The sequence below is a fragment of the Chaetodon trifascialis genome, chromosome 19 (assembly GCF_039877785.1).
Source record: "Chaetodon trifascialis isolate fChaTrf1 chromosome 19, fChaTrf1.hap1, whole genome shotgun sequence".
NCBI classification, from domain to species: domain Eukaryota; kingdom Metazoa; phylum Chordata; class Actinopteri; order Chaetodontiformes; family Chaetodontidae; genus Chaetodon; species Chaetodon trifascialis.
Window position 1 is genome coordinate 13,318,707 of NC_092074.1, and position 69,536 is coordinate 13,388,242.

The 69,536-nt window shown below is 43.5% G+C and overlaps 6 protein-coding genes across 7 annotated transcripts; 5 read left to right on the forward strand and 1 right to left on the reverse strand.

Moving 5' to 3' along the window:
* Positions 1-15,108: 15,108 nt before the first annotated feature.
* LOC139347777 (inactive peptidyl-prolyl cis-trans isomerase FKBP6) lies at positions 15,109-17,300 on the forward strand. The gene is made up of 6 exons (XM_070987565.1): positions 15,109-15,192; positions 15,438-15,640; positions 16,107-16,226; positions 16,358-16,555; positions 16,959-17,068; positions 17,206-17,300. The coding sequence occupies exons 1-6, from the start codon at positions 15,174-15,176 to the stop codon at positions 17,276-17,278; spliced, it is 723 nt and encodes a 240-aa protein (XP_070843666.1). The 5' UTR covers positions 15,109-15,173; the 3' UTR covers positions 17,279-17,300.
* A 1,176-nt stretch (positions 17,301-18,476) lies between these two features.
* arhgap18 (Rho GTPase activating protein 18) lies at positions 18,477-36,767 on the forward strand. 2 transcript variants are annotated; one of them, XM_070987883.1, is made up of 18 exons: positions 18,477-20,108; positions 26,740-26,986; positions 27,798-27,936; positions 28,798-28,880; positions 29,105-29,257; positions 30,348-30,411; positions 30,891-31,009; positions 31,826-31,897; positions 32,066-32,159; positions 32,300-32,391; positions 32,580-32,657; positions 32,780-32,939; positions 33,400-33,482; positions 33,569-33,775; positions 33,987-34,121; positions 34,619-34,740; positions 34,864-34,919; positions 35,078-36,767. In XM_070987883.1, exons 1-18 carry the CDS (start codon positions 19,984-19,986, stop codon positions 35,167-35,169), a joined length of 2,121 nt encoding a protein of 706 aa, XP_070843984.1. In that variant the 5' UTR covers positions 18,477-19,983; the 3' UTR covers positions 35,170-36,767. The 2 variants fall into 2 exon arrangements, with proteins under 2 accessions (XP_070843984.1, XP_070843983.1); XM_070987882.1 differs by having other exon boundaries at positions 19,761-20,117.
* Positions 36,768-37,566: 799 nt separating this feature from the next.
* Positions 37,567-47,427, forward strand: sel1l (SEL1L adaptor subunit of SYVN1 ubiquitin ligase). The gene is made up of 21 exons (XM_070987399.1): positions 37,567-38,143; positions 38,309-38,346; positions 38,996-39,191; positions 40,427-40,594; positions 40,997-41,102; positions 41,246-41,408; positions 41,519-41,572; positions 41,693-41,752; positions 41,842-41,923; positions 42,020-42,174; positions 42,365-42,421; positions 42,521-42,589; positions 42,963-43,040; positions 43,263-43,325; positions 43,593-43,680; positions 43,973-44,121; positions 44,354-44,519; positions 44,649-44,723; positions 44,811-44,983; positions 45,102-45,230; positions 45,395-47,427. The coding sequence occupies exons 1-21, from the start codon at positions 38,056-38,058 to the stop codon at positions 45,677-45,679; spliced, it is 2,442 nt and encodes an 813-aa protein (XP_070843500.1). The 5' UTR covers positions 37,567-38,055; the 3' UTR covers positions 45,680-47,427.
* Positions 47,428-47,652: 225 nt separating this feature from the next.
* LOC139348123 (phospholipase B1, membrane-associated-like) lies at positions 47,653-50,194 on the forward strand. Its single transcript, XM_070988071.1, has 9 exons — positions 47,653-47,710; positions 48,045-48,109; positions 48,574-48,664; positions 48,777-48,835; positions 48,945-49,012; positions 49,394-49,437; positions 49,546-49,666; positions 49,870-49,921; positions 50,080-50,194. Exons 1-9 carry the CDS (start codon positions 47,653-47,655, stop codon positions 50,179-50,181), a joined length of 660 nt encoding a protein of 219 aa, XP_070844172.1. The 3' UTR covers positions 50,182-50,194.
* Positions 50,195-55,556: 5,362 nt separating this feature from the next.
* chga (chromogranin A) lies at positions 55,557-62,618 on the forward strand. Its single transcript, XM_070986790.1, has 8 exons — positions 55,557-55,842; positions 56,091-56,140; positions 56,976-57,069; positions 58,713-58,781; positions 58,880-58,966; positions 59,740-60,051; positions 60,814-61,238; positions 61,773-62,618. The coding sequence occupies exons 1-8, from the start codon at positions 55,797-55,799 to the stop codon at positions 61,854-61,856; spliced, it is 1,167 nt and encodes a 388-aa protein (XP_070842891.1). The 5' UTR covers positions 55,557-55,796; the 3' UTR covers positions 61,857-62,618.
* A 2,020-nt stretch (positions 62,619-64,638) lies between these two features.
* On the reverse strand, positions 64,639-67,419 carry LOC139347312 (CCN family member 2-like). Its single transcript, XM_070986791.1, has 5 exons — positions 67,140-67,419; positions 66,756-66,972; positions 66,395-66,646; positions 66,054-66,265; positions 64,639-65,937 (listed from the first exon to the last, which is right to left on the reverse strand). Exons 1-5 carry the CDS (start codon positions 67,200-67,202, stop codon positions 65,641-65,643), a joined length of 1,041 nt encoding a protein of 346 aa, XP_070842892.1. The 5' UTR covers positions 67,203-67,419; the 3' UTR covers positions 64,639-65,640.
* Between the last annotated feature and the right edge of the window lie 2,117 nt (positions 67,420-69,536).

Here is a 69,536-nt window from a genome sequence, read left to right on the forward strand (position 1 = left end):
CTGTGGGAATATTATACCTGGATCAACCCGCTAATATACGCGACGTTGCGACTTGCACAAGAGGCTTTGCTCGCACTCAAACAACCTGGCACAGGATTGACAAGGCAGCGGAATAACAGAGCAACTTATGTTCCACGAGGAAGAGGAGTGGAAAAACACTGACCACTGCCGTAGTGTATGGATATTTTTTATGTAGAGTTAGATGCTGTATAAACACGTAGTTATAGGTGATTGTTTTCAGGTGTGCCGTTACACTCTGTATCCATGGCAACGCGCAGCAGTGGGGGTGAACGGCCACGCAGCCCATCGGCTGCGTGTGGGTTTTTGGCCAGTGGGAAAGGAGCCCAATGCCGTTTCAAAGCGGGTCGACCGAGTTTGAATTAGAAAAAAAAACTGTGTCAGCCCGGTAACTATGAGCCGCTTCCCCAATGAATTAAGCGGGGTCGATGCGAGTTTTTCAATGCTAGTCGACCCGCTAGAAATCGGCATATAGCTCCTTTCCTATGGACCAGAAAACCCGGGTCTGATCTCCATCTGGCAGCTGCCACCATAGACATAATGTACGTAGACGCCTCATTGACTGACGCTTCCTATTCGCTCCGTACACAATATGGCGACCGTTGACCTTCGAACTTGAGTGTGCGGGGCAGTACTTCCGGGTAATACTTCCGGTTCGCGTCCGACAGCAAGAGACAACCGCAACCGAGAACCAGAGATAAGCAGAGAGAAAGTTTTTCACAATGAGTGTTTTTAGGATTAAGGAGAGGCGATGTGCATTTCAGAGGGTGAGAACCTCGGCACTTCATTGACCTGGAAAAGTAAGCTTTAAAATTCCAGGTCATTCCAGCGTCTTACACTACCCTGTTAAGCTTGCAACTGGGGCTGGGAAGCTAAATAAAATTAAATAAAATAAATAAATAAAATAGGGACATAGTTACTCTCTTTACGTTGACTTTGGTTGGCTCTGGTGCTAGCAGAGACCCACCCAATATGGCAGCGATGCTGGATTATGCTCCAGCACGTAATGAGGCGTCTACGTATATTATGTCTATGGCTGCCACCGCTGTGCGTTGCCATGGATACAAAATGTAACGGTACACACATCACTCATGAGAAGCTCTCTTGTCTCGCTGTCTTGTCAGTGCTGTGCCATGTGGCTTTTGTTTTTACAATGTAATCACTTACCATTCAGATGAGTGACATGGCCAAGTGTGTCCACTTTATAATAAAGTCGTGTTTATTTCATGTTAGGATACATTAAAATCTGGAAGCTTTAAATTGTGAACTGTGCAATTTTTCAGAGATTTGTGGCGATGCACAGTATTTTGCACATCTAAAAATACACATACACAATAAGGAAACTGAACTTAGTGTGTTTTGTGCTGATAATGGTTGTATTTCTTTCTTTCTCTCTTTCTTCTGTACAGGGTTTCTTCACTTCATTGTAGGCTGTGCTGTTTGGGGCAACTGCCCCTCAATGAGGTGGTCCTGCAAGTGTTTCTCCTCGCCGAACCGACGCACACTAATTGTCCATTATATGTCCACCTTGTTTTCATTTTCTGACTTATTTCTATTGCTCTGTTTGGAGGAACACTAATCCATGTGATGTTCTAGAGAAATTGTCAAGAGAGTGGACATTTCAGTAATGTTTGAATGTTTTCATTTTCAACATTTTGAGCAAGTTTCTCAGATACATATTTTGTTTGTTTTTATGAATCTTTGCAATTTGGGGGGGAGATGAGGATGACAGCCAAGCTGTCCTCCATGACAGACAATGACTCCCACCCACTCCAACACACACTCACTGCACTGAGGAGCTCCATCAGTGATAGGATGCTACATCCAAAGTGTGTGAAGGAGCGGTATCGCAGGTCATTCCTTCCTACAGCTGTCAGACTACACAACAAGAACTGCTGAAAGTAATTTTTTGATAATTTATCTGTAAATCATCTGTAAATTACCTGTGCAATAATCTAGGCAAAAACTGGTGCAATAATCTGTGCATTTATCTGTAAATCATTTGTAAATGATCTGTACAATAATCTGGGCAATAGCTGGTGTAGTAATCTGCAATTCATCCTGTACCTAACAGTCCGCAAATCCAATTTATAATTTGATAATGCTTATTTTTATATAATGCTTATTTTTATTACACTGTTTTGTATAAACTTGCTGTTTTTACCTAATTCTAATGCTGCTGTACATTGGAATTTCCCCTTGCAGGACAAATAAAGGTATATTGAATTGAATTGAATTGAATTTACTGCAGCAACTCTGAACATTCACTCAGAAAGGACTCTGTTGAACTCGGAGAGTTATTGTTTTTCCCCAAAGGATGGGTGCTCTTCTTTTTATGTATTATATTATTATTATTATGTATGTGTGGGACAGTGAAATTTCAGTTTGTGAGCAAAAGTGTGTTAGAGGGTGTAAGGGCTTTTTTTAAAATATGTCCCAAGGAAGGTCTTTTTTGATGTCTCGACATCCATTGACACTTATTTTGAAGCAAGGCTGCTTGAAGTTGGACTTGTTGGGGGTTAAATAAAGGTCCTTATTGAATTGTCTGTTCAGCTATTTTTTCTTGGGTTAATATTTAGTTTGTCTAATTCTCATGGATATTCTTTGTAGATATTATTTTGCTTAAAATTTTGAAATCCAGCAATTTCTGTAAACTCAAGTAACTTGGCAATAAAGCATGAGAAAAAATAATAATGTTGCCCTAACTTGATAAAATAAGTTCAACCAACATCTTTTTTAGTTCTCTTAAGTAATGTTTTCCAGTCCACATTACTTGATACAGAAAGTTGAGTCAACAAATCGCAAGTTGTTTCAATTATGTATTCCATGTTGAGCCAACTTAAAATAAATTATTAAATAATAAATTCAACCAACATCTCTTAAAGTTAAATCAAATAACATTTTTAAGTTCAACTTACTTGATACAGAAAGTTGAGTCAACAGACTGTATGTTGCATGAACTCATGTTTTGAAGTGTATAAAACTTGACACTATAAGTTGACTCAAATTAACTCAGTCAAAGCAACAAGATGACTTGACATAGTTAAGTCGGGTCACCTAATCTTTTTTTTTTTTTTTTTTTTACAGCGCATGCTTCCCGTGAAATTATTTTCTCCGCATTTATCCCATCCTCGGTCTGTCGATCCTCCGCGGCAGACCAGGAGCGGTGGGCTGCCAGCTGCCAGCCGCCAGCCGACGCCGGCGCCCGGGGACCAGTTCTCCTTCGGTGCTTCGGTTCTCCTTCCTTTGGTGATCTTCTTGCATGTTTCTAGTGGGAGTTATTTAAGGAGGAAACCTTAGGTTCATGCAAACTCCACACAGAACATGCAAACTCCACACAGAAAGGCCCCCTTTTTTCCTCGAGCAGCAGGCACCGAAGGCGTGGTGGAGGACACGCCACCAGCGCCCACAGCGGGATTCCGGGGGCCTTCTAACTGTGAGGCGACAAGTGGGACCACTTGTGCAACCGTGCTACCCTACAGATAAGTGTCTGACATTATTATGGAAAGAATCCATACAGAGATACTTCTTTGTTGATGAGTAAGATCTGTTTTGCTTAAGCAGAAACAGCTGTTGCAGCGCTGTTGCCAAAGCCACCAGACTCCATTCAAAAAAACAGTAATTTTAGCATTTTTAAAAAAACTTCTTCAAATGCATCAAAAACAAAATAAAACTCGACAAAAACCTTCTTGGATCACATTTTTAATGTTTCGGCAACAATTACTAACTCTGGATTGCTTGAAATAAACTTTCAATTCACGGAATGGGGAGAGGAGCGAGAGAGCTGGCTGACGTCAGAGAAGCAGCGGGGGAAACAGCACATTGAGTCGGAATGTTTAATATTTTTACACTTAGACTGACACTACTACGTAGACATAAACGTGTCGGACTTGGTTCTTGGTAAAAATAAATAAATAAAAGTAAGGTACAGCACTATGGAAACTCTGATTTTGTGGCTCCTGTCCATCATGAAGTTCATTCAGCAGGCATCAAAACAATGCTGCTTTTTCCCCACAATCCAGTAATCATTTACATATTCGAATGCATGGATATTTCAACATTTTGAATATAAATTAGAATTTAGGATATTAATTGACAGCCCTACTCCTGATTTTGATGATCCCCTAGTTTTTTGTCTGGCGCCATAAGATGATTTGTAATAACTTTTATTAGCCCTTTTTATTTAGTGCCATCATCTGGTCAAAAACTTGATATATGGTGCATGTCCATATATCTCAGAAAAATATCCCCATCAGCTTTGACTTATGTTAAATGCTAAGTAGCAAGTGTTAGCGCACTAACATGTTGACCATTATGCATACTATTAACATCAGCGCATTAGCATTGCCACTGTGAACATGTTAGCATGCACATGTTAGCATTTAGCTAGTGCTACTGTGCCCAAGTACAGCCTCAAAAATTTGTTAGAAGGGCTGTACACTCATATTAGAATATAAACTGTATAATGTGTAATATACTTCAGTTATCAACAACAATGCAGCTACCAATGTTTTACGGCCTTTTCGAGTCTTAGCCTCATTAAATTATTGCTGTTATTTATTTTTATTGTTAGATAGCTCTTTTTAGGGTGCCAGGTTGTTTCAAGGCTGAAATCTTACGTATGATTAATGAATTTATTAATTCATCAAAACCAAACCACCACCTGGTTGTCACTGCAGCGCCATTTTGCCAGCCTCCTCATTTCTAGTCACACCAGTTTGTGTTGTTATTGACTCGAGTACCGCACACATCAATACAGTATGTGGACAATGGGACCAGAGGTTTTGCGACACCGGCGGCTCGTTTATCTCCGGCTGGGAGAGCGCCGTCGGGAGGTAACATTAACCGGCTATTTTAACCCATATTAATGTTCATACATTACCCGTTAATAAACGATACCGTTTAGTGACAAACGCTTGCCATATAAACTATGGACTGACATATATGTCATTTAACCATGAGTCTTGATACTTCTGTATGCTGTAATTTTAATGCTATGTTTTCAAGATCTGAAAAGTGCTTGAATTGAATAGTTAAATGTGTACGAACCCTGTAAATAACCCTGACTTAATTCAATAGCCTATTAAAACATTGTGTTATTAAACATCAGAACCATATTGAGGAGCCAAAGTGTAATAGATGGAGAAATGAAGCATTATTGGTCTAAGCTTCAACATTCACTAGAGTTGTTGTATCAACTAAAATTCAGTTGCTCTTGCTTAATCCTCCTGTTCTTACCCTCCTTTCTCCATCCAGGCAAGGGTGATGTACTGCTGCATAAACATCAGTGTTCCTGTTTTGCTATTATTTTTCAACGATCATGACACCAGACGAGATTTTAGGCTGAGCAGAGAGTCCCTGGCGGTGCTGCTGGAGCTTCTCCACCAGGAAAGGTGACACGGATGGGGTGCCACAATAGAGACCTTGGTCTGTCTCTTCTGGCTGGCGAGTGGGACATCCTCCAGTTGTGGTGGCAAGGGTGTTTGGGATGCCTCGCTCGCTCCACTGTTCACCGCATCATCCATTGAGTCACTGAGGAGGTGGTGGCCATTCGCCACAGGGTCATCTACCTCCCCAAGACCACAGACCTGGCGACAGTAACTCAGGGGTTTGCAGAGCTGGCAAGACACAGAGCTTTTTGAAAAGCTGCTGGAGCAATCGATGGCTGCCATGTGAGGATCAAGCCTCCAAGCGGTCCTGATGGTCACTGTTATCGGAACAGGAAACCGTTTGCTTCAATAATCTTGCAGCACCACCAGGGACTCCTGCTCAGCCTCAACTGTATACATGTTCTCTGTAAATCTGCAAATCTCTGTAAATAGTCATTTCTGCTGATCTTTTGTAAATAGTTGTACATTTTAAGAATGCCCACTTGTAAATAGAAATATTCATATTGTATCTTTGTAAATATCTGTAAATCCATCCATCCATTTTCTCTGCCCTTTTGGGGTCACGGGGGGACCTCGGCTGTCAGCGGGTGAGAGGCGGGGTACACCCTGGACCGGTCGCCAGCTGATCGCAGGGCACATACACACACCATTCACACTCACACCTAGGGGCAATTTTAGCGTCACCAATTAACCTAATGAGCATGTTTTTGGTCTGTGGGAGGAAGCTGGAGTGCCCGGAGAGAACCCACGCGTGCATGGGAAGAACATGCAAACTTCACACAGAAAGGCCCGACCCGGGAATCGAACCTGCGACCTTCTTGCTGTGAGGCACGCGCACTACCTGCTGCGCCACCTTGCAGCCCTATTCTGTAAATATCACAGAAAAAATAAGATAATTATGTTGTCACTGAAAAGTAGTTCAAAAGTTTACTTAAGTACTTAATAAGAAATGGAATAGATAATGTAGGTTATAAAATTTTAATTTAGAACACAATATTTTTAATCAACAATTTAAATCTAACACAGAACGTAATCAAACAGAAAAAAAAAAAAACATCAGCACCTGTCAATCCCATTTTCTGCAGGATTGTTCTAAACATGAGTGAAGCATGACAAAAGGTAAACACACAAAATATTAAACATTCCGACGCAATCCATACATTCGAATATGTAAATGATTACTGGATTGTGGGAAAAAAGCAGCATTGTTTTGGTGCCTGCTGAAAGAACTTCATGATGGACAGGAGCCACAAAATCAGCGTTTCCATAGTGCTGTACGTTACTACTATCTATTTATTTATTTATTTATTTATTTATTTATTTATTTATTTATTTATTTATTTTTACCAAGAACCAAGTCCGCCATGTTCATGTCTACGTAGTAGTGTCAGTCTAAGTGTAAAAATATTAAACATTCCGACTCAATGTGCTGTTTCCTCCGCTGCTTCTCTGACGTCAGCGAGCTCTCTCGCTCCTCTCAACCATTCGGTGAATTGAAAGTTTATTTCAAGCAATCCAGAGTTAGTAATTGTTGCCGAAACATTAAAAATGTGATCCAAGAAGGTTTTTGTCGAGTTTTATTTTGTTTTTGATGCATTTGAAGAAGTTTTTTAAAAATGCTAAAATTGCTGTTTTTTTGAATGGAGTCTGGTGGCTTTGGCAACAGCGCTACAACAGCTGTTTCTGCTTAAGCAAAACAGATCTCACTCATCAACAAAGAAGTATCTCTGTATGGATTCTTTCCATAATAGTGTCAGACACTTATTTGTAGGGTAGCACGGTTGCACAAGTGGTCCCACTTGTCGCCTCACAGTTAGAAGGCCCCCGGAATCCCGCTGTGGGCGCTGGTGGCGTGTCCTCCACCACGCCTTCGGTGCCTGCTGCTCGAGGAAAAAAGGGGGCCTTTCTGTGTGGAGATTGCATGTTCTGTGTGGAGTTTGCATGAACCTAAGGTTTCCTCCTTAAATAACTCCCACTAAAAACATGCAAGAAGATCACCAAAGGAAGGAGAACCGAAGCACCGAAGGAGAACTGGTCCCCGGGCGTCGGCGGCTGGCAGCTGGCAGCCCACCGCTCCTGGTCTGCCGCGGAGGATCGACAGACCGAGGGTGGGATAAATGCGGAGAAAATAATTTCACGGGAAGCATGCGCTGTAAAAAAAAAAAAAAAAAAAAAGATTAGGTGACCCGACTTAACTATGTCAAGTCATCTTGTTGCTTTGACTGAGTTAATTTGAGTCAACTTATAGTGTCAAGTTTTTTACACTTCAAAACATGAGTTCATGCAACATACAGTCTGTTGACTCAACTTTCTGTATCAAGTAATGTGGACTGGAAAACATTATTTAAGAGAACTAAAAAAGATGTTGGTTGAACTTATTTTATCAAGTTAGGGCAACATTATTATTTTTTCTCATGCTTTATTGCCAAGTTACTTGAGTTTACAGAAATTGCTGGATTTCAAAATTTTAAGCAAAATAATATCTACAAAGAATCTCCATGAGAATTAGACAAACTAAATATTAACCCAAGAAAAAATAGCTGAACAGACAATTCAATAAGGACCTTTATTTAACCCCCAACAAGTCCAACTTCAAGCAGCCTTGCTTCAAAATAAGTGTCAATGGATGTCGAGACATCGGGACATATTAAGAAAATAGCCCTTACACCCTCTAACACACTTTTGCTCACAAACTGAAATTACACTGTGCCACACATAAATAATGATAATAATAATATAATGCATAAAAAGAAGAGCCTTTCTTTGGGGAAAAACAATAACTCTCCGAGTTCAACAGAGTCCTTTCTGAGTGAATGTTCAGAGTTGCTGCAGTAAATTGCAACGATTCATAAAAACAAACAAAAAAACGTATCTGAGAAACTTGCTCAAAATGTTGAAAATGAAAACATTCAAACATTACTGAAATGTCCACTCTCCTGACAATTTCTCTAGAACATCACATGGATTAGTGTTCCTCCAAACAGAGCAATAGAAATAAGTCAGAAAATGAAAACAAGGTGGACATATAATGGACAATTAGTGTGCGTTGGTTCAGCGAGGAGAAACACTTGCAGGACCACCTCATTGAGGGGCAGTTGCCCCAAACAGCACAGCCTACACTGAAGTGAAGTAACCCTGTACAGAAGAAAGAAAGAAAGAAAGAAAGAAAGAAAGAAAGAAAGAAAGAAAGAAAGAAAGAAAGAAAGAAAGAAAGAAAGAAAGAAAGAAAGAAATACAACCATTATCAGCACAAAACACACTAAGTTCAGTTTCCTTATTGTGTATGTGTATTTTTAGATGTGCAAAATACTGTGCATCGCCACAAATCTCTGAAAAATTGCACAGTTCACAATTTAAAGCTTCCAGATTTTAATGTATCCTAACATGAAATCAACACGACTTTATTATAAAGTGGACACACTTGGCCATGTCACTCATCTGAATGGTAAGTGATTACATTGTAAAAACAGAAGCCACATGGCACAGCACTGACAAGACAGCGAGACAAGAGAGCTTCTCATGAGTGATGTGTGTACCGTTACATTTTGTATCCATGGCAACGCACAGCGGTGGCAGCCATAGACATAATATACGTAGACGCCTCATTACGTGCTGAAGCATAATCCAGCATCACCGACATATTAGGAGGGTCTCCGCTAGCACCAGAGCCAACCAAAGTCAACGTAAAGAGAGTAACTATGCCCCTATTTTATTTATTTATTTAATTTTATTTAGCTTCCCAGCCCCAGTTGCAAGCTTAACAGGGTAGTGTAAGACGCTGGAATGACCTGGAATTTTAAAGCTTACTTTTCCAGGCCTTAAAAAAAAAACTGAGCAGGTATATATGGGAGCTTTGTATGTATGTATGTATGTATGTATGTATGTATGTATGTATGTATGTATGTATGTATGTATGTATGTATGTGTTAAAATCAGAGTATATCACAAACATCAGCAGTTTCAGTCCAGGCTATTATGGAATCTTTGTCATCCTAAAGCTGTGAACTGTTGTTTAAATTTAGACACGTCAGGCCAGAAGGTGTGTGTTTGTGTACGTGTGTGTGTTTGAAAGCCGCAGTGGACTGTGGGCCGACACACATGATGAGTTGGCCAAAAAGAAAAAAACCTTCCTCGTTTCGACAGTTTGTTTTGGTGAAGTTTTATTCCAACACAACTGAGTAAAAAAACTTACTCAAAGTTTAATACGCATGTCAACAGGTTATGTGAGATGTCTGGTTTTTGTGTGTGTGCTGTGTGTGCGCGCACGCGTGCATGTGCCTGTGCCTAACTTTACATTAAGAATACTCAGCGTGTAAAAACAAAAATGGAGAAATTCTTGTTATTGGTGTGTACTGAAGGGTCATGATTGTGTGTGTGTGCGTGTGTGTGCGTGTGTGTGTGTGTGTGTGTGTGTGTGTGTGTGCGTGTGTGTGTGTGTGTGTGTGAGAGAGAGAGAGAGAGAGAGAGAGAGATATTCAAATGAACAATAAACAATAAAATTAATTAATTTATACATTTATTAATATGCCATACCATATGTTCAACACTTAAAGTTCAACACTGCGCGTGACGTCACATTGCGGGCGCATGCGTGTTGGTTGAAATGCCCACCTTTTTCTGAAGTTAACTAGGTATGTCTGCACGCTGCTTCACCTCGCGGCTTCTGGTCTTGTCAGTGTGCTGAAGGCATTGTTCTTGTCACAGGGCGACTGTTTGTGCGGCTCCGTGCCCCCGTATGTGCGACTACGCGTATCAGCTGTGGTAAGTGTCCTCTCTCTTTGCGGTGTGGCTGATGCTATCCGGTTGCTAACGCTGGTGTGGTCGCAGGTAAACGCCGGCGGCTGTGTGGAGCTCTCTCTCCCTCCCTCCTCTCATGCAAGTGTGTGTGTGACTGTAGCTGCTATTAAGGTAAGTACACCTACTGTAGCGTGCACCGCATTATTTTTAGCACAACCCGCAAAACTAATAGTGTGTTCTTGGTGCAGGGCTTCAGGAACCTGATAGCTGGGGCTACTGCTGCTTTGTCTCTGCTGCTGTTTGTCTCTGGCGCCCTTTCTCCATTGCTGCTTTGTCTACGGGTGTTTTGTCTCTGCTGCTGCTCTGTGTCCACGGCTGTTTGTCTCTGCTGACGTTTGTCTCACATTACAGAAGCCGCTGCAGATTTTCTCGGCACGGCCTCGCGCACGTGTTGCAACGGCGTGTGCACAGACACTTGTTGCCGGCTGCTCGCCTGGATGCCGCTGGCCGGAGCACTAACTTTGAACCAGGGTTTGGTTCCTCTTAACTGACTGGATGAGAGCGCGACAGTGCGGGTTACATTCATTTTCCTGGGTTATCTGTATAGGCTTATGTTGCATATTTTTGTTTGATTCTGATTTTGTGTATTGTTAATCATTTGTTAGGTTGATTTGAAAGATTTTCTATATTTAATTTAGTAATTGTTTTGTGTTTTGTTTATTTAACCTTTGTTTAATTACATTGATTGCATTATTTAGTTTGGGCATTTATTAGTTGGAATATTTTGTTAATTTTGAACTTGTGATTTGCCCATTAATTATATTTTGTTACAGTTTGATTTATCTTCGTGATTCGTTTGGTTGCCCCCCACTAAATTCTTAATTAGATTAGATTATTTCCCTTCTCCCGTCCTGTGTGAATGGTGTGTTCCTTTATTGCTTTTAAAATTAATTGTTTAATAAACGTTCATTTTAAAATTGGTAACCACGTCTCATGCCGTCTTGAGAGAACGAACCTGTGTGCCTTGTATTTGGGAAAAATAATTCCCTGGGTGAAATTCCCAGGGTGGCGTTGTTGACAACATTTAAAGGTCGTTTTGACCCCCTCCTCCTCCTCGCTCCGCCACATTACTTTGTTGTAATGGGCAGAGTTCTCTCAGCTTGACAGCAATAGTCCTTCTGACTAAAAGCCCAAATCCCTTTTAACAGTGTAGTTCCACTGTGTCCCGCTCTGAGCTCACACAGAAACCTGAAATTTGACCTAAAAGTGTTCCTCGATACCGGTCGATGAATCTTCTTTCACACATGCACACGGACAGTCAATCTGGTTGTATGTGAACGTGCAGGATAGCAGACCTCCACCTGCCCAGCAAGATCACGGGACTCTGCCGTTCACCTCAGGCGCACGAGGACATCGTTTGCATGAAACTGTGGCCAGGTAAGACTCATTATGGAAAAAGTACACATTTGAATAACATGCCTAAAACGCAATGATAGTTTATGATCCTTTTGTAAAATCTACGGAGAAATATAACTGTTTTTGACAGTGTGGCAGTCGCTTTCGTCCCGAAGTGAGGACTCTAACGGGACGCTGCGGGGCTCGCCGAACCGCAGTCAAAAATCCACAAATTTAAAGTTATCTCGCCTTTTCTCCAAAATCTGCGTCGGTCCGCGCGTTTCGATCTAGGAAAGTAATCAGTATGCTCTGCTGAGTAATTCGGCTTAAAGAATTGACCATGAGAAGGTTTTTAAAGTGTTTTTTCAGTGCTTCATCAATTGCTTGTTCGATCAGGCGAATTGAACTCCGTTCGTCTATGGCTCATCGAAGCTATGGCTTGTTGGGTGCTTCCTGATATTAACGGATCATTAATGTCGCGTCTCAGCTGACATATTTCTGTTCTATATTTGTTTTATTTTGTATGGGGCAGCAATCTCTCCACATAATTGGCTGTTCAAGGTCTATTATAGGTAGGGTTGCCACCCGTCCCGTAAAATACGGGATCGTCCTTTAATTGACAATTAAATGTTGCGTCCCGTATTGAACTAATACGGGACGCGATTTGTTCCGTATTTTCACAAATGTCCAATACACATGTTTGTCACACACACATCAACACTAAATCTAACAATAATAAACAAACTAAAACACAGGAAATACTAAGGCCAGCAAAATTATCGTGAGGGGATCCACGCAGGACCCGGTCGTGCGTCTGTGGCTGTGTCCCAATTCAGGGGCTGCATCCTTCGGAGGACCCTTCCTATGTGTCCCACGGAGGACGCGGAGGCTCCTCCGTCGGCCGCATCAACCATCGGTAAATGGGACCATACGTAGACGCCTCATTGACTGACGCTTCCTATTGGAGCTGACGTTCAGCGCGGCCGCCATCTTGGATGGGTCTCCCATGCGTCCCCAGTGCATTTATTTCTACGGAGGAAAGTGTATGTCCAACTACTATAATCATCACAACTCCTTTAATTTTTACCCGATTTTCACACGGTTTGGTTTGTTACAAACGTCAGAGATGTAGTTATGACACAGGACGCTGTCTCACATTAAAAACACGTGCTTTCATGCTGAAATACTTTGTCTTTGTTAAAGAGCATAATATAGACATATGGTATGGCATATTAATAAATGTATTAATGAATTAATTTTAGATTTTAATAAAGAAACAGTTTGTTCATTTGATTTTTCTCTCTCTCTCTCTCTCTCTCTCTCTCTCTCTCTCTCTCTCTCTCTCTCTCTCTCACACACACACACACACACACACACACACACACACACACACACACACACACACACACACACACAATCATGACCCTTCTGTACATACCAATAACACAAGAATTTCTTCATTTCTGTTTTTGTGCGCAGAGTTTATTTAATGTAAAGTTAAGCACAGGCACATGCACGCGTGCGCGCTCACACAACACACGCACAAAAACCAGACATCTCGCATAACCTGTTGACATGCGTATTAAACAAACTGTGGTTTTGTCTTTTTGGCCAACTCATCATGTGTGTCGGCCCACAGTCCTCTGCTGCTTTCAAACACACACACACACACACACACACACACACACACACACACACACACACCGTCTGGCCTGACGTGTCTACATTTAAACAACTGTTCACAGCTTTAGGATGACAAAGATTCCATAATAGCCTGGACTGAAACTGCTGATGTTTGTGATATACACTGATTTTAACACATACATACATACAAAGCTCCCATATATAACTGCTAAGTACATTTTTTCCTTCTTTCTTTTTTTTAAGGCCTGGAAAAGTTAGCTTTAAAATTCCAGGTCATTCCAGCGTCTTACACTACCCTGTTAAGCTTGTAACTGGGGCTGAGAAGCTAAATAAAATAAAATAAATAAATAAAATAGGGGCATTGTTGCGCTCTTTACGTTGACTTCAGTTGGCTCTGGTGCTAGCGGAGACCCACCCAATATGGCGGCGACGCTGGATTACGCTCCAGCACGTAATGAGGCGTCTACGTATATTATGTCTATGGTTCAGCATTAGTTGTTCAAGGTCACATGACTCGCAATCGCGCCTGAGTGCCAGAACAAAGCTAGAAGCGTTTATTGCTCATTAAGCTAGTTAACTAGCACCAGTTTAACCACGGTAAATATAAGTTAAGATAACCAGCCCACCAGCTAAATGTCAGGAAACGGGTTAGTTCCCGGTCTCCAGAGGTTAATGAACGGTGAGGAGCGGCAGAGGACTCCGGTAAGTTTACAAGTTGAAGGGGCGTATTTTGGCTAACGGTAGCTAACTGGCTAATTAGCTAAGCGCTAATTTTGGGGCGTATTTTGGCTAACGGTAGCTAACCGGCTAATTAGCTAAGCGCTAATTAGCTAAGCGCTAATTAGCTCAGGTGACATTCATACTAAAACGGTGGTGACCCTTGCACTGGGTGGGATAGAGAGTTGTGACAGGGACGTTTAAAATTCACATCACCTCAGTTGAGTTGATTGGTTAAACTAGCATCAGTCTCGTCTAAAGCTCATAAATGAGCTCTATTGTCAATAGCAAATTCAGCTTTTCACCATTTATTTAGCTAAAAATGGTAACAAAATGCCTTCAACATACACAAGCATAATAATAACACTAAGCATATAAGAACAATCTGCTTCAGTGTACAAATGTCACATGTGTGCCAAATAAATATTGGAAAGTGAAAATTCTGTTGTAAACTAAATAACCCATGTTACACAGGGGCGTCAAGCCGAGACACAAAGAAAACCAAAATCAATAAAAAGAGCAGACAAAAGAATTAAGAGCTCCGGTTTCCCCTTCCTAATGCTGATGAGCAATTTTTGGGATTGCATTCTCACAGTTTTCTCATCAACACTTGATCCATCATTCATGATTGTTTCAGAGCCTTTCAGTGGAATGAAAATATGCTGTTTTGAATGTGAAACTAGCTTTCCTCTGCACATATAGTTGGATATATACTTTGATAGTAACTCAGGGTCACACCAGAAATGCTCTAATAACTAATGTGCTGACTAATGCTTCAGATTGAATCGAAAATAGTGTGGAGTTATTTCAGAGCTTTTCTTGTCATTGTAGAGTCCGTTTGAACATCTGCGCCAGCAGATGAACGATGTCTCGGGAGATGGAGGGATCCTGAAAGAGGTGATCCAACCTGGAGAGGGTCCGCCTGTACCCAAGAACGCTACAGTACTGAGTATTTACAGATGCAGTTTTGTTCTAAAACCTCCTGACACAGCTGTTATTTGCCAGATGATTTGTTCTGCCACCACCTCTCTTGGTTTTTATGTTTTGGTGTTTATAGATCTGGCTGTGATACTGCAGGTTAACTGTAGTTTGATTGTGTGTATGTCCTGCTGCTGTGTCTCCAATCCCTAAGATGAATTTCTCCTAAGGGAGGTAATAAAGGAAGGCTAATCAGATCTAATCTCCTCTCTTTCCTCCACAGTCCATTACGTCGGTTTTCTGGAATATTCTGACAAGCCTTTTGAATCTACAGCAAAATTCAAATACCCCAAGATGATGAAGTTAGGAAGAGGTCAGTAATCAGCAGTGATTACTTGTTAACGCTCTGAATCCCACAGCCTGTCAGTGGGTTTGAAAGCCATGTTTTCTTCAAAGGAAACATCAAAATGACACCATTTACCAGAGCCAGAAACAGATATTAATGTCAGATTTTCAAATTTCTGACTCTGAGAGGGTTAAGCTTTAAAGATTGTGGCCTGCAGCAGAACCTTTCTCTCTGATGGAAATATCCCATTTTTGAAATTGTCGTTGAAACAGATTTGACACTAGCCGGACTGGAGCTGGGTGTTTTGACCATGAAGAAAGGAGAGTTCTCTCGTTTCCTCTTCCAGCCCAAGTATGCTTACGGGAACATGGGTTGTCCTCCCTTTATTCCTGCTGCTGCTGTGGTTCTGTTTGAGGTTGAGCTGATCGACTTCCTCGACACGGAACAAGTGGACAACTTTATGGCACTGTGTCCGGTAGGGAAGCTTCAGGTGCCCTGTTGTCGTTCTGACAAAAAAATGATTTTGGGCATTGTTCATCCACTTGACATCAAATCCATGCCAGTGTGATGCAACAAACAAGACATTTATTTATATTTTCATCCATGTATGCATGCATCTGCATTTGGGCAGTTATGGAGAGCTAAGGAATTGTGCTAGTTTTGCTTATTTAAGCCAATATATGATTGTGCATGTAAAATTATATAAAAATACATCCTCTCACATTCTGTATCATCGTACTCTGAGTAATTCACACAGAGCATGTGGTGTTTGTGTCAATCATCTCATCCCCATGGATGGATGTACAATTCATAGACAGTGAATGTATTACAAATACCCGATTGCCAAAATAAGGCAGAAGGAAGTAGAAAAATTGCCTTTGGAGGATTTCTGTTCATGTTGTTGGCTACTTAGCATTTCTTTTTACCTCCTCTGCCTTCAGGAAGAGCAGATGTCATCTCCTCTGTCCACACTCCTCGAAGTTGTCAACACATTACGCACCTCTGGCAACCGTTCCTTCAAACAGAGCCGTTATGAAAGCGCCAGAGGTCACTATAAACAGGTAAACCTTGAAGAGTGTTGATTACAGAGAAACCGTGCTGTTTTTGTAGATACTTATTGTGTTTGTTGTTGTAAACTTGTAAAGGTGAAATTGACTAGTATTTTGTGATGGGGTCTGTTTTTGGCCAACAGGCAGTGATGCTGCTGAAGAACAGGGAGATGGAGTGCAGTGCAGGGAACGAGAGGATCAAGGCAGCACAGCTTCCTCTCTACCTGAACCTTTCTCTCACTGAGCTCCGTCTGAACAGCCCATGCAATGCCCTGAAATACGGCAAGAAAGCCTTAGAGATGGACTCTGACAACACAAAGGCTCTTTTCCGCTGCGCACAGGTTCGGCTGCAGACAGGTTATAAAGTTTGCAATGTTGAATGAAGACTGTTCAGTGTTTTGGGCTTCTGATAGACCCATCCAATCATTTCATGAATTGATTGGTTAGCCTACCTGCCCCCACAATGCGAGGCAGGTATACTGCTAAAGCTGGAGCGAGTTAGTTGCACAAGAATGGCAAAGAACATGCAGCCAAATTTTCTGAATACTAACATGCTAGCTCAACAGCTGTAAGTGCTAACAATGGCCATGTTCATTGTTTACATTAATTATGATAATGTTGGGTGTTTCCTCACATCTGAAAGAGACATGAGGTAGTTCCACTCGTAGTAGAGCTCACACCTTATGTTGCTTCCACACTAGATGACAATTAGTCTAACATTTTGACTGATGTCATTCCTGTCAGGCGTATCTGGAGCTGCATGAGTACGAGAGCGCTCACGGTTGCCTCATAGCTGCTCAGTCAAAGAAGCCCTTTGACAGCGACATCAACAACCTACTGAGCAGAGTGGCAATGTAAGATGAACCTTTGTTTAAAGTGTGTGTCGTCGTTTTGTGGCATATTTGGTGTTTCAATTTAAAATGAGAGAGCAGCCAAAGGCCACGAATCGCTCTGAAGACGTTCATGGATACAAGTTGTTTTCATGTTTCAGATGCTGCAAAGAAAGCTTGGACAAACAGAAAGACATGTACTCCAAGATGTTCAGAGACGCGAGGGGCAAGTAAAGATGTAAAAATGAGTAAAAAGGTAAGAAATGCTGCTCCCCCATTTTAATGGTCTTATGTCCTGTGATTGAGTTATTCTGGAAGACCGATCTCATTAATAAAATGTGTGTGTGTGTTGCAGAGTAAAGAGTGCATTTTCCCCAGAGTGTGAATATTCTGCAGAGTCAGCTGACATCATGAGGCCCTTAATGTTGCTCCTGGTTTATTACCTGATCCTAGGACCCTGTCTTGAGGATCCCTGTGATCAAGTTCCAAGTCCTTCATGTTTTGTTTTTGTTTTTGTTTTTTCTCACAGATTGTGTGTGTACAGGTTGCGTGTTCCTGTATAATTTCCTTTTGTCAACTATAAGTAGGTTGTTTAGTGAATGACCTGGCAATAAAGTTCTTTTCCATTCCTCCTTTTCTCAGACATCTTGTGACAATGCTTCTTGAATCAGTTGACAGTAATTCTATTAAATTTCCTAAATATTTATAGCCAGCATCCATTAAATCCACAGATAAAGTGCAGGGTGTTTAGCTCTGGGTAAAGTACTTCGGATTTGGAGAGAGTGCAACTGACTATATAACAACAGGACTGAGATCTGGTTTTCAAAGGGGGCTCACAAAGCAAGATTATGGAGCTCAAGTTTGCAACAAAAGATGTAATTTATGCCCCTTGTGTCCCCTTAAAATAAAGAAGACCCCCCCCCCCCCCACACACACACACACACACACACACACACACACACACTTCATAAAGCTTTGACGACCAATAGTGGGAACGGGACCCCCAAGTTGGCAACCAGTGGCCAACTACAGACCTCATGCACCAGGACGTGCAGCCATACTGTGTGAGGAGGCATTGTTTTAACAGTAGCGAGTGGACAGATGGAAAGGATTGGAGGTGGGTGGTGGGAGGTGGGGAGGGGCAGATGGAGGAGCAGCAAAATCTGATTGACCTGCTAATCGTCTTGTCAGTGTGTGAGTGTTTCCAGCGCATGGCCAGCAGATCATGCTCCGCTCAGAACTGTTTGACTGGACGCAGACGGACACAATGGTGTCCAGACTCGTCGACTACCTTCATCTCAGGTGAGGAACAAGAGAGCGAGACAGTCTGTGTCTGCTGTCTACATGTTTGTTTGAGTGTGTGTGCGTTCAGATTTGTACAAAAAAGCGTTCTACATTCAATTCTTCAGCATTTTTATCAAGTTTACTTTGTGCAGAGCTTTGAAGAAGAGGTACTTCTAAGGACAAAGAATATGCAAGCATGTAGACAGAAGAATTTTGCAGTACTTGTACTCTGATTAGCTGCAAGATATATGATTAACTCAAAATATTACGCATGCAGCATACAAAGTAGTCAGAGCAAACATCATCTAGAGCATCTATAAAGTATGGCCTCCATGCATCTTTGTGCTATACTGAGCACTCAAGTAGTCCTTGAGTACCACTTGAGTAATACTGTAAATATTATGCTAAATTGGCACAACTTCTTACAAACTTTAAGCACTGAAGTCCACCAGTGTACATCAGATTCATTAGCATTCAAAACACACTTGCAGTACAACTGTATTGTATCACCAGTGTGTTGGACATATACTAAAGATGAAGTTAGATTAAAGCACACTTACAATAAGTATGATAATAGTGAACTACACTTTTCATAAATAGACTATTACTATTAATAGTATTTGCAATTTAGTACACTTTAAAATTACTCATAAGTACAATTTATAATACACTTTTCATTATTACTTTGAAATACCACTATGTATTGCGGGATTTGTTTTGAATACATTTAAATAGACCTTAATGATGTCTATTATACTATAAATTATATTTCTAATACACTAAAGTATACTACTTTTTGACCTGTCGTATATTGTAGTATTGTTACTTCTGCTTTAAAAGGCTCATATTTGGAGTAAAGAAGAAGAAGAAAAAGGGGGACATGGGTCATCTCACATCGTGTGATATCATGTGAATTTATCCCGTTGTGTTTGATGCCAGTCTTTGACCCACAGATGTCTCAGCTCATGTCGTCCCTGTCTAGGCCTGTACTGAAGCCGCCTTCACTTCCTGCTTGTCTTTGGACGCTTCAATCTGACCTTCAGCCAGTGAAATGCACGCTCGCTTGGACAGTCAGGGACATACTTTGTTTGGCCTTAAAAATCGGTTTGTTTTGGCTGCATGTTCATGATGACGGTCCAAGGAGTGAAGGATGTTTAAACAGAGCTGTGAGTCCTTCACTGTTCACCTAATGAGCGTGTGGGCACCTTAAACAGCTTGTGTGTCACTGTCCAAACACAGAACAGACCACATTGTGTGCAGCATAAAGAGATGCAGCATGTTCAGGGTTACACTCCTGGGGCTGCTCTGGATCACGGCAGCAGGAGGTCAGTCAGTACACTCCTGGAGCAGCAGGGGGCGCCACCACATATGAATCTTTGCCCTGTGATTTCAGCCAATCCCCGCGCTGTGTTGTATCTGTAATCCAGCCCCTGTCCTGCAGCGCCTGAACACACACACACAAGTCGTGGGGAAAGACGAGAAGAAGAGGGAGAGGAGGAGAGTTTGATGTCAGAATGAGTCGGCGACAGCACAGCGCTGCGATGGAAACATAGACAGATCGACACGGAGGTGGACGGACAGACCGCCTGTGTGTTAGCGAGTGGATGTCCGCTGAGTGTGTGTGAGGCAGGAGAAGAAAGAAGTGCAGCAGAAACATGAGTCGGCAGCAGCAGCAGCTACAGGGAGTGGTTTTAACGGGTTACCACAGCAACGCGGAACTGTTGCCGAAAACTGGACCGTTGGCTCCGTCAGGCCAGGACCCAGAGTCCACCGCGGCCAGGTGGGACATGTGAGTGTGTGTGGCTGCCATATGACACTTTAAGATGAGTCCTGGAACGGCGAAAGGTGTGTGTGTGTGTGTGTGTGTGTGTGTGTGTGTGTGTGTGTGTGTGTGTGTGTGAGAGAGAGAGAGAGAGAGAGAGCGAGCGCGAGCGCGGGCAAAGGTCACAGTGGTGGTGTGACTGTCCTCATTTTTGAGCTGCAGGACAGCTGAGACAGCCTCCAGCCTGGTGAGCTGCACCCGGGCTCACTGCTGATTTTAAAGCTCCATGATGGAGCCAGCTCCACCCTCAGACTGTTTTTCCCTTCAGCACATTCCCCAATCAACAGGTTAACCTTGACTGAGTTGCAGTGGCTCAGATTGCTGCAGGTTGCCTCTCTGACTCCTCCACACCACTGCAGGCCTAAGACGGACTTTTTTAATACAATGTGCAGCATTAAAATCAGTGCTCTGAATCAGTGTTTGCAGTGTAAAACAGCCAGTTAGTTGCTGCGGTTGTCTGTGTTTGATGAGTCAATCAACAAAAAATGCATCATCTATCAATCAAGTCATTCCTCAGACAGGGATGCCAAACATTTAAAGCCTAAACATGAGGATTTGCTGCATTTCTCTCCTCTGACTCATCGTGAGCTGGATGTTTTGGGGTTTTAGGCTGCTGGATAAAGGAAGACATCATAAGATGTCTTGTTAGGCTCTGGAAAGTTGTTGAGAGCCTTTTCCACCACTTTCTGATGTTTTAATGACCAGATATGAATTGATTGAGAAACTACTGAACAGCAGAATCAGGAAATAATTGTTGTTGCAGCGCTAAACTTATGTGAAAACCACTATAAGAAGTACAACAGCAACAGCATGCATCTGTAATCCTGATGGAGTCTCGTCTATTTCCTGCCATGATAGGCCTTCTTGTCACTGAATGGGAGCGGAGCTCAGGTGGAAACACCTGTACAGCTAACGGTCCTTTATTTATAACAGAGCGTGCTTGTTTATTCGTCCACGCCGAGCTCGCTGTGTGTGTCCAGTACATGTTTAGATCAGCAAACAACTGCTGTCAACAGCCGTGGTGTGTGAGAGTAAACAACTCACAGTCCAGCTGCCTCTGTGTACGTGTGTGTGTGTATGTACAGTATATGTGTGTGTTCCAGATGGCTTGTCCAGCTAGCTTGAAAAAAACAGCATCACGTTACAGCCTGCCTTTGTCTCACCTCCCACAGCAGTGTGCATGTGAGTGTGTGTGTGTGTCACGTCTTGGTTGACATGAAGGCTTAGTTTAGTAGTCATTGTTTCCCCTGGTCAGGAAATGAGAGACACAGACAGACAGACAGACAGACAGACAGACAGACAGACAGACAGACAGCTTCTGGCTCTTTACCAACAGTGGACATCCGACCTAAGGAGCCTTAAGTTACGTGTCTTCTGGGAGTCTTCCACATGATTTTTGTCTTTCAAATTAAAAGAGAAGGACAAGTTCGGCTCTTAGCTAAGGAGCAGCAGGCTCCTGTTGTGTTTTCCGTCTGTCGTGCAGGAACCAGAGCTTCCTCTAAGCATCTATGTGACTTGGTAAAAAAGCAGCCAGTGGACACACATGGTTTCGATTAATCCGCTGTGTGATGCAACAGGCAGCTTAACCCCACAGCAGAAATACAACGCTGCAGGGGAAATGACATCTGCAGGAAGGGAAGACGAGCTGTGAAAGGTTACAAGAAGTCAGGCGAGCGTGGGCCCTGCAGTGAGTGCCACTCACATTCAATACGGCACATTTCCAGATGAGCAGGACTCACAGCGCTGCCATAGCAAAACAGACGAGTAACCAGACACGCTCGGAAAAAGGACACAGTCCAGAGAAACAGCGAGAATGACGAGAGACACAGACAGCCCCAAAAATAGCAGGAATATGGTGCCACGCAGGGATGGAGACAGAAAGACAGGCAAAGACGGACAGATTCAGACCTCCGTCGACAACGGAGGAGCTGATGATGTCGTGTAGATTCATCAGAAGTAAAGGCAGATGATTTATTCAACCAGCGTGTCATTGCTGAGGTGGGGGGGGGGGCAGGCAGAGGCAGCCTCTGTTTCCACTGAGGGCAGCTGGCACCTGTTGGTCTGAATGGGGATACCCCACACACACACACACACACACACACACACACACACACACACACACTCTTCACATGTTGGCTGCAAAACACCCTCAACAGTCCATTGTTCACTTTTTGAAAGCCGGCGAGTCATAAAAATGCATCGGATCTTCTACCACGTCCGCCTCCAGCAGTGAACGCAGAGCTCAGATCCTTTTTAGAGATTATTTTGAACATTTTGAGAAATTCCCTCTAACGCCAGGAGTAAGTTGAAAAGATTGATGCCACTGAGCTAACTGGCTGCTGGCTGTAGCTTCATGTCTGCCACACAGGAGTGAGAGTAATGTCAATCTTCTCGTCTGACTCTCACCAAGAAAGCACGTAAGTGCATCTCGTAAAGTGCTTAAGTTTGAATTTGAGGAGAAGTAGTAATACCACACACCACCGCATATACAGTGTGTTAGTATATTATGTTGCATTATTAGAGCATTATTAATGCATTAACATACAGTAAAAGCAGCATTTTGATGTTGTAGCTGGTCAAAATGCAACTAATGCTTTGCATGTATAATGTCAGTCAGCATCTGAGCTGTCTTGCGATATATATATATATATATATATATAATGGAGTAAAAAGTACAACATTTCCTCAACCACATAAAATAGAAATGGAGAACTGTCTGTGTTAAGCTGGGACTTTGTCACCGAGTGGTTCTCTATAAACACCTTCGGGTCATGTGGGCTCAAATAGGGTTCAGTGTCTGAGGTTAACTTCCTCAGACCTTGACTCATATTCAGCTCGTCAGCGCTGAGTTTGCTCTTTGCGGCTGATACTGCTTCCTTCCATTCCTACTTCAACAGGCCGTGTTCCCTCCACACGCGACCACACACGCTCCACCTTTGTCGGCAGCTCTGAGCAGGTGATAAAAGGTGTGGGGATAAAGGTACAAAGGGGAGAACAGTTGCACACGCAGCTGCAGCTCTGTTTTCCCTCACAGGTCATTATGAAAGTGTGCGAGAATGTGTTTGTTTTTCTCACAAGGGCAGCCCGCCTGACCTCTGCGAGTGTGTGCGTGAGAGAGCGAAGTCATGTGTTCTGTTGTTTGTAAGGCTTTGAATAATTTGTTTGCATTACTGTGGGTGTTTTCCTGCACTTATACCGCTCATGAACTGGGATAGGCTCACTCCAAAGACGTGCAGAAAAATCTCTGTTGACTGACTGTGGCCGTCTGTCCATGAGCGCTCAGGGACAGTTACATGGAAGTTGCAAAGCTTAATTTTTAACACGGTTGTAAATATGTTTTCTCAAGCTACAGGATCAGAGTTAAATGGGAAACTAGACATGAGCGTCTTAGCCAACATCACGGTCTGCTATGTCCAATCAGTAGCTTCACTTTTTTTCTTGTCAGCTGTTGATCTTTGTGATGTTTCAGATTTGGAATAACTCCAGTATATTTACAAAAATACCTGCAAACTGCTACTAAACTACAGTATGTAGACACTGTGCTGCTGTGAGCTAAACGCTAACACTAGCATGGCGACATGCTACACAGTGACATTGCAAACATGCTGACATTTACCATGATCGCTGTATTAGTTTGCCTCATTGGCATGCTAATGACTGCTAGCTAATTAGCACTAAACACAACATGCAGCTAAGGCTGATGGGAATGTTTTTAGTTAACAAAGCATTGGCCTGATGATGGCGCTAGAGGAAAAGTTAGGGTGATCAAAGTCATTAAAATTCATCCTCTGGGGACCCTGAGCGTCTGTAGCAAACTTCATGACAATCCAGCCAATAGTTGTTGAGATATCTCAGTCTGGACCAATCAACAGACTGACGCTGCCGTAACCATAGCGCCTCGCCACGATCATGGCTAAAAATAGTACATCTGTGAGATGAGTGTGAACACAATCACGCCAAAGTGTCACACTTTGCACCCAAGCTGCTACGTGTATATGTAGATATTTTACAGCTGAATGGATGAATCACTGTCTAATATCTCCAGTAATCTGAACTCTCAGCGCTGTCAAGCTAACGTGTGATACTATGTTTGTGTGTTACTATGTTTGTGTGTGCGTGTTTGCTAATCTCTGATTTATGGTTCAGTCAAACGTTCTTCTTGCTGCAGCTCAGGATGAAGGTGAATGATTAACGCGTCCTGTGAGTTCATGCATTCATTCTTGTCTGCCTGGTTTGAATCTGCCTCCGAGGTAAACGCGTCTCCTCAGGTACATCAGAAAACAAGCACATTCCTCACAAATGAAGACATTTCAGTCGGTGAGGCTTTAGTAAGACGGTGAGCATACGTCACAGGGAATGACCCGCGAAGTCCGCTTTAATCAAGACAAAGAGGGACAGCCGGCATGTTGCTGCATGTGTTATCACTTAGACTCAAGCTGATGGGAGGAGGGCAGACAGGAGAGGAGAGGAGATGGCACCACGCGGAGATAAATACAGCATACAGAATAACAGGGAAGACAGCGGGGGTGGAATATAAAGCACCAAGTAGACAGGAAGAGGACACAAGTCCCAGGCGATGTGTAGGGGGAAAGGAAGCAGAAGACAGGAGGAGGAGGAGGAGTGAAGAAGAGTGGGAAAGAAAAGAGCTCATGGGAAGGAAGGAGTGGAGGAGGTCAACTGCGAAAACACTTGATGTTCTTTGCTCAAACCAGATCAAAGTGTGTGTGTCTATATTTACCTGTGTGTGTGTGTGTGTAGCAGGAAGTCTGCTGTGGTATGTGGCCTTGGCTCAGCATGAGCCCTCACAGCAGTAATCCCATATTAATTAAAATAAAATATAAACTCGATGCTGTTCGCTCTCTCTGGGTCATTTATGTCCTTTACTTCCTTTAGTTCCCAAATTTACTGGCTGAATATTTGAACTCTGACTGAGTGACTGGACAGTCTGTGAAGGACATTCACTCCAGTGCTGTGCTTCAGTGCAATTATGATGTACTTTCTGCAGTATATCCATTTTATGTTACGTTTCAGAGAGAAATATTGTACTTTTACTTCACTGACAGTTATTTTGATTTTAGAGCTTATCGAACATGATGCATGTTTTTCAGTTCAGATTAAAGGCCTCACACATCCTCACAGGCATTTTCAGTCTCACTCAGGTTGGAGTTGTGTGGAGCCGAGCTGGGATTTCCATGAGCTTCTGAAATCCCGAAAACATTTACAAAAAATGTTATCTGGCTGCACACAATGATAAATTTTTATCTTGTGTGCACAAGATAAAAGAATTTATCCTCTTTCTGGCCCTTGAAGGCTCTGTAATGTAACGCTCTGGAAGAGGACGTTTTGCATTTATTGTTGTTATTGTGCCTATTTTCTGCTGTTTGTGCCTCTTTTTTGCAGCTGATACCTTAATTTCTGCAGCACTTCAGTCTCCTCAATGTGCTGGGTGAACAAACTTGAGTTCATTTCAGTGTGATATGATCAAATCAGCTTGCAGAGACTTGCTGCGCCCTCACAGCAAGAGCTGGCACATCCAGTTTCAGTTATTTCTTTGGTGGGGCTCAACTTTTTAACAGCCTGACAAAACGCACAGCTTTGTATTTCTCGGCTGATGATTGCCGAGTTGATGGAGGGACAGCGACGATGAACAGTGTTGACAGCCGCCTGTCGACGCCATCAGTTGCTCCCTCCATGATAACTCCAGAGCTCGAAGTGGGAGAGACACTCACAGAGAGGGAATGTGCTGCGTTAGATAGTCTAACTTCCTGTTGCAACAAAGGGGACATTCAGGCAGACATCAGCCAAGCCACAAAAGTTAGACCCCTATTAAAACACACAGCCATGTCAGCGTTTTTTGTTTTTGGGTTCCTATTATTTCCACATTATATCATTACATTTTGTGGCTGCTTCACATCTGTGTGTGTGTACCATACACAATTACAATGATTGCAGTGAGATAACCTGTCTGAGGTCAGCCTGACTGTAGTTAGCTCTCTCTTAGCGAGGCTGCGCTCGGCTGAACAGACAGCGCTGGTGTACTGTACGCTGAGGAGAGCTGCTATTCTTAGTCCCTGCCGACGTCCTCATTGGATGACTGGCTGGGAATTCAACACACTGCTGGTTTTGTCTTTAGTTAGAACTTCCGTCTGTCTGACTCACTGACCGCCTCGTGTCAGAAGCCATCTCTCTTGTCGTGCCGTTAAAGGCGCACAGGCGTCTCCTGCAAGATGAAGGAAAATCAAAGCGAAGACAAACCTGCCTTTTGAAACATGGCTGCATGCACGCCTGTCTGCAGAGCAGGACAGACACAGACAGCTGTCAGACAATGCAGCTTTTATAATCTGTAATGATGTTTTTATGGGAGCTGCTGGCATGAGGCATCTGTCATAACGTCACTGGTGTGCAAGGTGCAAAGTGCTCAGCTGAGAGTGTCTCACTTCTGGTCTTGTGAGCAGCACAGTCTCATACATGAAGATGAATGGCTCCTATGGGCCATGCCTGAACATGTGTTAGCAAACGTTTACACCACCTCCATATTTTATTTCTCCCTCCCAGTCTGCTTACCTGTCTGCATCTGTCTCTCTTGTAGCCGCAGAACAGGCCACTACACTGTCCAGCACAACCAGAGCACACATCATGGAGACCGATACGGGCCTTCTGCTACCGCCAGCAGCACAAAACCCACCAGCACTGACCCATCATCACTACCCAACCCAAGCATTGCCGGTTGCCCCACGACTCAGCCCTCCTCCAGCCCCAAGCCGGGCTCCAGCCCCAGGCACAGTCCGAACTCCAGGGCCAGACGGCGGCCCACATGTCAGCGCTGCAACTCTCAGGTAGGCCGTCAACCATGTGATGCAGTGTGGGAATCCCATCACACATGCAGGCATGCGGAGCAGTTTGCTCAGCGGAGGCAGCACCTTGTTAAATCACAAGATAATTAATTGAGATGAGATGTCCCAGCAAGGCATAAACAGCAGCTAATGGGGCCAGTTAATGGAAGCTATGAAAAAAAAAAAAGCCCCCTAAAAAGGGTGATTCTCCGGCAACAAGCTTCTCTCCTGTGGTGTTTACTCAGGATGAGAACGTCTGCTATAAATGTCTGAATTATAACAGTTAAAAGTTTACAGGGGGTTTGGTTGGCAGGTACACAAGTGTTGTCCCGCGTATGTTTTAAGTAAGCTCTCAGCGAGGGAGTATTTCTGCCTTGCGCTGGCTCAACACCAGTCTGGAGGCTCGGTAATAAACTGACAAATTAATCCAAGTTAAACGCCTTTTATGGAAAAGCAGAGAGAAGTGAAGAAACGTGCTCTGAGGTCTGTTTAAATTTGGGTTGTTTTATGTGAAATGTGTGTGTGTGTGTGTGTGTGTGTGTGTGTGTGTGTGTGTGTGTGTGTGTGTGTGTGTGTGTGTGTGTGTGTGTGTGTGTGTGTGTGTGTGTGTGTGTGTATCTGAGAGAAGCTGAAACTTGCTCTCTGCTGTTTGTATTTTTTCATCCTAACTGCATGTAGGAGGGACTTTTTTTAAGTTGCTCAGCAAAAAAAATGCCGTTCGGGACGGAAACAAGATATGAAACGCGAACGGGAACTTGAAACCAAATAATGAAATCCTTGTGCGCACATACTCTGTGCGTCTTCACCTCCACAGGACTCTCTGGATGAGCTGGAGATGGACGACTATTGGAAGGAGGTGGAGAATATCACTCGCTCGGGAGGAGGCGCAGCGAGGGGAGAAGGTGGAGGAGAAGGGGACGCGCAAGAGGAGGAGCAGCAGAAGGTTCCTGAGGGTATGATCCACTGACCTGAAGGAGTTCTCCTTCCCTTCCATCTGCAGCTGTCCACGCTTTAGTCTCGATTCAGAGCGTTCTACTTAGACCAGAGATCCTGTGGAGTTTGATTATAGGCTTGTGTCTCTCCTTGTGTTTGCTTTGCATCTTGTTGTGGTAGTTTTATGTCTGTCTGTGGTCATTTTGCATGTCTTTGTGGTCGTCCTACATCTCTTTGTTGTTGCTTTGCTTCTTGTCAACTACTGTATTTATGATAAGTACCAAATGAGACCTGTAACCATACACTGACACAGGAGGCACACGTCGCTTTTTAGTTTAAATTCAAGTTTTAAATGTTGCTGGCACACATACTGCCGTCAACTGGAGCAGAAATCAAAGCTGAAAAAAGGAGCTGACATTGAAATGGACAAACAACGTGATCTGTTTCTACATAACTTAAATTGAAAAGTGCTTTGGCGTCACATATTTGAGGCAGAATGATGACAGGAGGCTGTTATCAAATGCTCGCTGCCGGCCCAGACTTGTGCAGACCAGCTCCGCTCGGCTTCACGCAAGAGCTCTGCGACTCTTCAGTGTTTTCCTGTGAGTTTTATTTAGCCTGTTTATGAAGACTATTGTTTTGTGGAGCAAACACACACTTCCTGTATAGTATGTGTGTCCAGCTCTGTCTGTGGTCACACCTTCCCCTTTCCTGCACCTGTAGAACTACTGAGTGTCTCTCACATGATGATAAACATACAAGTCTCCCTCATTTTGAGTCACAGACTGATGGTAGTGATGCACCCTCTCATGAAACAAAGATAAGATAAAAGACTTTTATCTCCCTTTTTTTTAATTTCTGCTGCTCATTTTCTCTTTCAGAAGGGGAGCAGGAGGAGGCGTGGCTGACAGAGGCGGGATTGGCACGGCTGTTTGATGATTCTCTGGCAGCAGACCAGGATCAGGTGCCAATAGTGAATCCTTAAAATAGACCTGAGTTTAGTATGAGTCATAGTTTATCACTTTCGTGTTTGCAGCTCACATCTGTCAGTGAGCATACATTGCGCTGTTTACTCATGCCAAGCTTACATTCATGAAAATGTGTTTGACACGAAAGACTGAAGACGGCATTAGATCGATGGACAGATGTCCTGTATTGACATTGTGTTACTCACTGACTGACTGACAGGAAGAAGACAACGAGGTGTTCCTGTCCACGCTGACCAGAACTCAGGCGGCAGCTGTAGAACGTCGAGTGGCATCGCTACATCAGACCTTGCTACGGCGACGCAACCGGCAACACGTTCCTGATGTTAGGGACATATTCAGGCCTCCTGCAAAGGTTAGAAGATGCACACACGCATGCACGCACGCACGCACGCACGCACGCACGCACGCACGCACGAGCAGCAATTATATTCTGTCAGCATGAAAGAGTGTGTGAGAGTGTAAACTTGACACATCAGAGAAATTACACGCACAGTTGTTCAGCTGTTTTGCTTCTGGCCGGAATTTATTTGTCAAAATCTGTTTTAGCAAACGTTTGACTCCTTGTGACTCAAGATTTAAGACCTTATTAAAGAACGGGGCTCATATTATTGTGAAAGTTCCTTTGGCTAAGAGTTAGTTGAGGAGATTGAGACTCTTGTGCCAAATATGAAGCCAGCAGCTTGTTAGCTTAGCTTAGCAAACTGGGGGAAACAGCTAGCCAGGCTCTCTTCAAAGGTGGTAAAACCCACTCACCTTTAAAGCTCACTTCCATGCATACACAAATATAATGTAAAGCAGTGATATAGGTTCTGTGTCCAACAATTCCTTGGTTTGTTTTCACCGTAAGTGACCAGCTTTGGAGACTCCAAATGGCTAACTTAGCTAGCCTAGCTGCGTCTCTCTGTTCATCTTGTTCTTTTCAGAGTTCTGTTAATTGTAGTGTGTCACACTGAAACTTACAATGAGGCACATGAATTCACGCTGGGTGAGTGTCCTCTCTGACAGCATGAATTCAACATCTCACCACAACACACGGATTAGACATTTCCTTTTTTCTTACCACAACAGAATCGGTCACAACTTTGCTGGTTTTGCTTTTTGTCGTTACTTCCAACTGCTCAGTAATGGAAGCGTAACTGGTAACCAGTCTGTGTTTCGCCACTAAATCCCACTGCACTGCAAAATCGCAACCCTTCAGCACACCTTACTGACTGGATTCACAGTCAATATATGGAAAGTATAACATTGTTTTGAGTGGAAAGAAAGTATTACTAGTAGACTTTGACACTACTTAGACACGCAGTTTGTCCATTAATTAACAGACAAGATAATATGTAACAGGGAAAGAGTAACAGTTGGGGGGGGGGGTCTGTCTAAATTTGTGACTTGTTGAACATGGTGTGCTGTGTGGAGTTATGTGTCTGTGTCGCACTGTGCTGCAGGATGAGGAGCCGGATAAACTCAAAGGGGGAAGTGAGAATGGACAAAAAGATGTCACCTCAGCCGGTATGTGCATCATACTGCTGCGCACACACACACTCACACACACACACACACACAGATGAGTCAGCGTGGGGAACGGCAAACCAAGGCCCAAATACACTTCTGCATAGCAACTCACACTCACATCTTGGAAAAAATGGAATAGAGAAGATAAAAACAGGATATAATGTAACACGATAGAAAACCTCAGTAAACGTTCTGATTTATTATGAACTTTTCTGTATTGTACATCACTGTAAAATGGGTTGAAAAGTCAGATAAAGCCCCAAAAAATGTGGATCATTCACCAGTCAAGTAGTTTTAGGTACATCAAAGGCAGCAGCCCTCTCTATTTTCCTCTCAGTGAGGCTTTAACTCCAGAAAGAACCCATTTAATTGTCTGTCTGTGTATATAAAGCTGCACTTTACCTACAAAAACACATTGCGCTTCACTACTTGTGCGGCTCTACCTTTTACTCTCTCTTTTATGTGTGTCTCGGCAGAAACAGAGACAGAACTGAACGTTGAAGTGGCGTTTTCAGAGCAGGCGCTCACTTACAGGGACAGCAATCAAAGGTTAAAGGTCACCACCAGCCCTAACTCACCTGATGACAAACTACCAGTGAGTAACATACCTGCACACGCAGGTGCATGCAGCACAAAAAGGCTCTATGCGCCTTCACTCCCTCAGCTGTGTGTTGATTTACTGATACGCCGAGCGCATGTATGCTTGTGATGTAATGAATAACCTTTGTGTGCTGAGTTAATGAAAACATATGCAAAGCAAACTTTGAATTGCGCTCTTGCTGTCAGCTATATTTAGTGCAGGGTTATGTTATAGCTTGTATGGGTGTGTGGGTCACTGATTAGCAGAAGCTGAAGAACCTTTGAGCACAGAAATGCTTCCTTACTGCTCACTCCATCTTTGTTGCACCTGGATGTGAAACGATCACATTAATTATGAATGAAGTACTTTAGTTTTACATTCTGCTCTATAATTGATATCATCATTGCCACAGCTTCTGTTGGAAAATATTTTTCTTTTAATATAGTTTATTAGAGCGTCATATCGTGCTGTTTTATTAACAATCTGGCCTTGTGACGTAACAGAAACAGGAATTAGGAGTGTCACATAGCGCATTTGTAATTAGTTACAGGTTAACAGTACAGTTAGACTTTGGTTGAGTGTGTGTTACAGATTATGTTGCATATCAGCAGAAAGCTGTGTGTGTGGGGGAGCAGTTTGAGTGCTGGTCTGCAGCGCTCTCTGGTGGCTGAAGGTGGTATAACAGATACTTTCCATTGATTCACACTGTCCACATTGAGCAGACGCTATAGAAGTAAATACAAATGAATTTGGCGCAGTGTTTGCTTTGAATGTTTTCACGGACGCCCCTCTGTCTCCCTGTCTCTCTTTTTGTTTTTTTTTTGTCTCCAGAACTTCAAGCTGCTCCGAGATAAAACAGGTCAGACGAGAATAGGAGATCTGTCTCCTCTGGATATGAAAAAGGTAAAGTGCTCTCCGATCTGTGGAGGCTCCACGTCTATGTTTATGCATGTCGTGTTATTTTAATGGTAAGCCTTTGTCAAACAAATTACTCTAGAAGGGTCAAGTTAGTTGAGCTGTTTCTAAATAGAGCTGCCATTAAAATCCTTGTCTTCTGTATGTGTTTATCAGGTGTGTAGACTGGTGCTTGTGGAGTCGACTGCTCTGTTTGACACTGCTGGGATAGACCTCAAGGCTCATAAAGCTGTCAGAGTCAAGACTAAAGGTATACACACACACGCACAGCTGGGAAAGCCCTGGTGGCTAAACAACACTGAAAGCAAACACTCAGACATGCACAGAGACACAAACTAAGATGGAGATGGAGATATTTCTGTTTTACTAAATATTTGCATGTGCATGCAGAAAGTGGTCTGTTTGGCGTTCCCCTCACCACTTTACTGGATCAGGACCAGAAGCGGGTTCCAGGGACCAAAGTGCCATTGATACTGCAGAGGGTGAGCCACATTTCAACACTACTGCACTGCCAAGAAGCAACTGAACAGTCACCTTTGGAGCCATGGCCTGAACCCAAAGCCTTTGGCGCTGTGACGTGATTATTATTCCCAGTTTGTCCAACTTAAACTGCAGTTTTTTCACATTCTGCTTGTGATGTTTTACCTTGATCTCTCTCTCTTATTCCCAGCTTATTTGTCATACTGAGGAGGAGGGATTAGACACAGAGGGGCTGCTACGGATACCTGGAGCAGCCACTCGAGTCAAGGTTGGTCGAAGCCTTTGACATCATCCCACTGCCACTCATGGCAGGATTTAGCTTTAGATTTGTTCTCGAAGCTGATAAAGCAGTGAAACAAGCTTGCCTGTGTGTGCCTGTCCCAAATCCAGTCACTGTGCCAGGAGCTCGAGTCGTCTTTCTATGACGGGATGTTTCCATGGCGACAGCTGAAACAGCACGACGCCGCAAGCCTTTTGAAGCTGTTCATCCGGGAGCTGCCCCATCCATTACTGACTGTGGAGTACCTCAATGCATTCATTGCTGTTAACAGTATGTTTCATTATCTGCTCATGAAGGATTCTGCTCACTCACAAGAGCTTCATCACCACATTACAGCCGCTTTCACACGTGCAGTCTATCCCTGTAATGTTCAGGAACATTTCCTGAAAACATCTCTCATTATATTGAAACACAATAACAGACGTCTTCTGCTGCGTACGCCTACATCCAGCCTTGCCGCCTCTTCTTCTTCCTCTTCTGCCAAATTTTATGGCTGTTGGCATCATTAAGTGTTCTGTTACCGCCATCTGCTGGACTGGCCTTTGCCCCATCTTTTCCTGCATTGCTGTGGCCTGCGTGAACAGGTGGAGGACGGAAATGTCCCTGACTGTAGCTGCATGTGTGAACAGGGAAGATCACGAGCGTTTACCAGGAACTATGTGTGAAAGAGGCATGTGAGACAAATGTGCCTGAGAAACTTGCATTAATTTCTGCGTGTGTGTGTTCACAGAGCTCCCCACAAAGAAGCAACAGCTGCAGGCTTTGAACCTGCTGGTCCTTTTGTTACCTGAGGCCAATCGGGACACTCTGAAGGTAGACGCACCCTCGCCTCAACACGAATGAGAAAATCTCGACTGCTTCCATCATAAACTCGGTTTCCTCTTGATTTGCTTCCCCAGGCGCTCGTGGAGTTTTTCCAGCGTGTGATTGACCATCAGGCCAAGAATAAAATGACCCTCAATAATGTCTCTGTTGTCATGGCGCCTAACATCTTCATGTTCAAGGGCTTTCGCTCCAAGGTTACAGAACAGCAGGAGTTCTCCATGGCAACCAGCACAGCCAACATCGTCCGGCTGCTGATCAGATACCAGAATCTTCTGTGGACCGTAAGGATCAAAAAGAGCCCTTAAGCCTGATATATTCTACCTGCCATTCAAACTAGCGCTATAAGCAAACTGTAAATCAGCGTCCAAGTCATCACTTATAATTGAAATCAATGGAGAGCACTGTTTTTCAATGCATCCTGGAGTACGGTGGATGGTACAGTGTGTACTGACGGTATCGAATCGCCCTTTCGCCTGTGTCTCTTTACTCCAGATCCCAAAGTTCATTTTGACCCAGGTCAGACAGCAAAACATGGAAAGTCAGCGGAAACAAAACAAAGAGAGAGCTGTAAGAAAGCTGCTGAAGAAGATTACCACCGACAAACCCGCTGATAAAGCTGTCCCAGAGGTAGGAGTGTTCATTTCATGCTTATGTGGCAGTGCACATGTATGAGACATCAGTGTTAATAATGCTTTATTTCACTGTAGGTTTTAATTATTTAATGCCAATCTATCACCCTGTGGTGGTCATACTGTGGTAATAGTGACATCTAGTGGAGATGTGTTGCAATGTTTCTATGTGGGTTTGCCGAATTTTCCGAAGGCAAATCAACAGTCAAGGTCTTTAACAAACAGGCTGTGCTGTGTTACAGCGAGCAGAGTACAGCAGCATCTTGCAGAGTGCTGTTGACAGTATAGCAGAGCCCCACTTTACCCTGCGTGCTCAGCTAAGTGCTGTGAGTCCAGACTGTTTGGAGTTTGTTGAACAGAAGAGCACATTGATCCACATTCTTGTTGTCTGGAGTCTCCATCTCCTGTGAGTGCTTTGACCTCGTTATTGTGAAGTGTTTACAGCCATATGATTGACAGTATGGTTTCTCCCTCTCTGTTTGTGTTCACAACCAGGAGAGTTCGCAGGGATTTATTCGAGTCCAAGCACCACAGTTCAGTAAAGTGTCTATGGCAGTCCAGCTTACTGAGGAGCTGCAGGCTGCTGATGTGTTAACACGCTTTCTGAGCCAGGACAGGTAATGTGTATATATGCAGCAGTGCATACAAGTACACAAACAGTGTTTGTTATGACTATATAAGACCCATCCTTAACTTTCTCTCTCACCCTCTGTGTCTCTGCCTTTCTGTTTATCCTCCAGTTCACTGGCAGTGAAACGAGAAGAGCTGTGTCTCTATGAGATTGGTGGAAACATCAGTAAGTCCTGCTCCTACTAGAAGAAAAATCAGTCTTTAAGAGATCGTATTGTCTGCTGATAACACAGTTTGCAATCAAACAGGCTAAAAAGTGTAAACTGCATCTCACATCTATCTCGATGTTTTCCCTCCCTCTCGTCTTTATCCGCTGTCTGTCAGAGGAGAGATGTCTGGACGAGGAAACGTATATGAAAGACCTCATCCAGCTGAACCCTGCAGCAGAATGGGTCATTAAAGCTGCACAGAGATAAACCTGCTGCATGCTCGACCTTCCCCAAATGTTCACCACTGTGTCTTACTGAGAAGAGACGTCGCCCGGGTCTCTGTGGTTTCTGCTGCTCCTGGACCGACTTCAGTTCACTTTGTAGCAAAGACATTTCTGAACACAGGTGGTTGCCTGGGTCCGCATGAGTTGTTGGCCCTGAAAATTGCCAAAAAATACAAGTAGTCCAATGGCAGTTTTAAAACGTATGGAATTCCTGTGTGGATATACTTTCCCCATTTAACTGAAGAGCCAGACTGTGAGACTTTTCCATTTTTCCCACCCTGCCTTATGCTTCACATTGAGATTTGGGGCCTCAGGGACCAATAATCTAAAGTATCAGTTTGTGCAGGTGAAAGAAAACCACTTTTTTTATCAGACTTTGTCATCTCTGGTGTCCTGGCAGACCACTGCTGCACTGTGGTGGAAACGCACCATTTCTCCCAGCTTGTACCAGCACTTGAGCCACACTGTTGTGATTCTTAATATTATGCAATACTCTAAGTATTACAGTTGTATACTGTGATTTCTTGCCAGTAATCACTTTGTTGTGTCATGAATAATAAGCTGAAATGATAAAGGTCAATAAGATGTCAAAATTCAATTAAGTAATGAATCAGTTGCATATGGTCTATTTTCTGTGTAACATTTTTTGAGAATTTTGGCTTTTATTTATTTGTATTTTTATTAAAAGCCCTAAAAAGTGAATAAATGGTCACAATTTTGAATGTCTATATATTGAAGCACTTCACTGTAACCAGGAGGCAGTGAACATCAGAGTGAATGGGCACAGCATAGTGGGTCCAAAGCTGGATGGGGTTATATTATATTTGAGGGAGGGGCCCCTTATGTGCCACATCTCAACAGTGACTCCAAAACTTTTCACAGTGATGTCACTGACCAGGGCACACAGTGACGACATCACTTTTTTTATGGCACGTTGCTGTTTAAACTATTGAGGTTTGAGTGTGTTCAGGTGTGAATCATCGAGGATTCATCAAATCAATTGTCGTACAGGTTTTGTACCACAGATGTGATCATTTTAAAGAAATGTTTTGTGATGATTTTCAATAAATAAACTGCTGACTGTCTAAATGGCCTTTTTTAATGATACATTCTTACATGATGGGTTACAAAAGTATCTGGACATGAATGCTCTTGTTGTTCTGATTTTGGTTGAGATGGTACATTGGCAACAGTGATGGAAAAAGTTGTATTTATCCAGGAGTAGAACATTTTTGTTTTATCTTTTTGGCACATATCTGTACTTCTCTTGGCTTTCAACCAAAGTCTAATCTCGTTCTGTGCGGTTGTTCGGCTTCGACAGCCTGCAGAGGACCAGATCTGCATCACAAAAGTCAAACATTGCCGATGTTTCTCTTGTGGAAAGCTGCAGAGTGTTGATGGCAAATAATGTGTCACTGTTCAGAAACTTTGTGAGCTCCCTGCCTTGCATTATGTTGTTTACTGTGAATGTCTTGTTTTTTTTGTGTTTATTTCCAAATAATGATGTCTTTGTCTTATTACTGTCTCTGAAATGACCACTAAAACAGCCTGTAAATAAACATGCAGTTATTAATTACCACATCTGCTGGTATGAGTGCTTATGTATGCAAAGGCGTGAATAGTCTCACAGTTTGGTGACTTCTGAGAGAAGTGTGAATACATTTGCGTGTGTGTTGTAGTCCTGTTACTCTCCTGTCTGCCAGTGTGTGTATTGTTATTTCATATGAACTCATAATCTCTGCTGTTTAAAGTGCTGACTTCCTTATAGTCATCAAGCAGCTGACAGCCCTGACCAGGTACTGTTTCATTTAAGTAATTTCCTGTGAAAATTAATGGCTCCAGTTAGTCAAATGGGCTGAGTGCTAATGCCTTTAGTGGCTTATAGAGTCTGAGACAGTGAACTGGTTTACTATGGATCAGAGACACCAAATGAAGTGGAGCGTTGTCTCCTCCCTTTGTGGTAAGAGAAGTCAACCCTGACTGCAATAATATCCAAGAGGGGCTGTACAGTGTTCTGGACTGAAATTAGGAACTGATATTTTAAAGCTGCTGAAACTATAAGAGCGATATTATTGCCCATATAGAAATATACACTCACAAAGTCTTTTATCCTTCAAATCTGTCCAAAACCTGAGCTCTTGATTTCCGTGAAGCTCCTCACGCTCCTTGTACGTGTTTATGTTAGTTTTAATGCCTCTAAATGTGCGGGTTATAATGGCTGCAAGGCAATCACCTACCCTCCACATGATTATAATCTGTACAGTGTGTTTTGGTGTCGTGGACGAACCCCTCAACTAGAAACATAATTGTGTACGCACCTGATTCGCTGACACGTCTTTGCCCCCCGGTCATTGGCTACTGTCAAACTAAAGGCGCTGTCATTGGTCGAATTGCGAGAATAGGAAGTGTCGATCAGTAGTAGGGGCTTAACATGGGTAGCTAAGTAGTGTCTGGTTAATATAAACGAAAGGCTAAAGATTTCGCACCTTGCCGTTAAACGCGGATGTTTTGAAGTACCGAGAGCTACTCTGCAAACAATTTTTAGACCGAGGAGTTGCGTCTCTTGCAAATATTGCGCTGTTTGGTTGGTCTTTTGCGTGGCTACACAACACTAGCTTTTTAGCTAGCTAAACGTCAATCCAGCCAGGTACTTCTCTGCTAGCGTAGCTTTGTATTGGAATTTGTTTGGTGGTTTGGCAGCTGCAGACGCTAAGATTAACCAAGTTGTTGCACAGACACAAGTTTCGTGGTGGTGAGCGTGTGTTTGAGGTTATTTATGCTGCGTTTCTGGGAGTGACTCAACTGTAACTGAATGCTTGGTGATAGAAATAGCAGAAGCTACAGCTAGCAGATTGTTAGCTTGTTGACAATGGGCTATAAGAGGTATTTAAAGACAGCAAGAACATTTTACTTTTTGGCCATTGTGCTGGTAGTCTTCGTCAAAGAAATAAAAGCTGGTAAGTAACCCTTCGTGTCGTGTATTTGGTGCATACCTACACAGACACAGTGGTTGTACCTTCTGAAACTGTTGCAAGCAGCTGTTTGACGTTTTATCAGCGGACACCGTCTGTCCGTCTCAGGTGCATGTCTTTAACAGTGACTGCCATATTTACACTTTTCAGATGAAGAGCAACACGGAAATGACGGACAAGAGCTAAAGGTACGACGTGAACTGTTTGAGATTAGTCTCCAAGTTAGCATGTCAGACCCTGAGGATGGTAGACGTGATGGGAAATAGACCACTGTGCTTTTGCCGGTATCATGGTTTGGGGTGTGACCCAGTGTTTTTTCTGTGTTGAATTTGGCATACTTTACTGCCTTACCTTTTGTGCTATTTCAGGGTTTTATTTGTCTAAATGAGTTGTTGACACTGCAGCAGAGACTGATCTATTTAAGTCTATCAAAGCTGTTTGGTGAAATCCATTTTAAATATATTTCAACTTGATGTTAACCAAATGCCTTGGTGCATTTTTAAGAGGATGTCTTCACAAATTTGCAATGTTGAGTTTAAAGTTATCTGTAAGAAAGACTGATCTATTTTGTGCAAAAAACCTATATCTGATTCCTGTTATCTGCTGCCATTGAAATTTCTTCTTAATTGCATTCTGGAAAAGTACACTGTTTTTGGCCTCAATTGGCTGTTTATCAGGGACAGGTGAATTGAAAAGTTTAACAGTATTGTTAGAAATTATTAAGTGTATAAATAATTTATATTTCAAATGTTACCTAAGATAGCCCTCCATGCCTTTTGCCTATTTTAATACACAGTGTGATCCCCCCATTAATCTGTTCCTCGTTCTTCTCTGCAGTCTTACCATGACCCAGACTCTGAAGAGGAAGACGTCCATCTGGCGTCAGGAATTGTGGCTGGAGCTTCTGTGACCTCTCGTCGTGAAGTCTCCCAGCCAGAAGAGGAGAATCAGACACCGGGGGATGGACTGGAGGGAGAGGAGAAGGAGGACCTGCCTGAGCAGCCTCCTCCAGTTGAAGAGAAACCTAAAGAGGGTAAGGACTGTGATTTTTAACTCAGACAGTGAGCTGCAAACACTTGCAGTAGGAAAAAAAAAAGAACTACAGGCTGAACGGTCAGTTGGTTAGCTTCGCTGTTTTAACTAGCGAACACAGGCTAAGCTTTTCTGGTTTGTTTTCTTGGCTTATGCATGTGTCTCCAAATGTCTGTGTGAGACAGAGATCACAAGCTGGCATACTGTCTGTCACTGGCAGCAGACTGACAGATGAGTTGTTTTGGCCTGTCCAGTTAAAGCCAGAGATGGTTAGCTGGTGGTGTAGCCATGAGACTTTACACTTGTAAATACAATTAAGATGTAAGGTTTTCCTATCACTTTAACATAAGCAGCATGTGGACTCCCACTTAGACACCGTGAAAACATTCTGATTATGACAGCTGATTACTTTATACTGTAAGGCTTCACATAGCCGTGTTAACAAGGGTTGGTGAACCACTGGGCAGCTGGTTAGAAGCTTGTAATGACGGCAGTTTTAAGGTTTAGGATTTGACAGCTGAACTAATTGAAATGCTTTGACATTCAAAGAATAAGTTCAGCTCTGTATGAGTTAGTGAAAACCTTAAGATTCTCATCAATGTGTGAAGTGGTTGGACATTTTAGTGTTTATTTCACACTCTGAACCTGACAAAAACTCTGTAGCTCTTGTGTAAGCATGTCTGGCAGATGTGGTTAGTGGTGATAGTCTGTCAGTAGCTTTACTGAATCCTCTGTGCCCTCAGGGTTTCACCTTGTCTTAAATCACATCTGTTTTTGGGAGTGAAGACTGCCTTGTCTTACTTTGTAAGCTCTTCTGAGTGTGAGCATGTTAACCTGTTTTCTGTTTGCTGACTCCGAGCAGACGCCTGTGGTTTCATGGCGGCAGCAGATTGGATAAACGGTTAAACCCCATGAGAAATTAACTGCGCTTTGCACCTGTGGCTCCTCTTGCAGACAGTTACATCATTTTACTCGGGGATTGTCTGTCATTTTCCTTCAGTCGTTCAAGTGCAATATTGACCTTGTCAGAAGATGGAGATTTACTGACAGTTATTAAAATGAGCAGATTTTCTGTGTTTAATATGTTAATCCAGAACTGTTGTTGCATAGAAAAAAGAGATCACAGTGGACATGCTCACACATTTTCTCGATATTATCATAATATATCCAGTAAACATAATTTATTATTTGCTTCTGTTATCTAATATAACAATATGTTTGTTTTATCTGACACAGTTCCTGTGGTGAATGGGGGTACAGCCCATGGAGAGCCCTGCATCTTCCCATTCCTCTTCCAGGGGAAGGAGTACTTGGACTGCACCACTGATGGACGGGGGGATGGGCGGCTGTGGTGCGCCACAATCTACGACTACGACCAGGAGAAGAAGTGGGGCTTCTGTGAGAGTAAGTCTTCAACTTAATGTGAAAACTTCCCCAAAGCAAGTGTGACAAACTTTGAACTACCCTGAGTATCTTATTTTGAAGCCAAAATCCAGCCATTCATCAGCGTCTAATGGTGGTTTATTTGCTTAAATGGATGGATGAACATTTTGCATTGTGGTTGGCTCATTTCCCACACAGAGCCAATGCATAAAGATAATTTGTTATATGGTACATATATTTTCTTATCAAAATAAAAGCCTTTGAAAAGCTCACCAGCTAATGAAACTGATGATGGAAACCAGCCTAAGAGCGCTTCATAGTTTCATTTCCCAAATTACTATTGCCCCCTCTGCTGCCAAAGCTTTATACATTTTTTTTTTTTTTTTTTGCCTGATCTCATTGGCTTCTCTCTCTCTCCCTCAGCGGAGGAGCAGGCACAGCTGAGACTCCAGGCAGAGGAGGCTGAGGAGCAGTATCAGACCGTCCTGCGCATGCTCAATGCCACCACCAGGAAGACTCAGAAGAAAGAGTGAGTTTCTTCCCTCTGATGTATTCCACTGGTTTCACTGCTTTATTTGCTTTAGGTGTCTGTTATGTATACGTTATTTTAATCATGCGCTTCTCAATCCAAATTCACCGGTGCCACCTCTGCTTATCCAACCCCCGTCTCAGATTATACGAAAAGCTGCTGAAGGTAGCGGAGAAAGGCCACCAGAAAGCCCTGGAGAAGGTGGCGTACGCCATGCTGTTTGGGGACTACATGAACCAGAACGTCACCAAGGCCAAAGAAATGTTTGAGAAGCTTGCCATGGAGGGCTCGCCTAAAGCTCAGACGGTGAAGAGCTCTCTCGAACTGTTAATATGTGACTTGGGAAAAGTGCTGCAAACATTTTGACTTCACATCTCTAAGCTGTGTAACACTGAGCTTCCTTTACTTCTCCATAGGCTCTTGGCTTTCTGTATGCAGCAGGACTTGGTGTTAACTCAAGTCAGGCGAAGGTACTTTTTTGTGCTGTATGACTGAAGTCAAGTCTTACAGTAAATGTGAAACGTCTTGAAAATGCTGTTATGCAACATCTGTCAGTTGTTCACATATTACCTCCACTGTCTGTTTTTCAGGCCTTGGTTTACTACACCTTTGGGGCACTGGGTGGAAACTTGATAGCTCATATGATTCTGGTGAGTTGATTTGTTTGTCAGTGGAGCGATGACACAGTTACATTATTTCTGAAGTATAAAAGAATGACACCCCCTCATTGTTTCATTAGGGATACAGATACTGGGGAGGTGTGGGTGTTCCTCAGAGCTGTGAGTCAGCACTGACACACTACAGGCTTGTGGCAAATCAGGGTGAGTATTCACTGCAGGGTTTGTAATATTTGCGTGTGATGTTGTGGTTCTTCTCGGGCACATAACCCAATCTGTACTCTCTGTCACCACCTCCAGTGGCGAGTGATGTGTCCCTGACAGGGGGCTCAGCGGTGCAGAGGATCAGGCTGCTGGATGAGGTGGAGAACCCAGGGTCTACCAGTGGGATGTTGGAGGAGGACTTGATCCAGTACTATCAGTTTCTAGCTGAGAAAGGAGACGTACAAGCACAGGTGAGATCATGTCGTCGTCAGTTGGTGTCCCATGTCTGCGCTGAACTGATTATCTTTGAGTTGTGGACATTTTAGGACGTCATGGATCAATGTTTTTCACCATTTTCTGACATTTTATAGACCAAACTACTAATCAATCAAAAGAGTGTGTCATTGAAGTTTAACAAGGTTCTGTGCTTCCCCCTGATAGGTGGGATTAGGTCAGTTACACCTGCATGGAGGACGCGGAGTAGAACAGAATCATCAGGTGACATTAACATTTATTTTGAAAGATTCTTTTGAAGCGTTGTGTTTTTGTGATTGTAATTTGCACTGAGATGTATTTCCGATGCTTCCTGTCCAACAGAGGGCGTATGACTACTTCACTCAGGCTGCAAATGCGGGGAACACGCATGCCATGGCTTTCCTCGGCAAGGTGAGACGTCTTTGTTAAGCTGTGTGAAGGGTGGTGGAAACTTAGGTGTTTATAATGAAACCGTTTTTTTTAATTATTTTTTTTTACAACTCTTTACACTGACATTGTCCCTTATCTATAAAAGCAAACACTTCAGTATGTTCATGTGGGATCTTTTTGCCCATCTGTTTCACTTCTGTGTTTGTAAACATTATGAATATGCAGCACGGACTGTGTGAAAACTCAGGACGAGCAGTCAGTGAGTTGGAGAGCAGTGAGACGGTCTAAATGGAGTCCAGAATGAATACGCCAGTGATTTGGCATTGATGTTGCCGAGGCACTGCGTCAAGTTTTTGATTTCTAAGAGATGACAGTGACTCCTTCCGTCTTTCAGATGTACTCAGAAGGCAGCGAGTTTCTCCCTCAGAACAACGAGACGGCCCTGCAGTACTTTAAGAAGGCTTCTGACTTGGTAAGGACGGAGCTGTAGACTGATGTCTTTAGTGTTTCTGTCAGCGTTCACCATTAGTTATTCTTTAAGAGAGAGAAAGCAGCACTCTTACCTCTGGAGGGGAACAGTTGTCTGCTGCTGCTGTGCAGGCTTTCACCTCTGAGGTGATGTGTGTTATTCAGTTATTATGATTTGCTGTGATGCAGTCTTTCATTTACTTGTTGCTTTTTTTTGTTCATCCAGGGTAATCCAGTGGGACAGAGTGGCCTTGGCATGGCCTACCTATATGGACGAGGTGTCCCAGTGGTAAGAAAGCAGTAGTCCTTTTTTTCCCCTTTTGAATCAGGTCCGAGTTGAAGGTACACCCCCCAGACCCATTTGAATCAGCAGCTTACTGTGCGTTGCTAACCTAGCAGCTACAGTTGTTGGCAATAATAAAGTAAGGAGGAATTTAAATCTCAGTCGTAAAGTCGTTTCTGTACGCGACGTTTTCATTTTGATAGCGAGCCGCCAGATTGTCACTCATGCTTAAATCAGAGCAGCCATTTGAAAGTTGTGTGTTTGTGTCTTCAGAACTACGAGCTGGCACTGAAATACTTCCAGAAGGCAGCAGAGCAGGGCTGGGTGGACGGACAGCTGCAGCTGGGCACCATGTATTACAGTGAGTGTTGAGGGCTCTGTCTGTCTGTCTGTCTGTCTGTCTGTCTGTCTGTCTGTCTGTCTGTCTGTCTGTCTGTCTGTCTGTCTGTCTGTCTGTCTGTGTATACCTGTGCATGGTGTGTGCGTCATTTTTCCTTGTTGTCTGTCTGGTAAATCTAATATTCTCTTTCTTTTGCTAGCTTTCAATCTCTCTTCACGTTCTTCACATCGTTTTTTATTTCTCTTCACTGGAACTCTTTTTTTTCTCCGCTGAGTTCACCGCTTTCCTCTCTCTTCTTCCCGACGTTCCTCAGATGGCATTGGTGTGAAACGTGATTACAAGCAGGCGCTTAAATTCTTCAACCTGGCCTCACAGGCCGGCCACATCCTGGCCTTCTACAACTTGGCTCAGATGCATGCTACTGGTACTGGAGTGATGCGCTCCTGCCACACTGCTGTGGAGGTGAGTCACCCCTCATCCTCTGTATTATGCTGAAATGAGACTTAAGAGATGAACTTAATCCTCTTGTGGGATTCAGCAGTTACTCATCCATTAAAACCCATATGCTGCCCATGTAGCTCCTGGTTTAAGAGAATCCATTATCATCCATTCTAGTCTTCCCTACGGTCTTTCTTTGCACTCTAGTATCATGTTGCAAGTTAGAAATCATGGTGTGTTCGTGTCCTTGTTGCAGCTTTTCAAGAACGTCTGTGAGCGCGGCCGCTGGTCAGAGCGTCTCATGACGGCCTACGGCAGCTTTAAGGAGGGTGAGACAGACGCTGCGCTGGTCCAGTATCTGCTGCTGGCTGAGCAGGGCTATGAGGTGGCCCAGAGCAATGTGGCTTTCATTCTGGACCAGAGTAAGTAAAACCATGACATTAGTATCGAAAGAGGAAGGAAGGAAGGATTGATAACCCATGATCTTGCGACAAGTAACATCCTGACCTTTAGATGTTTGTTTTGGTTTTTGTCTTGATTGTAACACCCAGAAGGAGCAAAGATCTTCAGTGAGAACGAGACCTACCCTCGAGCTTTGCTCCACTGGACAAGAGCTGCCGCACAAGGCGAGTCCACGCTCACTCCGTCCCTCATCGATTATCAGTCTGCGCTATGAAGCAATGAAAGTTGACGCATGAAATTGTCTTTCCCAGGTTACACTGTGGCGAGGATAAAACTAGGAGACTACCACTTCTACGGCTATGGGACAGATGTGGACTACGAGACAGCTGTCATCCACTACAGGCTGGCATCAGAGCAGCAGCACAGCGCCCAGGCCATGTTTAACCTGGGCTACATGCACGAGAAAGGCCTGGGCATCAAACAGGTGGGCAGAGACTGGTGAATAGAATGAAGTCATAATGTAATTGATATACTCACTGGTCTCTAATGCAGAGATGCACAGACTGGTTTGTGATGCAGAACTGTTTGATGTGGCTCTGCAGGACATCCATTTAGCCAAGCGTTTCTACGACATGGCCGCTGAAGCCAGTCCTGATGCGCAGGTCCCAGTTTTCTTGGCCCTGTGCAAGCTGGGTCTGATTTACACTCTGCAGTACCTGCAGGATCTTAACGTGAGTACTGTCTCTTAAATTCTCCAGCTGGAACTCTGACAATTTGGCTTTGAAACTCAATATTGTATGCCAACCAAGTTAAAAGCATCATTAGAGGGAGCTGATATTAATCACATGCGTCTTTGCCCTCCATCCTCTCCCCATCTGGCTCTGGCTGCTGTCAGTTGAAGGAGCTGATTTCTCAGGTGGACCTGGACCAGCTTCTGGGCCCGGAGTGGGACCTCTACCTCATGACCGTCATCGCCCTGCTGTTAGGCACAGTCATCGCCTACAGACAGCGCCAACACCAAATCATAGTGCCCCCTCGCCCGCCCGCCCCTGCCCCAGCGCCCCCTCCCAGACCAGCTCAGGAACAGACGCAAGCCCAGGCCGAGCCCCAGGGTCAGGGAGAAACACAAGCCCAGGGCGCGGCCCAGGAGGAAGAGGAGCAGCAGCAGCAGCAGCAGTGAGAGGAAGCCAGATGGAGTGAGGGCAGTGAAAGACAGACGAGAGGCTCTGCCAGCCCGGCCCGTGGAGCAGCTGGTGCTCACTCGCTCAATACCTGCCGGTTTGAGCACCTCTCCCACTCTGCCTGCTCCCTCCACATGCTTAAAGAGCTGCCGTCCTGTGCAGTCTCACAACTCCCTCTCTCCATTTCAAATGTACTGGTCCTGTGCTGAGGAAGGGCAGTGTGGGTGTTTATGGACAGTGTTACAGAGCAGAGCGCTGAGAGGATAACACAGACTTGGGACTTGCTAGTCTGTGACTCAGGATACTGCCACAAACACCCGTCTCCTCACAGTGGAAATAGTTTTGCGGTTGCCACCAACGGCATTTTGGACTGGACTAATCAATAGTTGGAATCTGATATGTGTGTTAGTTTCTTCTCGCTCTCCCTTTTTTTAAGAACATGACGGACTGCTTCAATCCTAATTTTGAGCAGTGTTTAGAAACAAATTCAGGCAGGAAAATGTGAACTAGAATAATTTTATTTGCTAGCCCTGGTCTAGATGCTAAAGAAAGTCATGTTTTTGCATGTAAGCTCATCGTTTTGCAGACTTTAATTTTAGGCACTTTATTTTCAGAGTTAACGAGTGGACGGATTCATTCATCTTTGCATTCACGAGTCATTTGTTAAGTTGACATTCAGCATTAGTAACCGTGCTAAAGTGTGCTAAAGCCATGTTATCTCATAAGAATAAGAAGAAAAAAAACAATGAAGTGATTTGCTTTAATTGACAGAAGGGCTGGACGGCGTAGATCATTTAATTTTATGCACGGGGGTTCAAGTCTTTCATTTCGACACGGCAGACATGAAGAACGAGGAGCTGCTGAAATCAGTCAGATCTGAGCTGTCACTGAAATCCCTCATGCTGATCCTGTTTGAGAATTCATCCACACACAGACAGCACAGGCTTTTAAAACTTCAGTTTAGACAACAAGTCCCTGAAAAGCTGACTTACAGATCCAGTGACAGGAAGCGGAGAGCAGATTTTGAAGGTGTTGCTGTTCGCCGGTGTGATGTTTTGCCAGCAGCAGGCTTTGATTTCATTCTAGTGGTTGATTTTTGGGTGGGAGCTCAATAGTTCATCTCATCCTACAAGCCCGATCTTTTTTTTTTTTGTTTATTAAGCCTCGTGTTAGCCGAGGCAGAAACTGGAGCAGCCTTAAATATAGCAGCGCCTCAAACTCTGGATCTTTCTACAGTAGAGGAAGTGGATTAGTTAGAGTGTGTGTGTGTGTGTGTGTGTGTGTGTGTGGTTACACAACTTCAGCTGTTGTGAGAATTTCCACCCCCTCACCAAAAGTCCAAGTTGGAGCTTTGTACTCAGCCTACACTTTTCAGCTCAGATGGACCTCAAACGCAGAAATGAAGCCACAGTTTGGCCAGACAGTATTTATCCGAACAAGATTAGAAACTTCAGAGTCCGCCACACGCGGCCCGGCCGCTCAGCTCCACAGTACGTGCTTGTTGTTAGAATCGTCGAGAGCTTGTCTGCCAATGCATCTGCATGACGTGTAAGTCTAAAAAGGTCAGTAAAATGTTATTCGTAGGACGATAAGAAACAGTTTCACTGAAGCATTCACACATCGAGACCCACTCATCTCACAATTTGTCTAAAATGAAACACTGGTCAGGATTGTCGAGAAGACTACATTTTTACCATCGCAAATACAAGTTTATAAAGAAGTTAATAAATGATATATGGATATTTAAGGCTGTCTGACATGTTGTCTTTATTGCTTAAATGCTGTCAAAGGTTATTGTAATGAGGCCTTGTGCTGCTGACGCAGATCAGACGCTCACACCGGCTCTCACTGGGCCTGCAGGCTGTCACTCGGCTTTAGAGGGTGGGCCAAACAAAGTGACAGCGCTGTAAAACTCTGCATCGCACTGTGCAGTCTGTAGGGGTATCCTATTGACGGGCGCATACGCACTACTATGGGGTGGCTTTGGATCGCCGTGGCAACATGTGTGCTCACGTCCTGCTCTGTCAAAGGTAAGTGCTAGAACAAGCAGGAGGGCAGAGCACATGTGAGGCTGTGTGCCTGTATTTATTGTTACACCAGCCTGTGAAACGGGGCCTTTTTTTTTTCTTTTTTAGACAGGTTGTTTGTGGTGTATATGATGTGATGTGGTAACAAAAAAAATCTAAAGAAGTACATGTACACCTGGGAGTAAAGACTGATTTTAGAGTGACTGTTTTTGTGCTGTAAGTGCCGTTGTGAAAGGAAAACTAACTGTTTAATTGATAAACACATGTTAAAAGTGACCGAGTGGGCCTTTTGAACAGTTGCGAATGGCCGTTTTTTGTAATAATCCTTCTCTTAAAGGCAACGACTGGTGGTGGGAGTATGAAGAGGGGATACGACACTACAGCAAGGAGGCCCTCAACAAGGTACCGTGAACACCTGGTTTCATCACCGACCATCAAAATGTTACTATTGGATATGGGATGATACAAAAAGATCTAAAGAATCGTGTTTTGTTAGCTGATTTAGAGACTACAGACCATCATGACTATGACCAGAAGTCCTTGATTGACAGATTTATTAAAAAAAGATGCACAATTTCACAAAATGAAGCAGAAACAATACGAGTAGATAACAATGTGTATCCTACTTTTAACATAAGAGGCAGGTTACTATGGGGGAACAACTGACCACACCACATGGAGCAGCAGGCATCCTGAGTATGAGCACGACGAGCATAGCTGTTTCAGAATAAAGAAAAGATCATGCAGTTGTGGAGAGATAAGGAAGAAATACCTCCAGGCTGTGTCTGCGGGACTGTCCCACGTCGGACACGTGCCTGAAAATCAGCGATTTAAAGGCTCAGATCTGCCTCTCTCCTGTTTCTCAGGAGTTTCCAGAGAAAACTCGGCCGGTGAGCTTCAAACATCCTGTGTTCCAGTGCCCAGACATGAGTCCCTCTCCCTCCGTCCCCTCCTCAGGTCTGTCAGGATCACTCCCTCCACTCCAAATCAGTCTGTTTTCTGAGAGCTGAGACTTCACATTCATTTCTCCTCTTTCATCTCCCTCTTTGCTTTCACCCTTTTGCTCCAGTTGAATTTGTGAAGGCGGCAGATATCAAAGTCATCGCTGCTTTGGGGGACTCACTCACAGTAGGTGTTGTTTCTTCTTCAGCTGCAGTGTTGATACACTATAAGTAATATATGTTGCAGTGACAGCAGTGCAGCCAGATGACTTATATGTTGTGTCTCTTCGTTTCAGACGGCCATAGGCGCCAACGCCACCACTGTCCTCGGGATTCCCATCGAGTTTCGTCATGTGTCGTGGAGGTGACAAATCATGTGTGGCTCGCTCAGATAATAGCTCTGCTGTAGAGACATGTAGACAGCATGTAACATCAATAGTGTTCCTATGTCTTAACATTTTCAACAAGGCAAAGTCTGAAAATGGCAGAAAAATGGCCCCTGTGACTGTTACGCTATTCTATACAGTATTACATCATTATTTCATTATTACGCATGCATTATTGTAACAGCAGGATTTTACATTTGGTCTCTAGTATATTTTAACTGTGGGTTAATCTGCTGATTACTGATGTCATGATGTCACACTGAGATCTCAATGTGACACTTACTGAAGTAAATGCACTTGGTTGCCTTCCTCTCATTTTGGTACTAATGCTATTTTCCTGACATGTCTTCACGGTGCAGCATTGGAGGTCACGGCTCATTTCAGGATGTCATTACTTTGGCAAGTAAGATGACGATACCTCAGCTGACCGTTAACAGTTTTATTCTCCACATATTAACCGCGTGCGCAAGGCATCGTCTTCACACGTTCCTCCTCCGAATGTGCTCCTCAGACATCATCAAGCTGTTCAATCCCAGTCTGCTGGGTGCCGCTCCCGGCAAGACCGTTCACGGGATGCAGGCTCATATCAGCGAAACAGGCTTCAACCTGGCCGTGACTGGACACAACACCTTGTACGGACTCATCAGTGTCACATCAGCAGGTTTTCGGGTTACTGAGCAACCAGTGATGTCATAACCTTATTGGCTGATTTTAGTCTGTTTGGTCTTCATGTTCCTCTGCTAAGAAATTGTATTGTCATACAACAGAGTGTGCTGTGTGACCCTCTGCTTTATTTATAAATGAGGCTTAGAAAGATGTTGTTCTCTCTTCACAGCAATCTTCCCGGCCAGACGAGACATTTGATTGACACGCTGAGAGGTTATGAGGTACAGTAATGCCCTGTTTTCTCTGAAATGTCACAACAGAAGGAGATAAAATGCATAACAGCTGGAGTCTGAGGTATCCTCCAGCAAGATGCCGTCCCTGAATCTGTTTTTCTTGCATCATATTTACACTCTAAGCCCTCTGCTGTCTCCTCCTGTAGGGTCTGAACTTCGAGGAGGACTGGAAGCTTTTGACCATTCTCATGGGCATGAACGACATCTGTGATTACTGCAAAGACAAGGTCTTTCTCTTTAAGAAATGAGTTTAGCTCAAGGAAAATGTGCTTTTTCTTGAATGACCAAAATGTCATTAATCTCTGCAGAGTCTCCGTGTTCTCTTTAGGCTCTGTTTTCAGTGGATAACTTCATTCACTATATGACCGCCTCCTTGGAAATGCTTATGAATGAGGTAAAGTGGCAGAAAAGGAGACTTGGATCTGGTCTTAGCGAGGTTTCGGTGCACTGCTGGAATTCACTGCAGCGTGGCTGTCTTTTACCGTGGTGTGCTTCAGGTTCCTCGTATGATCGTTAATGTCGTTCAGATCCTGCCCATGCAGACTCTGAGGGAGGTGCAGAAGCCCACCCCAGGGTGCCTGCTCCAAAGGTGAGCCACTCTTTACAAACGTTTACCTGAGCCTTAAAGGACTAGGGTGCAGGATTTAGTGGCATCTGGTGGTGAGATTGCAGAGTGTAACCAGCTGACTCCCTTGTTCTTTTTGTTATTGCCCATCTTTAGGTCCTTCTGCTCGTGCCTGATAGAGCCAGTAGCAAGGTCTCCTGAACTGCAGGAGCTGGTAGAAGTCAATCTGGAGTTCCAGGTCCAGTTTATAGCTCTCTATTTAATGCAAATGTTATCCATAATAGGAAACAGTTTAAATCAATAACAATCCTGGAAGATCATAACTTCCTCTAATTAAACACTATAATGTCCAAACTGGTGCACGGACACACAAACGCTGTATTTCATGTGTGATTGCTGTTAGATAAATCCGCTTTCATGCGACCTCTGTCCACAGAAAAGACTTGAGGAGCTGCTGTACAGCGACCGTTTCTTCAGGGACAACTTTGCTGTTGTTCTTCAGCCCTTCCTGAAACACGCTGACCCTCCCCGCCTCCCGGTAATCTATCCTCACTCCAGAGACCACAGTCGACGTGAAACAGTAACCACTGAATCACGAGAGTCCCGTGCGTGACAGCTGTAGCTTTTGACTTTAACGCGAGGCTGAAACGTGTGCGTGCGTTTTGTCTCAGCAGAACGGGAAGATCGATATGACCTTCTTCACTCACGACTGCTTCCACTTCACCATCAAGGGGCACGAGGAGCTGGCCAAGGGGCTGTGGAACAACATGGTGAAGAGTCACACTGCTTGTCTGCTTGTGTTTAATGGCACAGGAGGTTAAAGGTCAACCATCAGCCCACTGGCACTCACTTATTATGTGAAGTAACATCTGTGCTGACAAAAGGATGAGTTCTAAGCTGTATTGTGGATCACAAGTGTGGGAAACTCAAGGACACAGACCCCCATCAACATATTTCAAGATACTTGACGCAGTTTTTCCCACAAATGAATTCCTCCACGCCTCTCTGTCTTCTGCTCACAGTTTCAGCCTGAGGGAGGGAAGATGATTGTGAGCAGCTTCTCTGACCCAATCGGTCTCATCTGTCCACCCATGGTAGGACAGCGTTGTTACTACAGCAGAGCAACACATGTTAAACTGTGTCTTCAACCTGAAAGCTTTCAGGCATTTCATGCAGTTCATGTGATAATGTGTTGTATCGAGGAAAAATGGACTCGAGCTTGCTGCTTTTTTCAAAGGATGTTGGTTGTTACAGTAATTTGGCACCTTTGAGGGGACAAATTCATTCTACTCATTTTAACACAGACTGAAAATAATGTTGCAGACAGAAAATCAGTCCCAGGTTAGATTTTATAGCCATTTTTGGGTAAAACCTCATATTAAGATAAACATATTCATATTCTTCTCAAGCTAGTTGCTTATTAGCATTCATATTAATAGTGTATTGGTTCTTTAATAGTCATTATAAAGCCATTATTATTATTATTATTATTGTGTCCTCAGAGTTTGAACATCTTAAAATACTCCAACAAACAGTCCCTGTTAGCAGCTGCTGCAACATGCAACAACAATACAAATAAGACAAAAATGAAAACAATTATATACGTAGGTGAAATAATATAAGTAGATGAAATATTCATCATAATGAGGTCTGCGTGTTGATTTATATACAGTTATGAAATGAATGGAAACTGGAACCGCCAGCACAGGATGACCTTTTATTAGCTTCAAGATGCACAAACCGATGTTTTCTCTGTCTCTCATCTGCAGGAGCATCCATATATCTTCACCCGACCGAGTGCGGTCAAGTCAGGCCAGCCTCACCTGCAGTCTGACGCTCTGTCACCAGCAGCCATCCTCCAGCTGCTCTCGCTCCTCGTGGGTTTGAGATGTCTCGGACTTGTGTAGCTTTCACTTTGCTGGACTGTTTTATAAGCATGTCACCGCTACAGTGGTTACTGTTGAGGAGGCGACACAGTGGATCACCTGCAGAGGAGAGGTTGTGAGCCACTCTTTGCATGTCTGTGGCCCCAAGTAGCAGCATAGAGGAAAACACTGCGGTTTTAAGATCTGGAACCCCAGAGGTAATGTGACAGTGAATCCTGCAACCTAAATACTTCATTTTTATGCACTTGGCGGTGATGAGCAGCCTTGTCTGTATGAGACACTTGCTGCTCTTTGCAGAAAGTCTTCTGCTTTGCTTTAAAGTTTTAATTCACCATCCCTGCACCAAGACGATTGAACTGCTCCGACCTCACACTAGCAGTGGGGACCGGACGACCGTCTATGTTTCTGCCACATTTGTATTTTTAAAGAAAAGTCTCGCCAAGTGCTGCTATAATCGAACTACAGGTTTTAGAACCAGCGAAGACTGAAATAACAACCTCTGACCTGTTAATGTGACGTTTATACATTCATACAAGAGACAATAAACTAAATCGACTGTTAAATCCGTGTTTCATTAAACTATTTCTGACAATGTTCACTTTTGTTGCACTGACACGCAACTCTTACGTGACAAAGGTTGGACTTCTGCAGCCACAATCACAGATTACATCAATCACCACATTAAAATTCATTTACCTGGGAGGTCGCCCGGGCTTCGAGCCTCATTTCCAGCAACATGCAGTGTGCGTGTGCAGTCACGCAGAGACACCCTGCCACTGTAGAGGGGCCCTGATCAGCTGACTGGAATAATTTAAAGATGGAAAACAGTTTGTCATCCATAGCACCCACTGTGACTTTTCAGACCAGAGGCAGTTTAGTCACACGTCTGTTCCTCACATCCTCAGGCCCACTTTAACTTCTCTGTCCTCCAGTACCTGCAGTATTGTGCACTGAGCATAGAGGCATGGAAACCCACCACATGCTACTGCCGAGCAGAGGAGTCATTATTGTTTATCTGCACACAAATGAGATGGTATATGGCATAAGAGCATACAGTATGTATTGACTCTGCTTAATTAGTGCGATTACAAGAGCAGGTGGACGCTATATTAAACGCAGCTCGGGTTACTTGCTAAGCTGTGCAGGATGTGCTCAGCATGGTTGAGTTGTAAAGAGCAGAACGGGATGGTTTCATAGAACTTGTTTCAAGATAAACATGTCTTCCAGCACATAATGAAAGACCCTGCCTTTTGGGCATTAAATGGGAGTGGTCCATTTTAATGTGTTTACTTAGAGCAACATTTTCAAGGATACAGACCTTGAGCATTAAAAAAAGAGGATTTTTAAAAAAAATTTGTTTGTGCTTCACTGCTGTTAACAAAACACTTTAGGATTTAAAATATATATTTCCCTACCCCCACACCTTCTACCATTTCTCTTGGATGTTGCAGTGAGCTGAATTTCAATCAGCCCTTATAGCTGTTGGATTTCATAATGACCTTATTTTTGCATTCAAAGAAAAGCCCTCTTCATGTTTAAACAAAGCTGTGCCTGCTTTGTGCGGGACAAATATGGGTGACGTAAATTGGCCTTTATTGTCTCTCTGAAAGCGTAATGAGATCTTTGGGATCTCAGTGGATGGTGCAGTAGGAAATTTCAAACAGCAAACAGTCCAACCTGCTTCTCCGAAACCTCTTTGTGTGTCGATTTTTATGTGAATGTGTCAGTAACAAAAGAGAAAATGATGCCTCGGCTCCATGTGAGTCTCAGTGCCCATAAGGAAAAAGCTACAATTTTAGGATTGTAATGTATGTGTGCTTAACTAATACAGACTGTAATGATAAATAATGCAGAATGATCTGGTAATGGTTGGTTACAGATACTCAGTACATTTATTTATAGTCTAACAGGATGGAGTCCGCCTCTGGAGTCCAGTTATACAGAAAACAGCATTTCAGATGCAAACATCTACATATTTCTGTTTGACCAAACAGTCAAAAGAATCAAATAATATTGACAAGTCACAATCAGACACCTGACACCACTTATGTGCCCAGTCCATCTTCCTCACTTCATCCCAGTAATGAATGCTTAAACATGTCTGTCCCTGACTTGTCATCCAGCATCAGCTGCATGTTTTTAGTTTAATTCTCGTCCCTCCTACGGTCCACCCCTTCAAAGAAATAAATGACATCATATGTCTTCCAGCATTATACATCATCTGCAACATGGCCACCAGTTTGATTCAGTCTACAGTCATATTGGTACTATGTTCTTTGAGCTAAATGCTAACAAATTCTGAGCGACTCGTCATCTGGTAGCCATGAATGTGCGTGCCAATCAAAGTATATGTCGAGATGTTTCATAGAAAAAATGAAAACTCTGACCTGCTGTTGGTATAAGAGGAAAAATCAGTGGATCACCAAGGAGAGTATGTTTCCTCCTTTGGGCCCATGAATATAAATTAATGAAAATTTCATAGCAATGCATCCAGTAGTTGTTGAAATACCCAAATGTACATAGAAAATTCATGAAACAGCACATCCTACATTAAATCATGTGTTATGTTTTGCACCATACTCTGCTCTGTACAACTAAAATGATATTAACAATCAGCTAATATGATTAGGACTCCACCAATAACCACCTCCAAAACAGTCCTGTAATGTATTTATAAAAGATTTCTTAATGGACATCCATAGTCTGTATATACCTATAGTCATACAGCCATTCACGTGTATTGTATATCATGTGAGGCCAATTGTGTCGGTGGTATTAAAGGTAAACGCTGCATTGTCTGGGGTTAGACAATGTGAAAAAGGGCCACCTGTTCACAAAGTATGCACAGTAACAGCCATTTTAAATAAACTGTCGCCTAGCAACACATCCAGGTAGTCAAGAGACATGATGAGCAAATACTGCCCGATGATGGAGCTTTGTTCTGGATGGGAACACAACATAAAGGAGACAAAGACGGGGAAATCTGGGCCCCTGGTTTCTAATTGAAATACCTGCTTGATCAGATTAAAGTATTTTCCACGGATACAGATAAAGCATTGCTTCTTCCTCCCGCCAGCAGCCCTGTGAGGTCCTCCAAACCTGTGCACGCCCTGACAACCAGGAGGCACGGTCAGGTACAATTAGTCCCAGGATGATGTCACTTCCTGCCTCCACATCGTCCTATAAAAGCCGGCGCGGTTGCGGCGAGATGCTGGTGGAGAGGACGGAGGCTGCAGGGGTACCGATGCTGCAGGAGGCTTAGCTCTCCAGAAATACCGAAAGGCGGCTAAGTTTTGGTCAGAATGCGTCCGTGATCCAGCGAAGAGGTGAAAGCAAACCCTCTGATAAAAGCTTCGCTATTTTTTCTATTCCTGGAGAGCTCAACGCGCCCCGTCTCCAAAAGAAAAAAAAAATGATCGGGACAAGACTGTTCGTTTTGACATTACTGTCCAACTGCGGTAAGAAAAGGCTGAAGCTCATTAAAGTGATCATGTGATGGTTCGGTCTGAGAGACAGCTGCATTAAGAGATGTGACTGCCGGGTCCAGCACCAAGGACAGCGACTCACACATCTCTAACTGCGGCGAGAGACGGAGTGAATTCACCTGCACCTTTGGCACGTTTGGTCCCCTGTTACCAACGCAAGCGCTGTGTTTTAATGCTGCTGAGAGTCACATTTCTCTCTTGTTTTCTTCCTTGTCTTGCAGTTCTGTCATTGCCGCTGACTCCAAGTCAGCTGGAGAATGAAGACGTAAAGGTAAAGCAGCATTTGCACATCACAGTGAGTGTTATTGTAGTTGTAGAAACAGCAGCAGGATGACAGTGACCCGCCACTGTTGTATGCAAGGAATTTGGCACGTTATGCTGTATGCGCTGAGAAATAAATCCCAGTGACAGTGCGTCTACTCCTGCCAAGCTCAAAAGGCCAGCAGTGATTAGAAATACTTAATCCAAGCGATTTAACTCACTTCAGTACCTTCTCCACTGGGGACAATCTCAGTATGACCTTGTTCAAATCAATAGATATCATTCTGAGAGCCACTGAGAGCCTTGACCTCCATGATTTGGTGCTGCTGGATCCATTTCACATCTTGGTGGAGGGAGAGAGAGGCTGCTCTCGAATGGGGTTTGGAGAGATGAGAATACGAAGGGGAGATGGGCACAATGTGTGAAAGAGGGATGGGAGCTGTGAAATGGGACCGAGTAACGTTCAAAGATCTGGCAGCCAGGAGGGAAAGAACGAGTGAAAAATCATCTGGCATGTGGAATTGGCTCGACATTGAATGCACAATGGGAGCTGAAATGATTGTGATCTCTCATCTGAGAGTTTCACGTCTTTGAATTAGTGGGTGAGTTGGCAACAGAGCTGCATTCAAAGAGAAGCAGGCGAATTTTAATCTATAAAGCTGTGTAGATGTATTCCCATATAGCCCTCACCAAGAGGAGACCTTTTTTTATCATAAGAGTCTAAATTTCTACAGAAATTTCACTGATCCCCCAAAGGCGAAACAATTACAGACTTCGATGTTTATTGGCTGCAGCTACATATGAGGCTGTTTTTGAGTAACTTTGTGCCCTCTCTGTGCCTGCAGGTGATGAAATGCATTGTGGAGGTGTTGGCAGATGCGCTATCAAGGCCCCACCCCATGCCTGTCACTCAGGAGTGTTTGGTCACACTGAAGACAGGTAAGCCCCACCCAGAGGAGAACACCTGGGTAATAATTCTCAGTGTTTGTCCAAATACTTTAATTTTAAGATCTTGTTAGCAAGATTATGGGTATGACTTAATGCCCTCATGTAAAAGAATATTTTATTTATTATTTTTATAGGAACAAGTATATAGCATGGCCCAAAGCCTCAAACCAGAGCATTTACAACCTAAGATAGTTTATAATAGCTGTTCCTCAGTACAGCGTCTGTCTTAACAGGCTTGATTGTTGCATACAGAACCTGAAATGTGAAATATCATGTAATGCATAAAACCATTTGCAGCATAAATTTGTGAAATGATGAAATAAGAAGCCTTATTTTGCCACCTTTGTTACCATTTCAGCACTTTGTAAGAGAAAGATATTTGCTCCATAAACCTCATCACTGTTTTTCCATTAAGCTTTAATTTTAGCTTGTTCTCTTCTGACGTGGGGCGAGCCCTAGGGGGAAAGAAAATCGCGATGTTGAGGGTTTTTTGGGCCATTTTTGGTCAAATGACTCCCTTAAAGCAGCAAAATATAAAAAGAAGAAAAGAGCATATTTCCTCTCATCATAACACTGATAATTTATTGATATGACCACCTTGAGTTCTTAGGTTAAAAAAAGGTTAAATGCGCCGTTTTAGATGATGTCATCCTCTTTGATTTATTTTCCTTTGTGTGCTTGCATCTTAAATAAACTCCTGAAATACAGTGAGTCAGGATAAAAACAGGCTTTAATTATGCTCTCTAAGCCTTTGTTAATCTGAGGACATAATCGGATATGATGTTTGTTTTTTCACATCTCCTCCCAGGCATCCATGTGTGTTGTAAAGACTCAGCAAAGCATATAAAGATTCAATAAAATAATCACTTTTTTACGTAACATGGATTCTGCATCATTCATCATTGTTATCATCACCATCATCCACTGGAGTAACATGGCCTTTCTAAGAGAACCAATACCTGTTCTCCTTTTTTTATCTGGAGCACGGTGCCCACATCATAAGGTTAATGGATTGATGCAGTGGCTGCTGGGTAAAAATCCTGATGTGTGAGCGGGGTCACTAGCACTCAGTGAAGAGTATTCAGTTACAGAGCCAGTGTTTTACCTTGATGGTGCCCTTGTTGGGAGAAATCAATCAGAGCATTACTCACCCAGCGTTTGTTACTGAGTGGCTGCTGTGAGAGGGGGAACTGTACACCACCAGAGGGATGGAGAGGGGGAGAAAAGGGGGGAGAGAGAGAGAGGGAGAAGGCAAGAAAGAGAAAGATGACAGGCTGATGTTACAGTGGTACTGTACAGCAGCTGTCGTCTTTGTGCTTGCTGCGTAGAGCATGCAGTGGGTTTGTGGGTCAGCAGAACGTCCGGCGCTCACTTCTGCTGTATTTCACCGGGGGCAGTCTCTCTGGGCCAAATGATTAATTGTGCTCTTGCTTTGAAAGCAGTAAATTTCAGGGCAATTAAGTCAGAGAAACCACTGAAACAAATTGCTGAACCCTGTGAAAAAGTGAAGGGGAAAGACATATACCTGTGTTCTGCCTCCTGCAGGATCCCATCAATGCCTTTTGTCTCCTCTTTTCTGTCTCTCTTGAGGTGTCTTGTTCCCATGCATTTTGATGTGTTTGTGTGTTACGCAGATGACAGGCTTGTTTCTATCCTTCGCCATCATAACTTTCTGAAGGAGCTTCAGGAGATTGCTGTTCAAGGTGAGCCACAGATCACATGATGCTTATGTCTTTTCCTGGGTGCTGACAATTCTAAGAAAGATGGTGTGGAAAGAAATCTTGAATAACTTTAATTTTAGGTGGTCAAGAGAGAGATGAGCTGCAGAGAGACGCTGCTACAGCCGACCCAACGACACAAGCTCCTCAGACTGCGGGTGATGTCGCGGGTGAGTTCTGCATTGTTGTGCTGTTCATTTCTCCCCACAGTTCAACCACGTTCCAGTCGGCTCCATTTTGAGGAAAATCTGATCAACATTTAATAATGCGCCAGCTGTCAAAATGATGCATCGCCTCCATTATTTCTCATTTCATGTTGTCAGCAAAGCAGAGCCAACAAACAGAGGAGATGCACTGAGGTGAATTTAAACTCTGCCGATGCTTTCCGTGCTCCTTCCACCTGACAGCACACCTGGCGTTTTAAAGTCAGCGCCAGACTCCCTGCAAAGCGCACAGTGGGCGAGTGGCGATGCAGGAGCGATTACAGTAGTGACAAAAATCCATTAAATAAAGTGCATCCACCAACCCTGACGCGCTGCGTGCTCTCTGACTGAAGGGCTTCTGAGCTCTGTGAGAAACGCAAAACTGACACCAAGATGGCATGAAAAGGGTTAAAATATACAACTGACAACAGCATGTGAGGTTAAAGTGTATGAAAAATATTGACCTTTCTGATGAATTTTAAGTGGCAACAGCAGAAAAATATGCATCCTCATGAGGTTTTCTGAGGAAATTGCTAAAGTGGACACATGTAAGCATCACCTGATGCACAATTTTATGATTGTGATATAAAATCTGACATACTGAACCACTCCATCAAGCAAAAACACATTAATATGACACGACATGGTAATAAACTGTCCTGCTTTGGCGTAAGCACCTTCTTTTGACCTCATGGGAAAATCAATGTCTTCTAGTAAATTAAATTCCTCCCGGTTTTCAGATCGATCCATGTTGGAGGCTTTAGGAGGCCCCGGTGAAAGATCCATCCTGTCCCAGAAGAGGAGGACAGGAAATGGAGATGGAGAGGAAGAAAAGGACGAGAGCCTGGTAGATGAAGAGTCACAACAGGACAGTGACATAGAGGAAGAGGGGGAGGTGAAGAGGGAAAGTGACGAGAGGCCAGGAAGTCATATCTCTGAGTCTGTGGATGAGTGGAGAGAGGGCAAGGCTGAAAAGAGGGAGGAAGAAGAAGAAGAGAAAAGAGCAAATTTAGAGGAAGATTCAGAGGAAAACATGACCAAGGATAAGAAAGGTAAGTATATATTTTATTTCTTTGCATTTGCTTGTCGTTGGTTTGCAATCTTAGTTACAGTCTCAGTTAGATGGCAGTAAACATTCAGCTTCAGAGCTAAAGGACATCCATCAAATTAAAATATGGAATGAAGTTACCGAGAGGCAGAGAGCAGAGAGTCTTGACATATGGAGACTTAAAAAAAACAAACCCGGCCTTGTAGATGAAACCGCTTGCCACCACAGGACTGAGTGTGATTGATGGAAGTGCTTCCATCTACATGATGAATCCCCCCCTCCCCTCCACAGGGAGCAGGTCCAACATGGTTGGCACACTGACAGCACACCAAAAGAAATGATTAAATGTCTCCATGTCCCAGAATTCAAATGAGCTAGTGTGCATGGTTACAGCTGCAATCATTCGCCATAATCTCCATCCTTAGATCGAGACTGCAGTCGAGATGTAGCTTTTTCTATCTAGACTTTTTAAGAGATTAGCAGAGAAATGATTGTTTTCTGGGATAAAATGGCAGAGTACAGTGAAATATGCATTCATACTCTACAACAGGGAGCTTCAGCCAAGTCATCTGATTGCTCCAGTCATGCTGTTAATTCCCATAAAGCACAGCTCGCTGTACGGGGGGCAGAGCTGCCAGATGGCACGAAATATTTCATTACAAGGAGTGGAATCTTGCTGATGGTGGAGGGTATTCAGCTGATGGTCTAGCAGAGGTGTTTGAGTGCAGGACAGAGAATAAAAACACCTTTATTTCCATCTCCTCAGGTGCTGGATCTGGTGAAAAGAGAGCTGCGCCCAGAAACAAATCAAAGGAGAGGAAGTTTGATGTAGAAGATGAAGAGGAGAAAGACAAGAGATCTGCACGTTTCTCACATAAACAAGAGGAGAAACAGGAGGAAAGGGAGGATGAAGGGGAGACGAAGAGAGGCAGTAGGGAGAGCCTAAAGCGATGGACCAGGAGGGGCAAGACGCTGCCACTGAAGAGGAAGGCAGTCGGACAGGAGATGCAGCAGGAAGTGCCACATCATTCGAAAGAGGTCTCAGAGGAAGAGGAGGAGGAGGAGAAGAAGAAGAAGAAAAGAGCCATGCAGAGGAGTCCAGAGGAGAAGGAGCTGCAGATGATCGCTAGAAGGGGACCTGAGGAGAGGAGGGGGATGGAGGAAGAGGGGAGCGCCAGCCGGAAGTCAGAGGTGTGTCATTTTTAGCGTACAGGTGTCAGTCTTCTCATGTAGCTCTTGACAATGTTTCCTATGATGTTAAATGATTTCTTTAAATAAAGACTTTGAGATGTTTTTTTCTACTCATCACAGCTAACTGTGGCTGTAGTGCTGTGCTCTCTGGTTTTGTATCACTCAAGGCCAAAAAAACTGAGGCTTCTGTGCTCCGTTGTTAAAAATAATGAAGCAAAATCCTTCCTGCAGCTGGAATCCCATGAAGATAGAAAATGGTGCAGATGCTTCTTGTCAGCATGTTCAGAAGAAGCTATTCAGACTGGGATCACCTTAAAGGTCCAGTGTGAAGGATTTAGTGGCACCTAGTGGTGACATTGTTGTAACAGTGAGTCTTAAAGAGGTGATTCTGGCTGTAATGTGTCCTCGCTAACAGCCCAAACAGCAATGCACGGAAGCAAATTGTACCGGGATACTGTGCCGTGCATGAAAAGTTTGCACATACATATGATTGTTTGTATTCTAATTATCTTGCTCTTCTTATTATATCTGCAGGAGCCAGAGATTGAAAGCTTGGCAGCCATCGAGTCAGAACTGGAAAACGTTGCCCAGAAACTCCATGAGCTGCGACGAGGCTGAGAGAGAGATTGGTAAAAAGTTGACACCGCAACCTCCTCTGCCTCCTCGTACTCCTCCGCTTTACCAGCTGCCTGGTTTCCACAGATAGAGCGTATGAATATGTGACAAGATCTTATCTTTTGCTATTTTTCCAGAGGATGCCCCCCCTTGCACCACACTGCTGCAGACTCCCTTGTGACATTCTGTCCTTCACATAGATTAGCGTACAGTAGATGCATATTGCAGCTAGACATGCGTACTAAAAACATAGACACAAATTCTGTGCATTCAAACACACAGCAAGGCTCCTGAAGGAAAACTCTTTCTGTCAGTGAGGGTCGGCAGCTTGTTTTCTCTGACAATCATCTCTCTCTTTCTGCAAATGTATCTCGCCTGCTTTTCTAATTATTTTAACACTGAACATTGATTTATGTGAGGCAGATCCAGGTACGCACACACCAACGAGGTGAGGTTGTACAGTAACGGCATGTATACATGTACAAAGCTCTTTCTGAGATGCTTGCTTACTTTAGAGGAAGCAGAAGAAGACATACAGTAGATGCTTACTTATTATAGAGACAGTCAAGCCAAGGCAATAATTGAACATTTTAAGATTAATGGCGGGATTGTAATCTTAAATTGTACTCAGTTTATGTTAGAAAACCAATAAATTGAATCGAGTTTATCTAGGAATCTCTGTTTTGGTAAATTCTTTAAATGCCTCTGAAATCAATATTTGCATAAGAGAAATAATGCAATAAACTTGGCATACTAACAAATTTACAGCTGTATAGGTGTCTTCATGGATTGTTTATCTGGTTCAGTTGATGCTTTTTGCATCACTTTCATCACATAGCACCTAAGTGAAACTGGAAAAGTGAATTACCAGTGAAGGTTCATTCAATACTGTATAATACAGTATATCTACATACAGTATTTTTACTCACATAGCAAGCCTAGACTCTAACTGTGAAGATGTAACTGTAGATGCAGTCTGCACTCGGCTGTGTTTGTGGGCGAGGAGAACATGAATCATCACTCTGACACACAATCTGTTTATACAGTACATTCAATTCTGAGACATTTTAACTCTTCGTTTTGGCATCACCGTTACATTTTCTTTTTAGCTGCTACTATCAAGAGGAAAGAGCGAGTGCAGATTTGATTCATGCAGTGTGGTATTGAAAAGAGACCGCAGCAGAATGTGGGCAGAGGAGAAAATGAAAATGCTAAAAGTTCTTCTGTAGACAAGGCAGACAAAGCTGGTGAGAGAGGTCTGTAAATGAACTACCAATGCAGAGAATCTGAAAAAGCCCGAATACCAAGAGAAAATGTTTAACTTATGAAGCTTTTCCCTGCATGATAAGTTAAACACTGCTAAGAGTCACAACTATTTGAAGATGAGGATGAAGACGGATATATTACAGCCAGGTTTTTACTTGTTACACATTTGGATCTTTCTGCAGCAATTCATGGTGCTGTTTCACCTGCTATTACAACTATAGCTATAGAGCTAACTGTCTACAACTAGACCGATTCATTTAAGGCTGTGAAGGTCTCCTCCTCAAAAGATTTATGTGTATGGATGCCAAAAGAAGCTGAGTATATTATAAAAAATTCATGAGAACCAAATGAAAAGGGCACCAGATGGCGATATTAGACTGTCTCAGTTTTCAAAGGTGAGCGCTGTCAGCAGGGGAGATTTCAAAGAGCACTGTAGTCACGTTGAGACGTTTTTGTTCTTTGGAGCCTAGACTGATCTATTTCCATCATCTCAACAGCCAGAATGCCCTGCAACAATGCATAATTTATCAAATTTAAATATCCTCTTTCAGGTCAGCTCACAAATCAGTAGGGAGCAAGAGCTGCTCAGTAAACAGCCACTGCCCCTGTACATTATTCTGGTTGTTTTGCTGTAAATGAAGTCATAAAGTAAACTTTGTTCACTGAAGAAGGCCTTACAGTAAGTGATGTTACATAAACCTGAGTTGAAAGTGGGAGAACAAACCAACATGTAAACAGCCATCATATGAAAACTGAAGAGTTCATATGTTACTCCTGTGGTGGGAATCAAACCACCAACATTCATGTCCAGGACACACTGCTGCCAGTCAGTCACAGAAAATCACAAAAGTTCAGTTTCTTTTAATAAATTTTATCATAAAGACTTTTTTTCCCCCTCTCTGGCTGCAGAGCTAAGATGACTTTCCAAGGCTTGTTTGATTTGTGTTCATAATTAAAGGTCCAGTGAGTAGCATGTAGTGACATCTAGTGGTGAGGTTGCATATTGCAACCAACTCTCACCTCAACCCTCCCTTTCCTCACATGTAGGACAATCTACAGTGGCCAAAAAATAAATGAAAAACGCACAAGGCGCCCTCTAGAGTGTTTGGTTTGTCCAGTCTGGGCTACTGTAGAAACATGACCGCTCCCTCTGTGGATATAAAGAGCTCAATCTAAGGTAAGAAAAACACAGTGATTCTTACTTTCAGGGGATTATATATTGATGAAAACATAATTGTGAATATTATTTAACATTTCTGCTCATGCACCCCCCTAAATCCTTCACACTGGTCCTTTAATTGACATCTGCACTGTCCAAGATGTCAAAACATGAACGAATAATCTAGTTTTGCAGATGCTAACATGTAAGACCTGTGCTTATTAAATATGTTTAGTTTGAGGTTTAAGTTAATCTTATTGTGCATGAACCGAACGATTTCGAATGTCACTAGATTTCAAATTAAAATCAGTCCACATTTTTGTCAAGATTGAAGACAGAAAACTTGGAAGACTTGTGTTTGTATAAAAAAATATAACATTTTATTTCCAGCTACAAAGTGAAACATGTAACATTTTTGTCACACTTCTCAATAAAATAGTAAAAAATACTGTTGACAAAAAATACACTATCGATACATTTCGAAGCACAGAACAAATTTGGCTTTAAATTAACTTAAAATATACAAATATATACATAATTTACACATCAACAATAAAAAAGGAATGAAATTACAATTCTTCCAGTCTTTTCTTCTATTTTTATACAAAATAGACACTTTGTTCCTATAGACACTTGGTTTCTTCCTTCCTGACCTGAATCAGCAATAGTCAACTTTTTTTTTTTTTTTTTCTCAGTGCCGTGGCAAAGCCCACTGTGTTCCACATCTAACCCTAAACTCAGCAGGCTGCTTGCTTTCTCATCCACATGCTGGGCGGAAACTCTGACCTTTCCTCTACTCTGTGAGCAGCATGGACACAGAGACAAGGCCGACATTCAGGCCTGCGCGAACAGACACAAACACGCACACACTCTCACACACACACAAGGACACATTCAGACCTGTTTGGACAGGGAACACTGGCCCGCTGTGGTCTGCGTGCTCCATCTACAGCTGCTTAGAGTTTGCAGGTCTGGTCTAGGCTCAGAGGGTGGGGGGAGTCATTAGACACCTCATTTAGAGAGGAGGTCATGGTTTAGATAAGGTATAGAAATGCATACAGTAAAATGGACGGGTCTGCAAAAGGGATTTCAAGGGGAATGGGCAGAAACCTGACAGTAGGTTTGTCAAAAATAGAAGTTATAGTGCAGGAGTCTCTTGGAGCTGCCATGCAACTCTCTGTCTGAGTCTATGTGGCTGATGTGCACCAGCCATACAAAACACATAGACACTTAGACAAGTGTCTGGACTACTTCAACAATGAGAAAATGACAAAATAAAACATAAACATATATACTGAGCTGCAAAATGAGATGGAGTTCTGTTTGTTTTCAAGTCATAAGCTGCGATCGTCCATCAGTGGCTCACGCCATGTCTCCCATCATCTTCTTGTAATACATGGACTCGAAGATGTCGTTCTCTCCGGGGCAGTTGTGGTGGCAGGCGCAGGACTTGATGAACATCATGTGCTTCTTCATGACCTGTCCGTCGGGGCATTTGAACTCCATGGGCAGGGTGGTGGTTCTGTGGGGGGTGCAGCAACGACCATCCAGGCAGACGCCGCAGAACTTTGGCCTGTAGGACTTGGTGGTGGTGCAGCCAGAGATCTCAAACTTCATGGGCTTGGAGAGTCTGGGAGTGCGGATGCACTTCTTTCCTTTCTGTGGGAAGAAAAGGAAGAGGAAAACAACTTCATTATGCATTCTTTGGCTGTTCATTCATGCTGATTTTGCGCCTGAAGAGGTCATGAGAGCAGTGCAGTTGAACAGAAACTCACCCTAATGCTCTGCTCCAGCTGTGACTCGCATGGTCGCACCATACACAACCGGGTCTGTTTCTCCAGGCGGCATTCGCGGTTATCATTGGTGACTCTGGTGGAGATCCCAAGGCCGCAAGTCTTAGAGCATGCGCTCCACTCAGTAGTCTGAACCAGGCAGTTCTCCCTCATCAGGGAGGGATCTGGGCCATAGGTCTCCTCCTCTCTGTAGGCTGTAAACACAGGAGTAAACACCGATTAGAATAACATCCTGATTATGACTCATTGTATAAAGACCAACAAAGAAACCACAGTCTCATGTTAAAAACAACTTCACGGTACAGAGAAGGAGATGAGCTTACCAGCCAAAGCAGAGCCTACGAAGCTGTGTCTGTAGGGAGAATCGCACTCCCACTCCTCGCAGCACTTCCCTGGCACCTTGACCCGTCTCGGCATGGGGCAGTCGGGGCTGGGCAGCCGGACGTCCATGGAGCAAAGAGGGACACAGCCCACGGCTCCGTCCAGACATGTACACTGGTACTTGCAGCTGCTCTGGAAAGTCTCTCCACTCTTGTACACCATGCCTCCAAACACACAGGTGGCTCCATCTCGAGCTGTGTGGGAAACGACAGGGACAGAGGTCACAATTCGGTTCATACGTTGAGCATGTTTAAGGTAGACTCCTGTCATAAAAAGTCATTGTTTCAGTTGTCAGCGGCTCACCTGTGCACACTCCTATGCGTCTGTTGATGGGTGCTCCGAAGTCACAGTAGAGGCCTTTGTGTGGGTCACAAAGGTCTTTCTCAGTGCACAGCTCCCCCATCTGTTTGGCGCATACCCTGCAGCAGCCACAGCCGTCCAGCACCAGGCTCACTCCTGGGGGGCACTGAGGGGGAGTGGAGGGGCACGAACACTGGTTGCTGCACTCCTGAGCTGCAGCCTGAGCACAAGACACACACACGCTTAGTTAAATATCATCAGTAGGTGCATTATAGTTAAACATCCAGCTCATGGGGAACACCGTTAGAGCTTATGTCATGTTTAAAGACTCAAACTAAAGCCTGAGTGAAAACAGCAGCAGTATAAAGACAAAGTTTTCTGACTTACCATGTATGAGAACATGATGCACAGGAAAGGCACCAAAATCATCATCTTCATTCCAGCAGACATCTTTTCTCCCTCGTAGAAATAGGTTCTAGTTTTTCCTTAAATCTCGTTGAGAAAGTCTTCCTTAAGTCTCAGAGTTTGAGCTTGAGAAACCTTTTCTGATCAAGTTGATCTCTTGTCTCGTTCGTCTCGTAGCGTTTCTCTGCTGCTCCGGTCAAAGTCTTTTTGTCTTTCTGTCTTGGTGAAAGCTAGAGTTTAGCTTCAGTAGAGGAGCTGATCTGAGTTCTGACTGCGGAGTCGAGCTCCCTTTATACTCGCTGGCCCTCGAGGCACGTCACTGGGAGCTGAATGGAGAGCCAGCCCTGGACAAACATGGACATACTTGGCATTCTTTCCTCGCTTCCTGACCCCCACTCCAGACATCCCACATTCCTGCTGTCTGAAGGCAAGGCTCTGCTGCTCAGCCAAACAACACTGTCTCTCTCAGAGCGGCTTTCATCTGGAATGGGAGGTTAAGTCTGGTTAGAGGCCTGGGACCCCACACTGGGAATTCCTGAAGACTGACTTCACAAAAAGACAGCCGGTACCTATAAATATTAATCTTAAAAAAGAAGAAAAGAAAAAAAAGTGAATGTCAAAAGTGAAGGCACAAAGAGCTTTACATGAAAGAAGAACGGCTGAAAGAAAACAGGTAGAATCTTATAAAAATGCATCAAAGTCCAATGATCAAATGAACTAATTGATGTGTGAGGGGTGGTTAAGACTTTAAACCCACAACAGCATTCCTCGGTTTCGGCTTCAAAGGTGCACCGACAGCCTGTACTTTTGAAAATTAACAGCAAGCTGCTTGGGAAAGGAAGTTCGTTTGAGTCATTAACTTCAGCTGGTTATCTATCAAGGCGCTCCTTCCTGCAAAGACTTGGCAACTGCTGCACTCCTCTGTACTCGTGTGGTTACATCTGGGACACTGCAGTGGCATTTTTGTGCACTGACATCAGTGCTGAACTGTAGCTTTAAGCGCTGCCCATTAAAAAACACATTATGGGCCTATTATGATCTCTTATGCACGAATGGGGCAGTTTGATTACAAACATTCCCTCCAATCCTGTTGCATGATGCACATGATGTTGTTTTGTGCTGATCTTATTCCCTTGTGACTTGGGATATGCTCACCAGACACAAAAGCAGCAGTGGTGGAAGAAGTATTGCAATCTTTTACTAAAGTAACTGTAGCAATACAACAATGTAAAATACTACATTACAAGTAAAAGTACTGCTTTTAAACTCCTACTTAAGTTAAAATATGTAAATATTATCAGGAATCTTTCTTCAGCAACGGCCCTTTACACTGATGTATTCATAGATATTACCTCATTAGACTGTTGCATCAGTGCATAAGTAGCTGGTCGCAGTGGAGCTAGCTGTAACTACTGTGGATAAAGTGGTTCCCAACCTACGGGTCGAGTCCCCTTCAGAGAGTCACAGGATAAATCTGAGTGGTCATGAGATGATTAATGATTCTGCGACACAAATTTGCATTCATTTTCTGCACTTTTCCCTTATATTTTCCTTTTTGTGAAATACCCAAATCATTGTTCCTTTTCTGGATTTGTAAAATTAATTGAAAGACACCACCTGAAACCACTGTTTTCATCTTGAACAATGCATGATGGTCCTGATGGTCTGTTTCTTGAGTTGTCTGAGCTGAATGTGCCGCCCTGCCAAGCTATGCAGGACAGGTATTACGGGAACAAAGACTAATGCTCTCAGTTAATGACATTTCCCAAAATGGATGTTTGTTGATTTGAGCATTAGGCTGCTTGTCTTACTTCCTGAAAGGGTGACATTTTTTAGAGGATTCTGTCGAAAACAAAGGCCAGGGGATTGCATTTCTCATTTGACAGGAGCTTTTGACTCCGCTGGGTCTTAGTCAGGACAAATCGTGATTAAAAATCCTGAGTCGACTTCAGTGAAAGTGCAGCCCAGCCCATGAAGGCATGAGGGGCAGATATTATGGGAACAAAGGCTACATGTTCTCTGGCCTCTCACCTGCCTAATGAGGTTTAGTCTATGACAGACTTAAAAAGGCCAGGTGTGCCCCGTCCCCGGCCAGGATTATTTTACTACATCAAACCCCAGAGTGGAGGATTGCAGGAAAGAGGCTAGACGGAGGTTTGTGTATTTTTTTGAAAAAGGAGATCACACACCAGGCGAGACTCTTATGAAAGGCGGCCCTGCTCCTTCTCCAGCCAGCGAATCGGAAATGAAAAACTCCCAGAGAAACCTGGAGCTGAAGGAATGTGAGGGAGAAGCCAGCAGACAGGGCCGTTACTACAGAGGAAGCTTCCCCATATAAGGACGCCTGCTCTTTTCCTAATATGGATATGTTCTTTCTCC

Coding starts and splice junctions, on each gene's coding strand:
- sel1l (XM_070987399.1), top strand. CDS start 38,056: ATGGGCTATAAGAGGTATTTAAAGACAGCAAGAACATTTTACTTTTTG. Junction 38,144..38,308: donor CGTCAAAGAAATAAAAGCTG/GTAAGTAACCCT, acceptor TACACTTTTCAG/ATGAAGAGCAACACGGAAAT. Junction 43,041..43,262: donor TTAAGAAGGCTTCTGACTTG/GTAAGGACGGAG, acceptor TTGTTCATCCAG/GGTAATCCAGTGGGACAGAG.
- LOC139348123 (XM_070988071.1), top strand. CDS start 47,653: ATGGGGTGGCTTTGGATCGCCGTGGCAACATGTGTGCTCACGTCCTGC. Junction 47,711..48,044: donor CACGTCCTGCTCTGTCAAAG/GTAAGTGCTAGA, acceptor CTTCTCTTAAAG/GCAACGACTGGTGGTGGGAG. Junction 48,836..48,944: donor CTTTGGGGGACTCACTCACA/GTAGGTGTTGTT, acceptor TCTTCGTTTCAG/ACGGCCATAGGCGCCAACGC.
- chga (XM_070986790.1), top strand. CDS start 55,797: ATGATCGGGACAAGACTGTTCGTTTTGACATTACTGTCCAACTGCG. Junction 60,052..60,813: donor CATGACCAAGGATAAGAAAG/GTAAGTATATAT, acceptor CCATCTCCTCAG/GTGCTGGATCTGGTGAAAAG. Junction 61,239..61,772: donor GCGCCAGCCGGAAGTCAGAG/GTGTGTCATTTT, acceptor TTATATCTGCAG/GAGCCAGAGATTGAAAGCTT.
- LOC139347777 (XM_070987565.1), top strand. Junction 16,227..16,357: donor CCAGAGGTCACTATAAACAG/GTAAACCTTGAA, acceptor TTTGGCCAACAG/GCAGTGATGCTGCTGAAGAA. Junction 17,069..17,205: donor CTACTGAGCAGAGTGGCAAT/GTAAGATGAACC, acceptor TTCATGTTTCAG/ATGCTGCAAAGAAAGCTTGG.
- arhgap18 (XM_070987882.1), top strand. CDS start 19,984: ATGAGTCGGCAGCAGCAGCAGCTACAGGGAGTGGTTTTAACGGGTTAC. Junction 31,010..31,825: donor CACCTGATGACAAACTACCA/GTGAGTAACATA, acceptor TTTTGTCTCCAG/AACTTCAAGCTGCTCCGAGA. Junction 32,658..32,779: donor GAGCAGCCACTCGAGTCAAG/GTTGGTCGAAGC, acceptor TCCCAAATCCAG/TCACTGTGCCAGGAGCTCGA.
- LOC139347312 (XM_070986791.1), bottom strand. CDS start 67,202: ATGTCTGCTGGAATGAAGATGATGATTTTGGTGCCTTTCCTGTGCATC. Junction 66,973..67,139: donor GCATCATGTTCTCATACATG/GTAAGTCAGAAA, acceptor TCTTGTGCTCAG/GCTGCAGCTCAGGAGTGCAG. Junction 66,266..66,394: donor CGTAGGCTCTGCTTTGGCTG/GTAAGCTCATCT, acceptor CTGTGTTTACAG/CCTACAGAGAGGAGGAGACC.